Genomic DNA, 72,089 nt, shown 5'->3' with positions numbered 1-72,089 from the left:
TCTGTACACTGTTTGCCTCGATACAACTCGTCCAGTGGATGCTACAATGTTAGATGCGAGTTGCCGTGCAGCACTAAGGCAGTACGGTAGTACCCTTACATGCAAATAACGTACCTTTCCCTCTTCCTGATATCACATGTGGTCGGCCCTGACCTGGTCTTCGACATGTTTTCGAGATACAGTCTTATAAACTGTCGCAACATACGAGGAACGGCAGAACGATCGACTTTAAACGATGGAGTCACATAAGTTTGAGATTGTCCTGCTTCCATTCTTCCCACGGCCCTCCACCGCAGGCTGTCCGCTAGGCGTCTTCTCTGGGCCGTACTGCATCGTCTGTGACCGAGTACACAGCGATTGTTGATGGGAGACTAGTGTAGTGTGCTGGTTAGCAAACACAACTCTGTTTGATAGGTGCCCTGGCGTGATCGTTGCCGTGGTTGTCCGTTGAACGGAAAGCTATCTTCCGAGCACAACACGATTGTACGGACATCTATCGACAATCTGACTATATCGTGGTTTACACGCAGGGCGGGGAAATAACGATTTGTCTTTTTAATTTTGTATACCTCTGTATATAAAAAGCACCCTCTCATTACCAATCCATTTGCATTCTTCTTACACTGCCCAAGGTTTTAGAATGTACAGGATGTCTCATTTTAATTTATACCAGCCGATATCTCTGGAGCGGCACAATTCTGCAAAAAAAAGTCTGGAGTAAACGTTGTAATATTTGAAGGGGGTTATAGAATTATTACCTCTAAATGACCTTGAACCCTGTTTTAAAGGTCAAACCAAGGTCAAGTTCATTTTTGCAATTGGTAACCCCTATTTTTTATTCCATATTCGTATTCTACGTGAAAAAATACGCATTATTTGAAGGATTTTTTTTTTTTCGAAAACCCAATGGTATTACGCCAGGGTGCATTTCATTGTAACTTTTATAGGCTGGCGTATCTTGAGAACGAAGCGAGATCAGGAAACATTTTTAATGAAAATCTTGTATGTTTTCTGAACTCTGTCTGAGCCGTGCTGCGGCTCGCGTTGGTGCTGTTTGCAGGTTTCCGCCCTCTGTTGGAGGCCAGACGGTATCGTTTAGTTGGGATGGTTGCGGTTGTTTGTCTTCTTCTCGTGCTGACTGGCGCCACTCGGTTTCGCAAGCGTTGCCTGTCCGCTAGTGGCAGCAGCGGTAGTTTTCCATAACCAGTAACTGCTGCCCTATCTTTGGGGTGGCGTCGTTGCTTTTCTGGATCGTGTGAGTGTGCGAGTTCGGTTGGGGGCTCAAGAGGAGCCAGGTCCACGCAGTGCCGGAACACGCCGGAACTGCTGGCGGCACGCATGGACTGCCGGATGGAAGGGCTGTAGTCACGAGAGTGCACGACTTCGTCGTAAACTGGATCCAGCAATCCTTAAGATGAGTGCATTTCAATCCAAGTAGAGAAACCTCCATCATTGTGATATCTCGCGATTCGGCAGTGACTTGGGTTCGTGTTGCTGGTCGTAGTGTCGCCGAGGCGAAGACCAGTGAGTGGAGTGCTTTCTACTCTGGTGGTAGTGGTTCCTTTCTCGTTCTGGGCGCTCTAAACACAGTATTCTGGGGTCGTAGTGCAGACCGCCGGTTCCGGCTTTGGTGTGTTGTTCCATCGTTCCATTTGGTTTATTGGACGTCAGGTAGCTTCAGCAAGATTATCATTAGTCATTCATTAGACTTCCACTAGTCAGAGTCACCATCTTGTGAAGTGAATGCAACTCTTGGCTGCCTATCTCAACGGTCGCGAAAGTGTTTGTTGCCGGACCTTCTCAGACGTCTATTCCTGGGCACCATCTGGATCAGTTGCTTGTTTTTTTGATTAACTTTTGCTATTTTATTTGCTGTTTTACAGCAGGTTTCAAATTTTCTTATATCATTGCCGTTCTTGGCGTGTAAGACCTTCAGCTGTGATTGGGCTCGCCTGACTTAAAACTCTAATTTGGTATTCGTTTTTACGCAGTAAGCCTTTAAGACCTTATTTATTGCTATTTCTGGCGTCTGATGCCGTCTGCTGTGTTTGTGGCGACTTGCCTTTAATATGTCAGTACCTGTAATTTGTAAGTTGCAGCGAGTTTTAAACAATTCTTAATTTACTGCCATTTCTGGCGTGTACGGCCTTCTGCCCAGAGAACAGTGGCTTGCATTTAAAACATTATCAGTTGTATCTGTATTTAATGGTGATTTGCTAAATTGTAACTCACTGAGAACGCCATTATTTACACTGTTGTTCATTCCTTCACTAATAACGTGTGGTATTTTTTATTTATTGTTGAATCTGTATTTAATGGTGATTTGCTAAATTGTAACTCACTGAGAACACCATTATTTACACTGTTGTTCATTCCTTCATTAATAACGTGTGGTATTTTTTATTTATTGTTCTATCTGTATTTAATGGTGATTTGCTAAATTGTAACTCACTGAGAACACCATTATTTATACTGTTGTTCATTCCTTCATTAATAACGTGTGGTATTTTTTATTTATTGTTGAATCTGGAATCACTGGTTTAAAATAAATTGTGTGTAATTTTAAAAGGGAAGCAATAGTAACTGATTACGGCCCCATCCGCAATCGTAACCGAATCCCGCCTTCCCTTGACTACCACCAGGTTTCACTGTCAACTGGTGAAATTTTCGTTAACATGAAATTGTTCTGAAATTCTTCATTAGGGATTAACCTGAAAGCAAATACCGTTGACATTAGTGGAGCTCAATGTGCACCACTTGGAGGGTGCCGAATCACAGACAGGCATTGTGCTTGTGCCGGGAAAAATCAGAAAAGAGAAGGGTGGAGCTTTGAGGCTAACTAATAAGCGTCATTGTCGGGGAATTTGAAATAATGACTGGGAATTCAGAGAAATTTTACCATTGGAGAATACAAATTTCTCGGCTGAATTCACTTAGAATTATTCTTGTCTGGCGTGACTCTCATTAATTTTTCTCTTATGGACTTGGAAAAAAATGGATGTTAAGGTACTTATAAAAATTCTATTTCGTCGAACTCTGTTGAATTTCGCCTCGTGGGACTCAGAACAGTCTCGTCTCGCGGGACTCTAACGAGTTCCTGCGAAGTGAAATTTTTCCAAATCCGTAGAAGCAAAGTTATTCCCAACGCGAATGTTTGGAGCCCATAAGAGAAAAATTTATCTGAGTCACTTCGTCTCGTATTTCGACTTTCTCCGGCCATTCTTTCGTTTCTGCCTTGCCTCCGCATTTGAAAAGGACGGATTACCTTTGGGTATTTCCTTATTTTAGTATTTACGTCAATATCGGGACATGTAAAGATGCCCTCCTGAAAGACACACATCCTTTAGACACCTAATTAATTCTCTGAATTTATTTTTCGAGTCTGTGCGAAATGGCTGATTACTCGCCATTAGAAATAGTGAGAATGATGAAAATTGTTGGCAAGAGTTGCAATAAAAATGCAGTCGCGCGAAGAGTGTATGCCGAAAGGTATCCTGATGCCCGTTATCCCACGAAGGTTACCATTAGGTCTCCGGCAGGAAGAGCTTACAGAGGGCCCTTGAAAAGGCAGAGGCGAAGGAAGGGCCCGAGAGAGACGACTGCGCTGACAGTTCGTGCTATCGTCCCTGAAGATCCACACCTTTCGACTCATAAGATTTAGCGAATGCATGGCGTACCTCGATCAACTGTATCTCGTGTTTTGAGATACTTTAAATTCCATCCATATCGTTTACATATCACCCAAGCAATTGAGCATGGGGGTCCTGAGAGACGTCTGGCATTTTGTCGATGGCCCGACACACAAATATGTCGTGATCCTTTTTTCTTCGCACGCAGTCTCTTTACAGACGAGGCAGACTTCGACAACATGGAAGGAGTCAATCACCATAACGCACACTACTGGGCGGAAGCAAATCCTCGCTGGCAACGAGATCACCAAAGACAGAGATGGTGATCAACCAATGTCTGGGCGGGCATCGCTGGAGATTATGTGATAGGTCCTGTTATTTTGAGACGAAACGTTGAACAGTTTGCGCTATCTTCATATTCTCCATAAACCCTTGCTTCTTTTACTAGAAAATGTCCCCCTAGACGTAAGAGTGCGTATGTGGTCCCAACATGTTGGCGCCCTTTCACATCAGGCCTTACCTGTCAGAAGGTACCTCAATGCAACTTACCCAAAGCGGTACTGCAGTTAGCGAATTCGTGTCAAGACAGCCAGACTTAACACCATTGAACTTCTTATTATGGGGAGGTGTGAAGCAGAAGGTGTACTCCACTCCCCCAACGACTCCAGAAGATACGAGAGAAAGGATTGTGGTGGCTTTTCAGGCAATCACCCATCAGACGTTGAATGATATCGAGACCAGATTCCGACAAAGTGTGCAAATGTGCATTAGGTAAAATGGGCAGTAGATCGAGCATCTGAGATCCTAAGTTCCATTGAGAACCGTGTTAATCAGCCATTTTCAGGGCTGACGGTGTGCGAAGTCCGCTGAGCAAACTGCACGGGGTGCACATTGGGTTCCGCTAATGGCGACGGTATTTCATGTCAATCCCTACTGAAGAATTTCAAGGCCCATTCCATGTAGGCTTTCACGGCCGGCGTCTTTATCAGTAAACTCTTCCGGGCTAAGTTGCCGTGGTCGATCTATAGAACTTCTTCTCCCTGACGTTTCGTTCTCAACTACGGAGAACATCTTCCGAGGTGAGTCGACGACTGGCTGCTAGGAGCTGGGGCCGCCGCTTATATAGAGATCGTAGGGGGCGCCACCACACGTCACATGGCGTCGATGTGCAGCTATCTCTGGCTATCGTCTGTTCTCTCGATTGCAGGCAATCGATTGTCACGTGATTGATGCAACGTCGACCGCCATATCTTATCCAATTTTAATCCTTCTTCTTTACGATTAAAATTGTATTGATGTTTGTGGATTTCAATTGCCTCTCTATACATACGTGTATAATAGTGCGACGTCCTCGCTAGCACGCTTGTTTCACCAAATTTTATGTCGTGATCTCCATCCTTAAAAACATGTTCCGCTACTGCCGATTTGTCGATATGTCCCAAGCGACAGTTTCTTTTGTGCTCCGTCAACCGTGTATTGATGCTTCTTTTGGTAGTTCCTATGTAAACCCTGCCGCAACTACAGGGAATTTTATATACCCCTGGGGTGGCTAGGGGGTGACGAGCATCTTTTGTTGATCTTAGGCATTCACTAATTTTCTTAGTAGGTCTAAAAATGGTCTCTACCTGGAACTTGGCTAGTACTTTTCCAATGCGATCCGTGATATTATGGATGAACGGAAGAAATACTTTTCCAGCTGATGGTTGTTGCTGTCTCCTATTTTTAGGCATTTTTCTATTTGGGTGAAGTGCTCGATTAATCTCGTTTTTTGTATAACCATTTTTCGCAAAGGCCATTCGTAAATGATTTAATTCTTCTTGTAATTTCAAGGCCATTTCAAGTTCACTAAAATTTCACCAGGGGACAAAGTTCAGAAACCATACAAGATTTTCATTGAAAATTTTTCCCGATCTTGCTACATTCTCGAGATACTGGTAACCTGGGAAAGTTACAACGAAGAGCCCCCTGGCGACATCAATTGGTTTTTCGAAAAAAAATTTCCCTACAAACAATGCGTTATTTTTTTCAAGTAGAATACGAATATGGAATAAAAATATGCGTTACCATTGCAAAAATGATGTTGACCGTTTGACCTTGACTTTGAAAACAGGGTTCAAGGTCATTTCGAGGTAACCGCTCCATTACCCCCTTCAACCCTTATAACTTTTAATAGAGAATTTTTTTTCCAGAATTGTGCCACTCCAGAGATATCGGTCGGTATAGATTAAAATGGGACACCCTGAATAATCCAGGACTAACTACAGACAACTTACTAGACGAATATCAATCAGGTATCCGTAAACATAGCAGCACAACATCTGCATTAATAAAGGTAACAGATTACCTGAAGCTTTCCATGGATGCACCAGAAGCAGTTATCCAGCGCTTATTGACCTCAGAAACGCCTTTTACGCTGTCCACATCAACATTTTACTTGCCAAACTTAGTAGCCTACGTTTCTCGCCAAGTACAGTGCAGTGGTTTCGCACATACCTGACGTCTCGACAACAGCGCATTATATTTGTCACAATGGGAGGCGGTTAGTGTCAGTCATCACCCAGGGTTTGGTGTATGGTCCCATATTCATTATATTACACGTAAATGATGTGTGTTCAGTTTTGTCCTACCGTAAATACCAATTGTACGCTAATGACCTCCAGTAGTATCGAAGCGCAAAAGCAGCACACCTGAAGGCAGTTGTCGAGAATCTCAATAAAATGTCGAAACGGTCATAGGCTACAGAGTTACAGCTCAACCCATCCAAAACACAAGTGGTACTGGTTGGTCATTCTAGGTTCATTAGCTCGAAACATCGTGAATCCCTATCAGCTTTAACACTAAACTGGACAAAATATCAACTTCTCTCCTTCAGCAACATGTAACTGCTGTATGTAAGAAGGCATCAGCGTGCCCTAAAAAAATATAAAACGCTTCTTCATCTTGACCTTATTGATTACAGTGATATTATCTCGCAAGGTCTTTCTCAGGAAAGCTCACACACCTGTCACGGGTTATGAATGTCCGTATTCCTTATATCTGTGATGTTCGATTCTTTGATCATATTTCACCATCATATGCACAGTTATTCTGGCTGCTTGCAGACATTTGCAGAAATTTCCATACCCTCTTTCTTCTCTACTGTCTTACCAACGACCGCTGTCCCTCATATTTTTATCGACCATACCGCTGTTGTCTGAACAACATGGCAGAAACAACCGTTCCCATCAGAGCAAAATCCATTCTATCATTCAGCCACTTCTTCCAGTACCTGCCTTTTCAATAGCAGAAACTCGACCCTGGAATAACCTCCCGCTTTATCTTAGAGAACCGAATAACATCTCCAGCTTTAGAAGACATTTTATGACATATCTGCTAAAGCAACACTAGTCATTGCTGTTTCACTGTACACACTCGTTACCTTTGTACATCCCTTTCCAAGCAGATCTTCCTCATTTTCCAGTAATCTTAGCTGGTACAGTCCCCTTAAATTTCCTTCCGGCAGAACTCGCAGTATCAGAAAACATCTATCTTCAACACCTATAAATCCTTTTTATATCTGCCACTATCATTATTGTTGTTCTTGACATTATTATCATTATTTTTATTACTATTAATGTTATTATTGTTAGTAGTAGCAGCTGCAGTAGTACAAGTACTGCTAGGCTTTTTTCCGTTTTATGAAATGCAGAGGTTTATATTATTGCATATTTAAAGTAGATTGTCAATCTTTGCACCACGGTGAAATTGGAGCAAGATGTGACTGAATATTTGCGCAAATAATTTGAGACGACGTTAGAAAATTTTCTCTTCGACTCTGCTCAGCTTACATACTTTCCTCACCCATTCTGGACTCCGCGGTGTAGTGTGATCATAAGGTTCCGGCTGATCAGTGTGCTTTACACAAGCAGCAAGCAGCTTCTTTACTGGTAGTTCTGGCAATCTGTGCTGATCCATCAGACTTGTGCTCATATACTTTGGTTACTAACCAACGACACAAACCACTGGGTAGGAAGGCTGTCACTTGAAGTCGGCAGCTGCCACTGTTTATAATCTGTCTGTTTAATGGGAAAATTAAAGCTCTAAGGCATCTGAGTAAAGCACGCCAGGCGACTAAACAGGAAGGAAGGGAGATTATTGAATAATATTCCGTCGACGACGACGTTATTAGAGATGAAACGCACTCTTAGTCGGCCTCTTCAAGTGAGCCATGGCTGTATTTACCGGCTGTATTTACCTTAACCAGCGCAGAGGACCGCAGTAACTATAAATCTAGATGGACAGGACGTTAAGCACTAGTCTGCCGTTTATTTCTTTTTTTTTTTTTTTTTGTGGAAAATCCAACAAGTGATAGTTTTAGTAAAAACGGCATAATTTATCACAGTTTTAAACTTCTGTTGAAATACGTGAGTGACACACTTAAAAAGATTTTTTTAGTCCGACCTTCTTGCCCTGATCGTTCAGTGCCGACCGGCCGCCTTATTGTTCGCTGCTAATGGCGTCATTGCGAGGCAGTATGGAAGGTTTGAAATCAGCACAATGTTCTGCCAGCTTACCAGGTACTCGTGTCGCTACTTCCCACCAAGGCAACTCCTCAACTGACATCATCAGGCTGAGTGCACTTCCAAGAAAAAATCTCTGCCTGCACTGATCATAAAATTATAATCAAAGAATAATCAGTCAGGCTCAAGGAGAACGAGTGCACGTCTCCCACAGGGCTCAGTGTTATACACGCTCCTGTATTACACGTTGACGAATAATTTATACAGCGCCTTAAATTCAAATCTAAAGCTTCCACAATATGTTTCCTGTACTTACGCAGAGAGTGAAACGGTAGCAGTCAACTTGCATAAATGTGGGCGGTAAGAACGTAGGTTGCCGTGCCGTTCTCGATGGTTTCCGGTCTTCGTACCGCGTCAATGTTCCGATCCGTAAATAGGCACTTCCTGGCGCCTTCTTCTGGGAACTGTATGCACACAGTGGCGCACTTTCAAATTTTCACAACTTTAAGAAAAGTAATTCGCACGTTTTTCGTCGGAAATGATCGTGATTAGCTTCTATATGACGTCGCTGTGATTGGTGGGAGCGTTCAAAGAGGTACTAATATCTGAAGCGTGCGTGGCGGCTTGCCTGTATTTGGCCGGCCTAAGTGGCTGTGCGGTTCTAGGCACTGCAGTCTGGAACCGCGAGACCGCTACTGTCACAGGTTCGAATCCTGCCTCGGGCACGGATGTGTGTGATGTCCTTAGATTAGTTAGGTTTAACTAGATCTAAGTTCTAGGGGACTAATGACCTCAGCAGTTGAGACCCATAGTGCTCAGAGCCATTTGAACCATTTGAACCTGTATTTGCATGCGCCGGTGGATTCCTCGTAGCAGTGACGGCTGGCAGCCAAGCTGAAGTCGTCTCACAGCTAAAGCGCTTCGGATATTATGCAAGCTCAACTGCTTCTGACTTCCTGTTTCTACTGATAAGGCTATACGCGTAAATGGAGAAGGAAGACATGGGACAAACTGGTAAGTAAATCAAAAGTTAAACGACAGCTCCTGCGATAATGGCAGCGCACGTGAGACACAGCAACAACAGGAAGATGTGGTTGCAGTTTCCTCACAAACATATAGGAGCATCATAGTTAAAAATACATGACCCTTCTTGTGGAATGATTCACTATCTGAATGGAAGTAAATAATACTAGACCTACCTGAAATGAATAAACCGAAGACTGTGTACTTCATCTGTTTACGGTTGAGTAAGCAGGTGGCAGATGACAGGAATTCCTTTGAGAATAAAGCCGTCTCTACGATACAGATAAGGAAAAGGGTACGTCACAGACTTAAAGAGATGATACAGAAAGTTATTTTGAAGAGCCTACAAATCTTCTAGAAAGCAAGAAGAGTTGCAGCAGCCATAGCAACAAGCCAGGCAAGTCCCTCGCAGAAGCTGTTCGCAGTAGCACGATCAAGAAAGCGAGCATGGAATAAAAGATGAAACAGCCACCCTGACCTAGGAGTAGGACAGCACCGAGAGGACGCCGCGATCAAATTTTCGGATACTATTGGCTGCAACAAAAGGACGTCTCATGGAACGTCATGGTCATAGATCGTGAGTCACCTTGGCAGGTACGGTCTCAGGATTGTCCTGCAGAAACGTTAAGAAACAGAAGTCTACATGAGACCCATGCGTGGTAAGATAAACGACGTTAGTCCATATATACTGAAGAGCCAGAGAAACTGGTATTCAAACACACTGATATGTAAACAGGCAAAATACGGCGCTGCGGTCGGCAACGCGTATATAAGACATGGGGCTGGCGCAGTTGTTGGATCGGTTACTACTGCTCCAATGGTAGCGCATCAAGATTTCACTGAGTCTGAACGTGGTGTTATAGTCGACGCACGAACGGTGGGACACAGCATCTCCGACGTAGCGATGAAGTGGGGATTTTCCCCTACGACCATTTGACGAGTGTACCGTGAATATCAAGAATCTGGTAAAGCATTAAATCCCCGATATCACTGCAGCCGTAAGAAGATCTTGAAAGAACAGGACCAACGACGACTGGCCGGGCGGAGTGGCCGAGCGGTTCTAGGCACTTCAGTCTGGAACCGCGCAACTGCTACGGTCGCAGGTTCGAATCCTGCCTCGGGCATGGGTGTGTGTCATGTCCTTAGGTTAGTTAGGTTTAAGTAGTTCTAAGTCCCATAGTGCTCAGAGCCATTTTGAACCAATGACGACTGAAAAGAATCGTTCAGCGGGATAGAAGTACAGTCCTTCCGCAAACTGGTGCAGATTTCAATGCTGGGCCATCAACAAGTGTCAGCATGCGAACCATTCAACGAAACATCATCGATATGGGCTTTCGGAGCCGAAGGCCCACTCGTGTACCCTTGATTACTGTACAACACAAAGCTTTACACTCACCTGGCCCGTCAACACCGACATTGGACTGAGGATGGCTGGAAACATGTTGCCTGGTCGGCCGAATTTCGTTTCAAATTGTATCGTGCTGATGGACGTGTAAGGGTACGGAGACAACGTCATGGATCAATGGACCCTGCATGTTAACACAGGACTGTTCAAGCTGGTGGAGGCTCTGTAATGGTATGGAGTGAGTGCAGTTGGAGTGATAAGGGACCAATGATACGTTTAGATACGGCTCTGACAGGTGACACGTACGTAAGCATCCTGCCTGAACACCTGTATCCATTCATGTCCACTGTGCATTCCAACAGACTCGAGCAATTCCAGCACGTCCAGAAGTACTACAGAGTGGCTCCAGGAACACTCTTCTGAGTTTAAACATTTCCGCTGGCCTCCAAACTTCCGACACCTGACCATTATTGAGCATATCTGGGATACCTTGCAACGTTCTGTGCAGAAGTGATCTCCACCCCCTCGTATTCTTGCGGATTTATGGACAGCCCTGCAGGATTCATGGTGTCAGTTCCCTCCAGCATTACTTCGGACGTTAGTATAGCCCATGCCACGACGTGTTGAGGCACTTCTGCGTGCTCACGGAGGCTTTACACGATAAAAGGTAGGTGTACCAGTTTATCTGGTTCTTCACTGTATATGTATACGTTGTCCACCACTTGAGACTATCATGGCTTGCTAGTTTTAACGCAGCTGCAGAAAAAAGAATAACTGGAAAACGCATGATATTTTCTTTGTATTGAAGCATAAGAAATTTAGCAGAAGCAGTACCATTATTCTTTCGTTTTCTTTATTTTTCTTTTATTGTTTCATTGGTTTTGTTGCAATGTGTTATTACATTTATTAAATTTGTATTAGTTGATATACTAAATATAATAATACGAGTTTAAGCCAGACGACGACAATGTGTACACGAGGGTTGTTACATGAGAACCAGATAATAAGACACAGCAACATAGGTTTTTAGCTCTTGTTGAAAATTATGTACTTAAAAAATTTTAGTGTTATTTGCTTTAGTCAGAATATTGATTTCACGCAACTCTCTGTCAACCATACGGTACATTGCAGACCTCGGGGAAAATAGTGATTGCAGTTTCCTCTCGCTTTCAGCTGCTCGCAGTACCAGCACATCCAGGCCCATTTAACTGACGCTGCAAAGCTAGGTCACTAAATCACCTAGATTGTTGCACCTGCAGCTACTGAAAAGGCTGCTGCCCCTCTTCAGGAGCCACATGTTTGTCTGGGCTATCCACGTATACTTATCCGTTTTGGTTGTACTTTCGGTGGGACGGTTAGTATCGTTGAAGCATTCAGGCCATACGGCCTCGGAAACGTCCGCGGTTAATAGGGGGTGGACTTAATCATTATGTACTGATAATTATATACTAAAAATTATGTGTTTAGAAATTTATGTTGGCATTAATATCAGGGATGCAGAATATTCTGTGCTCTGCCATCTACCAGTATACTACGTAAAGTATGTCACTGTAATAACAAATAAATAATCGTGCATTCAAAGCTAACATGTAGGTGAAACACCCCGTACAACATACTGAACTTCTCTTGGAAACAACCATTTAGTCTTGCACAAGTCAACAATGGCATCTCGTTCAAAAACTGTTAAACACTCAAACAGTGCACGTAAACGCCGCCTGTACTTATGCTGCGACCCATTACTCGCTTACACCCTCACAACAACAGGCAACTCTTTCGCAAATATAACTTTGTTATGACGTAATCATGCTTAGTACGTCATTGAAACTACGTCGAAGCATTGCATTCCACATTAGTTTCACTAACTCCCTCTGGCAGTGACCTGTGCAAATATACAGTGTGATTCAGGGAGAACAGTATTTTAGGTGGTGGTAGTATACACTAATTCGGCCAAAACATTCCATGTAACATGGGTCTACATTTTATTGGTTAGGTTACCGAAACTATTACGCACAGGCGGTGCTAGGCAAAGGCACGTGTTTAAGTTCAAAGTTCATTTTCATTAACTCCACCTCCGATTACAATGCACTTTCGAATGCCCTTGATAGCCGGCCGCTGTGGCCGAGCGGTTCTAGGTGCTTTAGTCCGCAACCGCGCTGCTGATCCACTCGCAGGTTCGAATCCTGCCTCGGGCATGAATGTGTGTGATGTCCTTACGTTAGTTACGTTTAAGTAGTTCTAAGTCTAGGGGACTGATGACCTCAGATGATAAGTCCCACAGTGCTTAGAGACATTTACGCCATTTGCCCTTGATAACGCCACGTGTAGTTCTTCTGTCCGAATGATCAGTTCGTCCCTTCTGTTCCCTTTTCTTTGAGTACCTCGCCTTTCGGTCATTCCCACGGTTAAAAATCTAAAGGGGCAAGGTCCTGTATGTCCGTCCTTGTGATTCAAGGCCAGTGAGACTTTCACTGTTGACATACGTAATGAAATGAAACACCTGCTTCCGTCGTTTAGATGTTATTTTATTACATGGCAACCAGTTTCGGTGACTAAATACATCGTCTTAAGGTTTTAGCTGATGCTGAGGGAGTGAATTCCGACCGTATACAAGATTCCATCACTGGCCGACATCTATAAGGTGGGTCCTACAGAATAGTGTAAAAGCGGTGTTGTTTCTGCAATCATCAACTACTAGACACCATTGCTGCAGACACAACATCACCCTTACACCATGTTTGCACACACAACATCGCTTTTACGGTATTCCACAGATGCCGCTTCATAGATGTTGGCCTCTGATGGGATTGTTTATACAATCGGAGTTGATCCCTCCCCCCCCCCCCCCCCCCAGCATCAGCTAAAGCCTGGAGACGGTGTACTGAGCCACCGAAACTGGATGCCATATAATAAAATAACATCTAAACTACGGCTGAAAGTGTTTCATAAAATTACTTACTAAAGGGACGAGACTTGGCGACCATGTTGTCCAAGAAACATGACCGTTTCTGCCGACTGATCTTCCGGGCAATCTTAAGTTGATGTCTCGTCGGATGACGATTAGAATGTGCAGGGGCCCAGTAACCTAAGAGAACATACCAATTAGCCTACGACAACATTCCAGTCATTTACGTTAATCTCCTTTTTGAAGGAGCTGAGTTCGCTGTAAATGAGAAGGACAGAGGTCGTGTACACGTGATATTCTTGTATGTGTAACACCGATACTTGTGGAAATTCGGCGCGTGCTTCTTGATTGACTAGGTTCTGTCAACTGAATAAAAGTTTCTGCTCCACCCACATTCCACCCGTTTGCACATATAAATGAGGCACGACTGCTGGGAATTGCGCCAGTCTCTCGTAGTTTAGCGCAAACACGAGTAAACACTCTTAATCTTGTAGACTGTGGTTAGGAAATCATCTGCGGCATTCTCTGAAAGCAGCAACAGCGTTTCCACAAAGCTCGTACGCCGATACTACAAAACGTGAAACAACAAAGTAGAACTGACCAAAAAATAATCAAAATCATATTTGAAGAAAGATCCATTCTGTAAACCCAGTCGCAATTCCGCAAGAAAGAAAAAGAAAAATAAGAAAGGATAAATAAACCCATAGCAACTGGAGTACCATCATGCGTGAAAAGTTATCCCTGCAACCAATAAAAACTGGATGCGTGCTACATGGAATATTTTATTCGAATCAGTCTATGACACGACCTGCTCAAGTATTTACTCTTTCTCCTTACACACTCTGTTTAGTTCCTTATCGAATTTATATAAGCACATTTTTCAATTTCCTGCAATTATTAGTAGTTGGACTATACCTGCTTGATAAGAAGGTTTGGACATGAATGCCGATAGAGTGCAATACTATATTCTTAAGAATTAGTGAGGATAATATTGGAGTTTTTGAAACACACGATAATTCATCCGTGATGGACTGAGCAGCTTGCGGTCACTGTTACGTAATACTCACGCATGCGCGCGAGTGTATCTGTGTCTCGACATAGCAGGCAGCAATTGTGTGTTCCCGGGTGGACAAGGTCTTGCTTATGCTCACTGGCGCACAGCGGGGAGCTAGCTGAGGCTGACTGTAAAGTAATCGGGCTGTGCTGACGTTATGTGGCTTACGTACTGTGCCCCATTGGTGCTCATTTGCCATCCGCGTTCAGGAATTACTACAGATACTAATTTGCTACTCGCTTCGGTTGACTGTCCATTAATCGTGGGCTGCTTCTCGACAGACGAGCTATTGTATGCATAACAGCAAGTATTTCAAGATCTTACATCATTCATTTTAATTTTTCTTACAAAACGTTCAAATGTTCTCTCATTTCACTGCCTCTTTGACATGCACTTTAAAAAACAGTGGACACATATCGAAAATGTATCTTCCTCTTTTTTAACGTAAACTTATTTTTCTTGTTTTTCTTAGTATTCAACTTTTACACTGGTTTTAGAACATCTCGATATCCTTTATACTGACTGAATGCTTGCTCTGACTTCACGAACACCTATGACTGTATTTTGATGTTTATTTATTTGTTTCCATTTCGTAAGTTAAAATTCAAATTACATCTCTGGTTCCCCTTCTTCTGCAGTACCACTTAAATATCTGTGACAGTTTTTGTGTATTCTACATTCGTCAGCAATTTCCATATTTGGCTATCTGATTCCTTTCCGTAATGTTTCTGCAAATGTGAAGGTAGACCTCAAAGTCTTCACTCTTTTATATTAAAAATTTTCAGGTTTTTTAATGATTTAACCAACACAGAATGTTTCTCGTCTCTCATCTCATTTGATTTTGTCACCGTCATTGGATCATCCATGCGTTCCGTCAAGCTGTGAAATAGCTGTTCAACACATTCAGAACCTACAGTAGGTAACTCGTACTGTCCATGCGCAGTGTTTCTGAAATTAATAGCGGTTTTCCACTTATATTTATACACTTAACACATTTAATTAATTTTAGGTGTATGCAAAACAGCGCCTTAGCTGCTGCTAAGATGTGTTCAAATTTCCACTTTCCGTTGCTTTCGATAGACAGCCCCAATTGATGCGCGTTATAACATAACAGAGGCGTATATCAGTAAGTAATTATCGTTATGAGGACAATTGAGAAACCTTTACAATGCTCACAGGTGACTAGGATCTTGCTTCTGGAGTGCTTTCTAGGACAATTGAGAAAACTTTACATTACAATGCTAGCAGGTGCCTAGCATCTTGTGGAGTACTTTCGAACGGTTGGGAACAGTTCCGGGCCGGCCGCAGTGGCCGAGCGGTTCTAGGCGCTTCAGTCCGGAACCACGCGGCTGCTACGGTCGCAGGTTCGAATCCTGCCTCGGGCATGGATGTGTGTGATGTTCTTAGGTTAGTTAGGTTTAAGTAGTTCTAAGTCTAGGGGACTGATGACCTCAGATGTTAAGTCCCATAGTGCTTAGAGCCATTTGAGCCAAACAATTCCGGTAGCAAGTGATTTTATGCCAAACCTCATCGAAATGAGCCAACAACACTCCATACCTGTACACGAGCAAATAACAAACAGGACTTCACGTACATGCGGAAAATGAGATGGTCGGAACTTCAGTGAGAGAGTAGTTTTCGTAATTACTTTTGGCCAGCACTCAATAAATGTGGTATACATTTTACACAACACATTATGACAGCCGATTTATAAAACAGACTTTACTCTTTGCTCTGACATATCAGTAGCGTCAACTGTTTCATTCACATTTAGTAGACAATTGTCCTCTGCCACAATGTGCTCTGTATCGGTGATTTAATTTCTTACAGCTTTTGGGCTCCCTTCACGTCGGACATCATGGCAAACGCGGCAACGTTTGAATTCTGTAGCGTGTTTCTGAATTGCTGAAACTGATGGATCATAATCGACGTAAGCCTCCACCAGCTTTGAATAAAAGTGAAGTTTGTAGTGAACCATTCGAAAGTGAGGATTTTTTATGGTACGGTAGTATTCCATTTCTTCGCTTTAGGGAAACGCACACAGCACGTCGTCCTTAAAAATCCAAATAAACCAACCAGTATTATAATTCAAAAGGGCTCTGGAAGACTTAAGATCACATAAGGTGGCAGGGGTGGATTACATTCCTTTAGAATTTCTGAAATGATTCGGGGAAATGGTAGCAAAACGACAATTCACGTTTCTGAAATACATCATTCACCCAATTCCGAAAACAGCAAGAGCTGACAAGTGCGAGAATTATTGCACAGTCAGCTTAACAACTCATTCATTCCAGTTGTTGACAATAATAATGTACTGAAGAATATAAAAGAAGGCCGGCCGGAGTGGCCGTGCGATTCTAGGCGCTACAGTCTGGAGCCGAGCGACCGCTACGGTCGCAGGTTCGAATCCTGCTTCGGGCATGGATGTGTGTGATGTCCTTAGGTTAGTTAGGTTTAATTAGTTCTAAGTTATAGGCGACTGATGACCGCAGGAGTTAAGTCGCATAGTGCTCAGAGCCATTTGAACCAATATAAAAGAAAGCTTTAGGAAAGGTAAAGGGACCAGAGAGGAAGTTCTGACTTTTCGATTGATGGCAGCAAGCTTCTAAGGGTGATCCAGGAGAGGCTGTGCTGGGAAATAACTGTTACGAAACAAATTCGATACGTTGTACAGTTTCCGAGCTATTTGGCATTGAAGTTAGCCAACGAAGTTAGTGCGTGAGCGAATTCAAGCACGAGCGAATTCGAGCACTTGCATGCGCCAAGTTGTGGTGACCCTCAGAGATCAGTCAGTTCGTGAAATAATGCTTATTGAAATGCTCATTAACAGTCAAAATGTGACTTTTTCAGAAGCGACAAAATTAAACGAGGTGAGCAAACCTTACGTTTTTTGATAGATATAACTACCATAACAATGTAGAAATGGTTCAAATGGCTCTGAGCACTATGGGACTTAACATCTCAGGTCATCAGTCCCCTAGACTTAGAGCTACTTAAACCTAAGGACATCACACACAGCCATGCCCAAGGCAGGATTCGAACCTGCGACCGTAGCAGTCGCGCGGCTCCAGACTGAAGCGACTAGAACCGCTTGGCCACCGCGGCCGGCTTACAGTGTAGAACAGGTTTTATTTCACAATCTACATTTCGGCCCTAGGCCATTATTGAGATGTGATTCGTTTTCAATGAACAAAAATAAAACTAAGACCAAATCCACTTTAAAAGTAGCAAAACGGGAAATACAGTTTTAATCCCACTCACCACGGAAATATGTTGGATCTAATGGAAAGAAACAGATCTGCCCACATCGGATCTGGCATCAGTGATCACGACGCGCTTGTGGCAACAATGATAACCAAAGTACAGAAGGCAACTAAAACAAGCAGAAAGAAATATACGTTCAGTAAACTAGATATAAAATACAGTAGTGTCTTATCTCAGTGAGGAACTTGAAACTTTCAGCACAGAGCAGAAGCAGGAAGAGGAACTACGGCTCAAGTTTAAAAGAATAGTTGACCATCCACTGTACCCAGTAGAACAGTCCATCATTGGGTTACGCTCCATGGTATACAGTCATTGTAAAGAAACTCGTAAAGAAGCAGAGACTTCTGCATAATAGGTATAAAACAAAGCGTAGGACTATAGATAGAGAAGTGCTGAATGAAACGCGTTGGGCTGTCAATAGAGCACTGCGTGAAGCATTCGAAGACTACCGTTGCAGAATATTGTTAAATGATGCTTCACAAAACCTAAAGAAATTCTGGTCGTATGTATAGGCTGTTAGTAGCATCAAAGTTCGTGTACAGTCCCTAGCCAATGACACAAGAACTGCTGACGGTAGCAAAGCAAAAGCTGAAATGCTTAACTCTATTTTAAAATGTTCCTTTACAAAGGAAAACCTAGGAGAAATGCCTCAATTTAATACTCGTACCACTGAAAAGATGACTGAAATCAGTATTAGTGTTTGTTATGTTGAGAAACAGCTGAAATCTTAAAAAACTAAGCTCTAGGGCCCGTTGGAATCCCTATCAGATTCTATACTGAATTTGAAGCATAGTTATCCCCTCTTAGAACTACAATCTATCGTAGGTCCCTTAAACCAAAAACCATGCTCAGTAGTTGGAAGAAGCGCGGGTCACATGCGTCTACCTGAAGGGTAGTAGAAGGGATCCACAAAAGTACCGTCCAATATCCTTGACACCGATTTGTTGTAGAATCTTCGAACATATTCTAAGTTCAAACATAATGAGGTATCTTGAACGGAACGACCCCGTCTACGTCAACCAACATGGAATAGGAAAACATCGATCATATAAAACTCAACTCGCACTTTTCTCACACGGCATACTGAAAGCTTTGGGTCAAGACATTCAGGTATATACAGTATTTCGTGATTTGCGAAAAGCATTTGACTCAGTACCACGCCTACAGTTATTACCAAAAGTTCGATCGTATGGGGTATCAAGCGAAATTTGTGACTGGGTTGAGGACTTTTTGGCTGGGAGGACAGCTTTTTATCTTTGCTGGAGATGTAACTTCTGGTGTGCCCGAGGGAAGTCTGTTGATAACCTTGCTGTTCGTGTGTATAGTATTGCCCTTGCGGACAATATTAATAATAACCTTAGAGGGCGCGCAGGGTAGCCGACGGTCTCAGGCGCCTTGCCACGGTTCGCGCGGCTGCCCCCGTCGGAGGTTCGAGTCCTGCCTCGGGCACGGGTGTGTGTGTTTTCCTTGGCCTTAGTTAGCTGAAGTTAAATTAAGTAGTGTGTAAGCGTAGGGACCGATGACCTCAGCAGTTTGGTCCCATAGGAACTTACCACAAATGTCCAAAATAACCTCAGTCTGTTTGTAGATGATGCAGTTATCTATAATGAAGCACTGATTGAAAGAAGCTCCATAAACATTCAGTCATATCTCGATAAAATTTCAAAGTGATGCAAAGATTGGAAACTTGTTTTATATGTTCAGAAATGTAAAACTGTGCACTCCACAAAACGAGAAAATGTAATATGTTATGTCTATAATGTTAATGGCTTACAGTTGGAGTTGGCCAGCTTGTACAAACAGTTGGTTTTTATACTTTGCTGAAATGCAGAAATACTGAAGAAATATAGAATATAGAATACAGAAGAATTCAGATGCTGAAGGAATTCAGAAATGCTGAAGAAAATTAACTGACAGACTCTTGTTCATAGACGTTAACTATCCCGAGAAAGCATTCAAACGAAGTTTCAAGAACCGTCTTGAAATGATGATTCTATGAACATTCTATGATCAAACTACAGTCCCCCACGAATCGCTCACATGGCATCATGAGGACGGGATTAGAATAATTACTGCACGCACAAAGCCATCGAAACAATCATTTTTCCAGATCTCCGTAAGTGAATGGGACGTGTCCTCTGCCATACACTTTACGGTGATTTGTAGGGTATGGCTGTAGATGTATAATGTTACTGTGGGGCATCATTAAGGGGGCTGCTACTTCTAGCCGAACGGGCGAATCGTTACTCTTGTCTGTCCAGGGCATGCTCCTGCCGCAATGTATTCTAAAGATGCTGATACAGCTGTGCGCCGTGCGGCTAGTCGCCTTGCGGGTACAGCTTGCTCCACACGGAAATAAGAGGCGCCCAGTGTGAGCACAGGAGTGAATGGAATCATTCGCAAGCACATTTGGAGGAGCAAGCATACACACATACACGCGCGCCTCTGCTTTCGTGTGGGACTAACACAGTTGCGCGACGACTAGCCACAATGCGCACCGGTGTAAACGCACCTTTACTGTGAACTACAACGACTGCTGTCTAACCGTGGACCTCCATAACTGCCCGTCATGTGTATGCTGTGCCAACCTCGACGTCCACGATTTCAGCGTTAGGTTGACTGCATCTCCCTGAATAAAACCTGTCTGTGCGCGTCCCCTTGTCTAATTTCCTCATTTTTGCGTCCTCCGAGCGACTCCTCTAATCTTACTCTTCTGCGTGTCCACAGGTTTCTCGCACCTCTTCAAACTTTTATCCAATCTCTGGCTTTGCCACAGACATGCGAGGTGCCGGAGTGGAGGAGAGTTTGTACCTCTTTAATTCTGACGAATTTTACATGAGAACGTGACATTCGCTCGACCCTCTCCTTACCGACCACCTAATTCATTAGTCGCACAACGGTAACGAAATGAAATAATGGTGGACCCTGCTAGTTGATAAAATAAGGAGTGCACACTCACAATAATTTAATGAAAATCTTAATCTACTCAGAGAGAAAAAAAAAAGAACTATATCATAATAAACAACAGAAAATGAGATTTCGCATATATCTACGAATTAATATTCGGATTAAATATTACAATGAGATTTATTATAGATCAGAACAAATAGGCACATGATTATCGACACAAACAGTAGGGTAAGGGATAGGGTATACTTAACTACTATGAGAATAAGAGTTGGCTCGAGAACAAGGGGCTCCTACTCTCTGTGATGCAATAGACTGACAATAACGACTGGAGGTCCTTACGAATCAAATATTACTCTCTCGACTATACTGCAGTATCGCTATTAGTAGTGAGAGCTCAAATGGGATCACATGGAGAAACAAGCAAGGTGGACTTGTAGCAGTGTGCACACGTGCTGTTGACGACTTCAGTATAAAACTGGTAGGTCCTACAATGCTGGAACCGCAAAATACTTTACCAATCCTGAAATCCGTAGCAGGTCGTCGGTAGGCAGCGTTCTGATGATGTAGGCGCCGACTTCTGCTGTGCACCAACCCTGTTTCAACCTCTGGCCTCGAAGGCTGTCTGAGAATTCTAAGTTCTGCCGAAAAAGAGCGACTAAGTTGCAAGACCATCTGACTGCAGTGAAGATCAGATCCCGAATCCCCTGTACTCGCACAACGCAAGAGCAAAGCCAGCATTGCTCAACTCCCTACTACCATCTAAACCAGCGAATCAGCATTCAGTGCTGATTCCATAGTAGACCCACACAGTCTCATAACATCATTCGCGCCAATAGCGACCATTCCCTCCAGTTTCGAGCAGGGCTTTATGACGTCAACTAGCCTCAGTTTAAGTTGACCAATCATGCCTCTGCTATTCAGCTGAGGGCACTGAACTTGCCATTTGACTGGCTACGAAAACAACCTGCCTAGACCACCGGTCATCCGGCGCCAGACAGTAGCGCCCAGCAGGGCACGGTCCACAAGTATTCTCAGAATCATGAGGACAATGCAGTCTTCGGTCCCGAGGCGCCGGAACGGTAAACACATAAACTGTGGTGACAATCAGACATCTCGCAGGTAGTTTCGCCCTGTACAATAGGCGAAACGACCGACGTCAGTCGTCCCGCCAGGCGCTTAAGCCAACTGATGTACGTACGACCTTCTCAGTATTCGCGGAAGTGCAGCCGGAACGGTAAACACATAAACTGTGGTGACAATCAGACATCTCGCAGGTAGTTTCGCCCTGTACAATAGGCGAAACGACCGACGTCAGTCGTCCCGCCAGGCGCTTAAGCCAACTGATGTACGTACGACCTTCTCAGTATTCGCGGAAGTGCAGCCCCCAACCGGAAACGCAGTGTGCCGCGTCATCTGGCACTTGCCTCGCACAGACCACCAAGGGAAGTAATCCAACATGCATAGGAATCAAGTGAAAAGCATTTTGAGCTCTCAGTACAAATACTCTCATTACAATAACCTTATTCGGCCTGTTACCACCGTGCAATGACATAACAATGACATAAAACATTAATAAAATTGATGAAAATGAGAGGCGACACGCAAAACAGCGCGAATAGCATACATTCATAAGGTCTCTCTTACTTCTTCCATTAACTCCTCTTTCAAGCCATTTCTTTTTTACGTTTGTCTCCTCAAAAGTGATTGTGAGATGGATGTCCACCATTCACGAGGAGTGTTCCTTGAGGGGGCAAGTTTTCGCCACCATTGGAATAGGTAAAACGAAAAAAAAAAATACCATCGCCTGGGAGAGCCACATGCATCATTATGACGGCACAGCTGGTGATGTTTTCTGGTCTGCTTTCAAAGCTGTTACGTGCCTCGGGCGCTTATGCTCTTGTACACAGAAACAATGTTTCTCCGAATTTCCTCACGTCACCGGCGAGTTTTTCCTCACCCTTCAGCTATCGGTCTATATTGTCTTTGGTCTGGGCTGGCAGAAACAGTGGAGGGTTCGTATTTTTACGACTGTAGACCCGTCTGACCTATGTCGGGATGTGCCACTGGCACCAGACTTTCTGCCTGCACACAAGCCCGACCTGTTGCTTTTCCCCTGCTGTGTGTTCACAGCCCAGCTCTGGAATAACACCACAGTGGGCATCCTGAGGGAGCCACCATTGCTTTGGCGTTTCGCTGCCTGGTTGCGCATACTGTCCGTCTTTTACACCTCAAATTATAGAACACCAATACACAAAGTGCAAGCACATATGATTAGTGTTGCCTCTGCAGTCGCTGCTATATGCGACCTTACGATTATATGTGCTGTCTGCCATTTCTTTCCTCAAGCGTGAGACATGGCTAGCTGTACACAGTAGTCACATCTCATGATATTTTCGCTATCCAGCCAGAAGATCAACAAACTATTCTTCTCCCAAATGTTAACGCAACATAATACTAATCGCCAAAGGCAACACGTACATAAATCGACGATCCCTGTCTGTTATTACAGGAGGCGTGCTTGGTTTTGTCTTAGCCGTGGCTGTCCCTTCGATTTTTCACTTCACAATTACATCACCAAGACTGTAAATGAGACCCTTAGAAGAGTTGAAATGTTCCTGATAGATTCGTTACTCAGCTGTTACGTAATGCGTAGGCCACGTTCGGTCACCGAGCTCTCCTGGATAGTCCGTTCTGCTGTTTCTGCTTCTCCACTAACAATACATTACTTCAAATGGTTCAAATGGCTCTGAGCACTATGGGACTTAACAGCTGTGGCCATCAGTCTCCTAGAACTTAGAACTACTTAAACCTAACTAATCTAAGGACATCACACATATCCATGCCCGAGGCAGGATTCGAACCTGCGACCGTAGCAGTCGCACGGTTCCGGACTGCGCGCCTAGAACCGCGAGACCACCGCGGCCGGCCAACACATTACTTCCCCACTTCCTTTTACACTGGGGTGGGTCCTCCTCTCTCAACCTCTAATGATCGATGCAGCATTGAATATGGTACACAAGTATTGATCAGGTCATGATTGTCTTTCATTAAACATATTGCAGCTCAACGGAGCAGCGCCTTCCACCGCCTTATTCTGTAAGGAACATCTGTCTAAAACGCCATTCAAGCTGGACTTGGTCTCGTGGGATTTATTCCTAAAGTTGGTCCAACCACAAGAAGATTCCATGGATTAAATACACGGATGAAGCAGTACTAATGCACTGAGGTGACAAAAGTCATGGGATAGATCTTACATCGTGACGGACCTTCTTTTGCTCAGCACATTGCAGCAGCACAACTTGGTATGACTCATCAAGATGTTGGAAGTCCTCTGCAGAAATATTTAGCCATGCTTACACTATTTTTTTTTTTTTTGTTATCAGTCTATTGACTGGATTGATGCGGCCCGCCACGAGTTCCTTTCCTGTGCTAACCTCTCCATCTCAGAGTAGCACTTGCAATCTACGTCCTCAATTATTTGCTTGACGTATTCCAATCTCTGTCTTCCTCTACAGTTTTTGCCCTCTACAGCTCCCTCTAGTACCATGGAAGTCATTCCCTCATGTCTTAGCAGATGTCGTATCATCATGTCCCTTCTCCTTATCAGTGTTTTCCACATATTCCTTTCCTCCCGGATTCTGCGTAGAACCTCCTCATTCCTTACCTTATCAGTTCACCTAATTTTCAACATTCGTCTATAGCACCACATCTCAAATGTTTCGATTCTCTTCTGTTCCGGTTTTCCCACGTGCCTGTTTCACTACCATACAATGCTGTACTCCAGACGTACATCCTCAGAAATTTCTTCCTCAAATTAAGGCCGGTATTTGATATTAGCAGACATCTCTTGGCCAGAAATGCCTGTTTTGCCATAGCGAGTCTCCTTGCTCCGTCCGTCATTGATTAATTTACTGCCTAGGTAGCAGATTTCCTTAACTTCACTGACTTCGTGGCCATCAATCCTGATGTTAAGTTTCTCGCTGTTCTCATTTCTACTACTTCTCACTACCTTCGTCTTTCTCCGATTTACTCTCAAACCATACTGTGTACTCATTAGACTGTTCATTCCGTTCAGCAGATCATTTAATTCTTCTTCACTTTCACTCAGGATAGCAATGTCATCAGCGAATCGTATCATTGATATCCTTTCATCTTGTATTTCAATTCCACTCCTGAACCTTTCTTTTATTTCCATCATTGCTTCCTCGATGTACAGATTGAAGAGTAGGGGCGAAAGGCTACAGCCTTGTCTTACACCCCTCTTAATACGAGCACTTCGTTCTTGATCGTCCACTCTTATTACTCCCTCTTGGTTGTTGTACATATTGTATATGACCCGTCTCTCCCTATAGCTTACCCCTACTTTTTTCAGAATCTCGAACAGCTTGCACCATTTTATATTGTCGAACGCTTTTTTCAGGTCGACAAATCCTATGAAAGAGCCTTGATTTTTCTTTAGCCTTGCTTCCATTATTAGCCGTAACGTCAGAATTGCATCTCTCGTCCCTTTACTTTTCCTAAAGCCAAACTGATGGTCACCTAGCGCATTCTCAATTTTCTTTTCCATTCTTCTGTATATTATTCTTGAAAGCAGCTTCAATGCATGAGCTGTTAAGCTGATTGTGCGATAATTCTCGCACTTGTCAGCTCTTGCCGTCTTCGGAATTGTGTGGATGATGCTTTTCCGAAAGTCAGATGGTATGTCGCCAGACTCATATATTCTACACACCAACGTGAATAGTCGTTTTGTTGCCACTTCCCCCAATGATTTTAGAAATTCTGATGGAATGTTATCTATCCCTTCTGTCTTATCTGACCGTAAGTCCTCCAAAACTCTTTCAAATTCCGATTCTAATACTGGATCCCCAATATCTTCTAAATCGACTCCTGTTTCTTCTTCTATCACATCAGACAAATCTTCACCCTCATAGGGGCTTTCAATGTATTCTTTCCACCTATCTGCTCTCTCCTCTGCATTTAACAGTGGAATTCCCGTTGCACTCTTAACGTTACCACCGTTGCTTTTAATGTCACTAAAGGTTGTTTTGACTTTCCTGTATGCTGAGTCTGTCCTTCCGACAATCATATCTTTTTCGATGTCTTCACATTTTTCCTGCAGCCATTTCGTCTTAGCTTCCCTGCACTTCCTATTTATTTCATTCCTCAGTGACTTGTATTTCTGTATCCTGATTTTCCCGGAACATGTTTGTACTTCCTCCTTTCATCAATCAACTGAAGTATATCTTCTGTTACCCATGGTTTCTTCGCAGCTACCTTCTTTGTACCTATGTTTTCCTTCCCAACTTCTGTGATGGCCCTTTTTAGAGATGTCCATTCCTCTTCAATTGTACTGCCTACTGCGCTATTCCTGATTGCTGTATCTATAGCATTAGAGAACTTCAAACGTATCTCGTCATTCCTTAGTACTTCCTTATCCCACTTCTTTGCGTATTGATTCTTCCTGACTAAAGTCTTGAACTTCAGTCTACTCTTCATCAGTACTATATTGTGATCTGAGTCTATATCTGCTCCTGGGTACGCCTTACAATCCAGTATCTGATTTCGGAATCTCTGTCTGACCATGATGTAATCTAATTGAAATCTTCCCGTATCTCCCGGCCTTTTCCAAGTATACCTCCTCCTCTTGTGATTCTTGAACAGGGTATTCGCTATTACTAGCTGAAACTTGTTACAGAACTCAATTAGTCTTTCTCCTCTTTCATTCCTTGTCCCAAGCCCATATTCTCCTGTAACCTTTTCTTCTACTCCTTCCCCTACAACTGCATTCCAGTCGCCCATGACTATTAGATTTTCGCCCCCCTTTACATACTGCATTACCCTTTCAATATCCTCATACACTTTCTCTATCTGTTCATCTTCAGCTTGCGACGTCGGCATGTATACCTGAGCTATCGTTGTCGGTGTTGGTTTGCTGTCGATTCTGATTAGAACAACCCGGTCACTGAACTGTTCACAGTAACACACCGTCTGCCCTACCTTCCTATTAATAACGAATCCTACACCTGTTATACCATTTTCTGCTGCTGTTGATATTACCCGATACTCATCTGACCAGAAATCCTTGTCTTCCTTCCACTTCACTTCACTGACCCCTCCTATATCTAGATTGAGCCTTTGCATTTCCCTTTTCAGATTTTCTAGTTTGTCTACCACGTTCAAGCATCTGACATTCCAAGCCCCGACTCGTGGAACGTTATCCTTTCGTTGATTATTCAATCTTTTTCTCATGGTAACCTCCCCCTTGGCAGTCCCCTCCCGGAGATCCGAATGGGGGAATATTCCGGAATCTTTTGCCAATGGAGAGATCATCATGACACTTCTTCAATTACGTGTGTGTCCTGTGGATACACGTTAGGTGTCTTTAATGCAGTGGTTTCCATTGCCTTCTGCATCCTCATGTCGTTGATCATTGCTGATTCTTCCGCCATTAGGGGCAATTTCCCACCCCTAGGACAAGAGAGTGCCCTGAACCTCTATCCGCTCCTCCGCCCTCTTTGACAAGGCCGTTGGCAGAATGAGGCTGACTTCTTATGCCGCCAATGCTGATTATTTATCAAAATTTAGGCAGTGGCGGGGATCGAACCCGGGACCGATTATGAATCGAAGACGCTACCCCTAGACCACAGGTACAATACTCTATAGCCGTTCATAACTGAAGAAGTGTTACCGGGTCAGGATTTTGTGCACGAACTGACCTCTGTATTATGTCTCATAAACGTCCGATGGGATTCATGTCGGGTGATGTGGGTGGCCAAATCATTGTCCAGAATGTTCATCAAACCAGTCGCGAACAATTGTGGCCCGGTTACGAGAAAGTATATGACGATATTCAAAAGGTAACACAGTACCTAAAAGTAGATGAAAAATCTAGTATTCATGGGAAACTGCAATGCAGTTGTAGGGAGAGGACTATAAGAAAAGGTTACAGGAGAATATTGGCTTAGAACAATGAATAAGAGAGGAGAAAGACTGAGTTCTGCAACAAATTTCAGCTAATAATACCGAATACTTTGTTCAAGAATCACAAGAGGAGGAGGTATACTTGCAAAACGCTAGGTGATAAGGGAACATTTCAGTTAGATTACGTCGTGATCAGTCTGAGATTCCGAAGTCAGATACTGGATTGTAGGCCGTACCCAGGATTGCAATGAATTAATGATGAAGAGTGGACTGAATTGTAAGAGATTAGTCAGGAATTATCGACATGCTGCGAGTTGGGATACGGAAGTACTAAGGAATGGCCAGACAAGCAGTAGATACAGCAATGGGGAATAGCTCAGTAGGCAGTACAGTGGAAGAGGAATGGACATATCTAAAAATGGCAATTACAGAAGTTGGAAAGAAAAACATAGATATAAAGAAGGTAATTGCGCAAAAACCATGGGTAAAAGGAGAAATATTTCTATTGATCAGTGAACGAAGGAAGTACACAAACGTTCCGGGAAATTCAGGAATACAGAAATGTAAGTCCCTGAAGAATGAAATAAACAGGAAGTGCAGGGCAGCCAAGAACATGTCTAGAAATCGGAAAAGAAATGATTGTCGGAAGGACTGACTCAGCATACAGGAAAGCAAAAACGACTTACTGTGAATTTAAAAGCAAGGGTGATAAATTTAATAGTGCAACGGGAATTCCTCTGTTAAATGTAGAGGAGAGAGCGGATAGGTGGGAAGAGTTCTTTGAAGGCCTCTATGAGGGGGAAGACTTGTCTGACGTGATAGAAGAAGAAATAGGAGTGGATTTAGAAGAGTTGGGGATCCCAGTAATAGAATCAGAATTTAGGAGAGTTTTGGAGGACCTACGGTAAAATAAGGCAGAAGGGATAGATAACATTCCACCAGAGGTTCTAAAATATTGAGGGAAGTGGCAACGAAACGACTATTCACGTCGGTGTGTAGAATGTATGAGTTTGGCTACAATCCATCTGACTATCGGAAAATCATCATCTACACAATTTCGAAGATTGCAGAAGCTGACAAGTGCGATAATTACCGTAGAATCAACTTAACAGCTCATTCATCCAAGTTGCTGACAGGAATAATATACAGAAGAATGGAAAAGAAAATTGAGGATGTGTTGGATGACGATCAGTTTGTCTTCAGGAAAGTTAAAGACTAATAAAAATCAAGACACTTTCATAGGATTTGTCGGCTTGGAAAAAGCGTTTGACGATGTAGAATGGTGCAAGATGTTCGAAATTCTGAGAAAAATACGGGTAAGCTACAGGGAGTGACTGGCAATATACAACATGTACAAGAACCAAGAGGGAATAATACAAGTGGACGAACAAGAACTAAGTGCTCGGATTAAAAAACGTATAAGACAGGAATGTAGTATTTCGCCCCTACTGTACATCGGAGAAGCAGTGATGGAAATAAAAGAAAGGTTCAGGAGTGGAATTAAAATTCAAGGTGAAAGGATATCAGTGAGACGATTCGTGGATGATATAGCTATGATTAGTGAAAGTGAAGAAGAATTACATGATGTGCCGAATGCAATGAACAGGCTAATGAGTACAGAATATTGATTGAGAGTACATCAGAGAAAGATGAAAATCGTGAGACGTAGCAGAAATGAAAACAGCGAGAATCTTAAAATCAGAATTGATGGTCACGAAATAGATGAAGTTAACGATTTCGACTACCAAGTTAGCAAAATAAACAATGACGGGCGGAGCAAGGAGGACGTCAAAAGCAGACTGGCACTGGCAAAAATGGCATTCCTGACCGAGAGAAGTCTACTAGCATCTAGCATAGGCCTTAATTTGAGGAATAAATTTTTATGAATGTACGTTTGGAGCACAGCATTGTGCGGTAGTGAAACATGGATTATCAGAAAATGGGAACAGAAGAGAATCGAATCAGTTGAAATGTGGTGCTACAGATGAATGTTGAAAATTAGGTCGACTGATCAGGTAAGGAATGTGGAGGCCCTGTGGAGCTTCGGAGATGAAAGGAATGTGATGAAAACACTGACAGAGGGAAGGAACAAGATGATAGGACACCTGTTAAGTCATCAGGGAATAACTTCCACGGTACTAGAAGATTCTGTGGAGGGCAAAAACTGTAGAGGAAGACATTGGAATTCATCCCGCAAATAATTTAGGACGGAGGTTACAAGTGCTACTTCGAAATGAAGCCGTTGACACAGGAGAGGAATTCGTGACGGGCCGCATCAAACCAGCGAGAAAACTGATGACTCAAAAAATAAAATAAAATAAAAACATAATGCATCCATGCAAACTCCATCCTTGTTTAAGAACTTTAAGTCCATTAATGGTCGCAACTGGTGTCCAAGTAGCCGAACATAAGCATTTCATTCAGTGATCGGTTCAGTTGGAGCACAGGAACCAGTCCATTCCATGTACGCACCGCATACACTATTACGGAGGCACTACCAGCTTGCACAGTGCCTTGTTGACAACTTCGGTCCAAGTCTTCTTGGGGTTCATACGACATTCGAACCCTACCATAAGCTCTGACCGACTGATAACGGGACTCATAGACGAGGCCACGGTTTTCCAGTAGTATTGGGTCCAACCGAGATGGTCACGACTCTTGGAGAGGAGCTACAGGCGTTGTTGTGTTGTCACAAAAGTTACTCGTGTCGATCGTCTGGTGCATAGACGATTAACGCCACATCTCGTCAAACTGTCCTAACAGGTACGTTCGCCGCAAGTCCCACATTGATTTCTGCAGTTTCAGTCAGTGTTGCTTGTGTACTTACACTGACAGTTCTATGCAAATACCGCTGCTCTCGGTCGTTAATTGAAGGACGTCGGTCATTGCGCTGTCCGTGATGAGAAGTAATGCCTGAAATTTCGATAATACGATTTCCGAAATGGCATGTCCAATGCGTCTGTCCCCGACTATCATTCGCGTTCAAAGTCTGTTAATTCCCGTCCTGCGGCCATAGCCACGTCAGAAACCTTTTCACGGGAATCACCTGAGTACAAATGATAGTTCCTGCAACGACTTGCCCTTTTCACATGTGTATGCGATACTGATTCATGTGCATGTCGCTATCCCACGACTTTTGCCAGAGCAGTGTGGTACTCCAGACTTCCTTTCATACTCGGGCCAGTCCTCCTCTCGTGAAAAGTAGTTGTCAATTCCGCACTGATAAGATACACATATAGATCAGATCGTGTACCTCATTAAACATATTTCAACTTCTGACAATACCACCACTTCCAAATTAGGTTAGAAATCAGATTAATAATGTTGCTCACGCAGCATATGTTCGCTTTATCGGGCAACAACAAAGTTATTGACTGTGGATGGCATCGTCAGAATGGAAATAATGAAGTCACTGTAAAAAAAGTCATTAATTTTGGCACTAATCTTGAATGGATTCCCACGTAGATTTCGTCGAAGTTCTTAGGGCTCATTTTGTTGATTCTAGGGTGATTCCACTTTGACTGCTAGAATGTCCAGATCTGTATTTTAGCAATATTTGAAGACCTAAAAATTGCGTTTTTCAGGAAATTCTTAATGATCAAACAGTCCCAGATCAGAACAATGGTATAGTAGAAGTAATTTTTGACTTGGTCTTCACGACCCACATTTTTATTCAACTTCTTGTAAATTCACATATACTTCTTCTTAATTGTCACATCATGAAGAAAACAGTTTTTTATCACTCTTCATATATTTAATTTCCACTTTAACTAAACACAAGACCTGACTGTTCTTTTACAAAGCGAAATAACAACTTAACTTCTGCAAAGTGAAGCAAAGACTGCTCTGTGCGCATTCGCGCCAAATCGGTTACAAGTAAGTCAGAGTTTATGACAGTCTCACAGAAATGAATACACACAAGAACCATATTACTGTAATATATCGATACATCGGAATACCTATACGTTAATGAAACCAAATGTGAATATTGTCACAAAATATGTCTGTTACTTCGCAGAAAAAGAGTACGATATTACTGGTATCGAGAACTGGGGATGGAGTGCCGAAATGGTCACGTAAATAAAGAACCATTACAAGCTCTAGGGAGTCTCAACCGACTTGTTCTGTAATGATCATTGTATAAAACTTCATTCAAACTGGAGATAGTCTGGTTGGGATTATTCGTAAAACTGGTCCACCTGTAAGAAGATTCCACTGTGTGAATGCGCGGGCGAGAATGAATACCCATAATAGTTACTGCCGTACCTTCACTTTCCTCCTCCAAGTGAGTGCGACAAGGGCAGCCAGCTGCAGCCAGAGAAGGCCTCTGCGTATCACTGCCATACGGCTCTGCTCGGCGCTCGAGTTTTCCAGCTTTTCGCGGGCGTCGGCTGTGGACGGCGCAGGTCCCTCCCTGCATTAATAATGTATGAGCGGAGCGAGCCGAGCCGGTACTGCGCGGCTTCGGCGCGGCGCGTGTGGTCGTCGCTGGCTGCGCTGTCGCTGTCGCGGCCCGGACCGGCGTTATTTATCGCCCGAGCCATTGTTCCGCGCCGCCACCGGCCGGCCGCCCCGTTCTCGGGGTAGTAAAACCTCCTCCGTGCCACGCGCTCCGCCGCGGCGCCGTATAGAGCCGTCAGCTGCCCCCGCCGGGCCGCCTGACGACCGGGCCACCTGCCGGGGGAGGCGCCGAGTGGTCCCCTCCGTGGCTGCCCTTTGCGTCTCGCCGACACGAGGGTTTTGTTTAGCGTCGTTTATAAGGTGCCCGCTTCGTGTCCTCTTTTTGGAAATGAACAGTCCTCATCGTCCTCAAGCCTCCCTAATAAACTCCTTGTTTATCACATACCCAATGTGAGGGGTTATCTAGTTTACTCCGTGTAACAGCTGTTTCAATGGCCGACTGCTCATCAGAGTATCTGACGTTGTGTAAGTCTGCTGCGGGAGGCCGGGAAAAGAAGCCAAATGGGTATATGGCTGGTAAAATACTTAACCTTTTAATTAAAATAAAATGAATTATTTTCCCCTTTGTTCTCATACACTGAAGCGCCAAAGAAAGTGGTATAGTCATGAGTATTGTGGCGTCCCCGCACTCCAACCGCGTGCTGATATTGTCGACGCCGTAGAGGTGCTACTGCCACAGCTCTCGCAGTGGAGTTGAGACACGATGCGCGATGACGTAGGTCCCCGTTGGTGAACGGGAGACAGAAATGCGAACTCGTACAATGGATGCTTCTTCTGACTTAATATTGAATGATTCATTGCCCGGATATGCAGTAGTTGTTAAATCTTTTCTCATCCGAATCGTACACACCACCAATTGCGAGGAGACATTGTAATTATCACTCTTCTCGTACGTTGTTGGCTCGTTGCTATGGAGTTGTTGAACCTGTATGAAGCCAGATCCACAGATACTCTTTGATCACGTCTGAGTGAACCTACGCCGTAATGTTAAGAAAAAATGTTCAAAAGTTCTCTTTTCAATTAACGAAGTAGGTATTTTGATATTCAGATTAAATTATTCCTGCTGAACAGTCGTTGGTTAACTATCATTGATTAAAACACTTAATAATGTAGTCCACGCTTGATATTTCACTTGGAACGAACAGTTTATTGTTCCTTGGCCACTACGTACTTTATAACTTTCGCACCACACGCACGCGCAGTTGGTTGGTAAAGTCAGTTCTATTAAAATTAAGTTTCTTGGCAATTACGACAACTTGACTCTTCAGTGTAATTGTATTATCTTCGTGAAGTCGTGTAATTGTGTCCTACTCGAGACTAATTGAGTGTAGTCCTTTGATATACTATCCACTCTTCTTTTAGTTCCAACTATTTGAAAGTCAAGTCCAATATTCACTAATTTCTTCAATGAAGTTCAATTAACCCGTTATGCACCGTTAAACGCGTCTATCAGTTCCTGTCTCTGCTTAGAAAATCAGTTTCCGAAGTTCGTGAATCACGTCACGCAAGACACACTTCTGAACGCAAAACAATCTCGTCGCGTTCCGTACTCTCAATAACGAAGACAAGAATTGTTCTCGCACGTCTTTACAGGACGAGAGCCAGCAAGCGACTTCTTCTGTGAAAGAATTTTGTAGGCGCATTGAATTTCTTCGTTGCGCTTACAACTCTCTTCCACATAAAAGTTATCTCTTACTAACATCACATTGAACTTAGCTTTCAAGATATTAATTGCAATTATCACTTGGATATATGTCCATTAATTACATCTGAGGTTTCTTCCTCCTCTTGTCATAACAAAAACCCTCAGTGATGTATAATGTTGTTGTTATCAAAATTTCTTGGTGTTAGTTTATCGGCAAAGATGTCGTATTTGCCAAGATAACTCTTCCCTACTTCATATTACGATATTCTATCTTAATTGACTTTAAGGGGGTCGTTGGGGTGTTATAGTATTCAAATACAGGGGTGTGTAAGCAGGCAGAATACGGCGCTGCGGTCGACAACACCTACATAAGACAAGTGTCTGAAGCAGTTAGATCGGTTCCTGCTGCTACAATGACAGGTTATCAAGATTTAAGTGAGTTTGAACGTGGTGTTATAGTCGGCGTACGAGCAGTGGGACACAGCATCCCCGAGGTAGCGATGAAGTGGGGATTTTCCGGTACGACCATGTCACGAGTATACAGTGAAGTCAGGAGTATGGTAAACATCAAATCTCCGTCATCGCTGCCGCCGGAAAAACATAATGCAACAACGGGACCAACGACTGCTGAAGAGATCGTTCAGCATGACAGAAGGCAACTTTTCAGCAATTTGATGCAGATTACAATGCTGGGCCATCAACAAGTGCAGGGTGAGAACCATTCAACGAAACATTATCGATATGGGCTTTCGGAGCCGAAGGCTCACTCGCGTACCCTTGATGACTGCGCGACACGGGTTTTACACCTTGTCTGGGTGCGTCAACAGCGACATTGGACTGTTGATGACTGGAAACGTGTTAACTGGTCGGACTAGTCTCGTTTCAAATCGCATCGCACGGATGGGTGTGTACGGTATGGAGACAACCTCGTGAATCAATGGACCCTGCATGTCAGCAGGGGACTGTTCAAGTTGGTGGAAGCTCGGTAATCCTGTGGGGTGTGTGCAGTTGGAGTGATTGGGACCCCTGACGCTTCTAGATACGACTCTGACGGGTGACACATTCGTAAGCATCCTGCCTGATCACCTGCATCCATTCAAGCCCATGCGTCATTCCGACGGACTTGGGCAATTCCAGTAGGACAATGCGACACCCCACACGTCCAAAATTGATAGAGAGTGTCTCCAGGAACACTCTGATGTAAACGCTTCCACTGGCCACCAAACTCCCCTGACATGAAAATTATTGAGCATATCTGGGATGCCCTGCAACGCGCTGTTCAGAAGAGATTTCCACCCCCTCGTACTCTTACGGATTTATGTACAGCCCCGCATGATTCATGGTGTTATTTCTCTCCGTACTACTTCAGACATTAGTGGAGTCTATGCCACGTCGTATTGCTGCACTTTTGTGTGCTCACTGGGCCCATACACGATATTAGACTGGTGTACCAGTTTCTTTGGCTCTTCAAGGTATAATTTTTTCACTATTCACGTTTGATAGTCGGGGGGGGGGGGGGGGGGGGACGGGCGGCTAGTAGCAGTGCATTGTCCCTCTTCACATGAGACCGTTAATAAAATATATAAACGTAGTTAATAAAAATATTGAAAGATACGTACCGTATATATTTTTAAGGCTTCAAAAAAGACAGTCGTACATTGAATATTTTAAGTAAATTACTGTCAGGTGACAATAGTAGAACACTTCATTTTGCTGGAATGGTTTTCTAAGTAAGTAGTAGGTAAAAGGGTTGTTTTTGAAAGGTAGAGTTGGCGAGGGGGACAGAAGGTCTCGGAACTGAGTTTAGAAGATGAATCAGGATCTTGGGGGATGGTGGGGATAGAACGAGAGAGAGGAACTCTGGTATGAAGAGGAGTAATGAATATAAGCTTTTCTGTTTTCAAGCCGCGTCGCTTAGAATGAAACATTCGAGCTTGCAACAGCTGTCTCCGCCGTCATCAGGAGTAATACGTTTCACTTAAAGAGGTGCGAGAGCTCCTGGAACCTTCCAGAGATAGCCGCAGAGAAACATGCGCAGGAAGGCTCATGTGAAACTCAATTTCATCTTCTCTGACACTATATACTGCGAACTACGTATGAAAGGCAACAGGCACATTCCATATTCCTATATTTCCGAATAGCATTCGACATGGTGCCCCAATGGGGACTGGTAACGAAGGTACGAGCATACGGAACACGTTCCCGGATATGTTAGTGGCAGGAAGAGTTCTTAAGTAACTAAACAAAGTACGTTGTCCTCGGCTACTAGTGTTCGTCAGGGCCAAGGGTATCGTCAGGAGTTCCCCAGGGAAGTGTGATAGAACCACAGCCGGCCAGGGTGGCCGAGCGGTTCTAGGCGCTACAGTCTGGAACCGCGCGACCGCTACGGTCCCAGGTTCGAATCCTCCCTCGGGCATGGATGTGTGTGATGTTCTTAGGTTGAGTAGGTTTAAGTAGTTCTAAGTTCTAGGGGACTGATGACCTCAGAAGTTAAGTCCCTTAGTTCTCAGAGCCATTTGAGCCATTTGATAGGACCACTGTTATTTTCTATAGTCATAATTGATCTGGCGGACAGCAGTCTGTGGCTGTTTGCTGCAGATACTGCGGTGTACTATAAGGTGCCGTAGTTGAGTGACTGTATCAGGACACCATATGACAGACAAAATTCCTAATTCATGTGATGAATGGCGGCTAGCTCGAAATGAAGAAAAATGTAAGCTAACGGAGATGAGTAGGTAAAACATGCCCGCAAGGTTCGATTAGTGCTTTAGTAGTGTGTTGCTTAACGCAATAACGTCGTTTAGATATCTGGGCGCAAAGTTACAAAGTGACATGAAACTGAACTAGCTTGTAAGGATTATATTAGAGGAGACAAATGATAGACTTTAGGAAAGTGCTGTTCATCTAAAAAGAGACTGTATATAGGACACTAGTGAGATCCATTATTGAGTATCGAGTGTTTGGATTCCCCACTAGATCGGATTAAAGGAAGACATCGACTGGCTAGTAGATTTGTTACCATTAGGTTCGAGCAACAAGCAAGTATGATTCTTGGGGAACTCATATAGGAATACCTGGAGGGCCAGCATACAGGCAATATGATACTGTTGCCATTATCACGCACCAGTATCGTATTTTCTGAATCTCCTATGCTCCAAGTTATATAAAACGCTGTCATACAGGCGTATTGCTACTGGGATTTCTTTCTCAATGCCTTATCAATATTTAATACGAGTCTCTCACTGAAGAAATTCAGTTTTACAACGCTAGTCTGCTTCTGGTGCTCAAATTACTTTATCCGTTCTTTGTAATATTGCTTTCAGTTATTATATAAGATTCCCATTTCTGGTGCTCTTCTCCACTTTCGACTTCACTCCGTTCTGTAGCAAAAAATCCGTTCGTTCCAGTACTCTGGCGAAACATATACTCGTTATGCGATTGTTTCTGTCCAAGGTCCCCGTCGCTATTTTGATTGGATAGATTGGCGTTGACAACTGTCATTTATTTCCGCTATTTTTTAACGTTTCCGTGATATCTTGGGGCTTCAAACTTACATTAACCCGAAAAGTCATATAAGATTCTGTTCTGCTAATATTTCTTATCATTCGATATCTTCCGTTTGCATGTCGGCAATATCTTGGGGTACGTCTGGCTTTAACACGTACCACTCCCTCAATTCTTTCGTGTCTCACTCAGAATGTGTAGTTTTCATTCAGCTGCCATTGCATCTCTGTTTCTTTGATTCTTCGTAGAACATAAAGGACTCAGCTAAGTAATTTCTTGTTATTTATTGTCCTACAGTGTGTCACTTATACGTAAAATCTGATGAGGTGAAACATGTAAAGAGGGGTAAATTACAGTTGCATAATGGAATCATATCTTTATTTAGTAGTACTGTGACAAGTAATGACTCGGGTAGCTTAGTTTTCCCATCTTCTTTTTAGTAGGTATGTTGTCTGCTCGCTAAATCCAGGGTGTTTTATTCCGTCTGCGATCTGTGCTTTGTAAAGTGGATTTTGTTGAAATTATTTTAGTTTCTTTATTTTGTGCATTGACTCTGAAGGAAGGACGCGGCCGGCACATATTTACAACGTGGTGAAGGGAGTTGTGCGGTCATAAGCTAAAGAAAGGCATGAGGCGAGATGGAAGCAGAATTGCAGTCTCCAGCACTCAGTTGGTGAGTTGAAAGCCTGCGGAACCAAGGTGTCTAATGGATTGCCGAGTACTAAAGGAGCAAAGTGAGGACCTCTTGCTGCGTTTTTAACATCGTTCGCTGCAGATGCGATCTGAGTCCCTTGCCTTACTTGCTCGATATCTAGGACCTCTATAGCAAAATAGCTGGATTTGTTAAATGTTGTAATAACTCTTTATTTAACACTTCGCTGTCAGTTACACGGAAGTCACAAACACGAGGGCTACGTATTCGAGAAGTAAGTTCCGATTGGTCGCGAAATGGAAACCACTGTGAAAATTGGATGAAGCTATGCATGGACATGTTGGGCAGTGTCTCTAGTACGTCCGTCGATAGCGTCAAGTCGCTCCTTTAAGGTGTGAGCACACTGTGAGCGCGCAAATATGCCTAGAAAATAGTGTCTCCCGCCAAGTACGAGGCCCCAGTGAGAAATTTACCCCGAAGCTATGCAGCCCACATAACATAACTGTCATGCGTATCCGCTTTCAAAACAATTCTCAGCCGCCTTCTGCAGGGTCAATGGAGATTCTCCTGCAGAGTTTTCGAAGGTAAATGTTTGATTACCCATAATACAGCCCGTAATTGGCTCTCTCTGAGTTTTATCTCTCCTCACATGAATCAGTGACTGTGAAGACGACGCTTTGGCACGGACAGTGAGCTGTAGACCAGTGTAGAGAATTGGCGGAAAATACTGGCGGCTGCCTTTTATGACGAGAGTTGGTACAACGCTACTACTAATGCCTAAGTCGGAGCGGCAACTATGCAGATTAGTTTGTAGACGGTGTAGCTAACTGTTGCAAATAAAACATTTTTGATTTACACAGTGGTTTCCATTTCGCGGGTGATCGGAACTTACTTTCCGAACATCCCTTGTAGCAGCACGCAGACGAGCAATAAGGAAGTACCTGTGGTAACAAGCACCATCCAGACCGACGACAAGTGCATTAGAGAAGGGGAACGACAAACTCGAGGGAAACCTAAATCCAGAGTGCCTGTACACCAGTCACATGTCTCACTGTAGCATCAACTACTCTGTAGTTAACTGTTTGCGCCACGCTTGATTGCAGGTAACGTTCTCCCATCGGATTTCCACAGGGTACAGCGTGATTCATAACTCCTAAACATTTGTTTCCACTCATCTACTGTCTAGTGGCGCCACTCTTCGGCCCAAGTGAATCTTCGTTTATCACTGACTACAGAATGATGATGATAATGAACGGTTTAGGGCGTCAGCATCTTGATTATAGAAGTGTCTGGCTTATGAGGGGCTGCTCGATGGTTGTACCCAATTTCTCAATTCCATAAGCACAATCATTCAGCTAAGTGGACTGCTGTTGGCAATGTGGAACTCATGTGTGATTCTTTACACTGTTCCACAGGATTTTCCACAACCAAGCTAAGTAACTGTCGACCGACTCTGTCCATCAGTACGTGAGGTCTGCGTGGTCTTGGTTTAGATGTGGTGATTTATTTGTGTTTCCACTTCACAGTCGCGTCACCCACTATCAATTTGGGAAGTATTAGCGGTACTGCAATGTCTGTTATGGATCTGTCACTCTGGTGACACCAGACGTATAGTCTACATTCGAAGTCAGTGGACTCTCCTGGCCGGTCCATTCCACTGTTACTACTTCTCCACCGGAAACAAAATATTTTCCCATCTGCTTGTATGTTGGTGGATCTGCCCCTCGTGACGTCTTGTGGTCCGCTCCGTATTACATAAGGGTGTCAGGATACTTGTGATAAGATAACGTATAAATGGTGTTCCATTTCTCTCGACCATCCCAAATAACATCTTGTTCAGAAGAAAGGCATAAAATTATCAAGCTAATATTGTGTGCTAGACGACTGAGCTACCCAAGCCTTCCCAAGCACAGATCACGACCCTTTCTCACAGCTTCCGCCAGTACCTCATCTCCTACATTCCAGATATCAGCAGTTCTCCTATGAAACTTGCAGTACTATCACTCCTGGAAGAAAGAATACTGTGGGACACGGCTAAGCCAAAGCAGGGGAGACATTTCCAGAATGAATTTTCTCTCTACAGTGGAGTGTGCACTCGTATGAAACTTCGTGGCAGATTAAAACTGTGTGTTGGACTGAGATTCGAAATTGGGAACTCTACCTTTCACCAGAAAGTGCTCTACGGTGAGTTTTGCAGGAGAACTTCTGTGAAGTTTGGAAGGTAGGACATAAGGTACTGGCGGAAGTAAATCTGTGATGATAAGTTGTTAGTGGAGCTTAAGTAGCTCAGTTATTAGAGCACTTGCTCGAGAAAGGCAAAGATCCCGAATTTAAATCTCAATCTGACACACAGTTGTTATCTGCCAGGAAGTTTCAAATCACTACACACTCCGCTGCAGAGTCAAAGTTCATTCTGGAAGCTAATGTTATTTAACTAGAATGTAGACGTTAACCACCATGATTGCCTTTTTGTAAATTTGTTCTTGACTTAGATGCGAGCAGCATCAAGTCTTTTTTAAATAGAACCCAATTTTTTTCCGTATCGTATTTCCTCTGCCCAATATCTATTCAAAACCTTATCACAGTGTACCAGTCATGCAAACATGACCTTATAAAAGCGTAACACAAAACTGACTTTATCTTTCCTGTACTAGCACATAGTGCTGGTTTCTGGGACCACAAAACTCTTCTAACTAGACCAGTTGCCAGTGTTGACTATAAACAGGTGTAAAAGCAAGTAAAATGCACAACGTTCTGTCTGCCAACTGTATTCATTTCAAGTTTTATGTGAATAAAACGTACACCAACGAAGATATGCCACATTTAATCAAGAACGTACCGTTTAAGAGTACTACATCCCTGTACTACATCTACCTATATTGTAAATGAGAAAACATTAAAGTTCCCGTTCTGATAATATATGTTTCCCATAACAGCGTTTATACCTTCTTTTCGTTGGTGTTTTAGAAAGAAAAATCGACAATTGGTAAGTGTAGTCAGAGAACGAAACTTTGAAGAAAACAAGAACGTAATGGACTGAATTAAGAAAGAGAGTCCACTGAGAAAATTAGAGCTGCTTGAAAATTTAGAAAATTGAATCATAAAGTGCTACATTATCCAATGGTGCCCAATCAAACCAATAAGAATACTCAGCATCTCCATGTACACGCATCCATACCTGACACGGGATTCATACTCATAAGCTCCATTTTATACAGCTCTAGAATGCAACACCAGTCATATTAACTGTGTCAGGAAAATTTAAAACCATGCACGTACTGCAGCGTCAATCGTATAGACATTCCGACAACTGCTCTCCATTAATAAACAGCTACTCTTCCCCAAGCTGCGCCTGTACATCAGTAGTTTTGCTATGCTGGGTAGCGGTGAGTAAGTAAGTTGCTGTACATGCAATAACATCAGCTGCCCCCGCACGTCTGCCTGTTCGGGTAATCATAGCTAGTGACAAGCACCCCCTCCCCCCCACCCCACCTCGGCCGACCCATGCAGTCACAACGCATGATGCGACGGTATGCACAGCGTCGCTGCTGAGCGGTTAGCATAGTACAGTGGGGCATGGAGAGGAGCGTGCATCTGTGCACTATGCCATTGAAGTAGCTACACATTATACAGAGTGTATATCATGCAGCAAGTAGCACGTAACTATGGATTAAATTCCCTGAAGATTGTTCAAGCATTGTATTCATTGTTTTATGTAGCACATAAAACCTATAAAAGCATTTTCACAAATATGATAAAGATCAAAGGTCAACATTATTCTCAAAGAGTAAATAAGAGGTACGTTTGAAAAGTCCGTGCAAAAATAAAAACTACTTATGTATTTAGGGTAAACCATTTTTATTTTTCGACATAGTCCCCTTTTAGACTTATACACTACGTCCAGCGCTGTTCTAGTTTCTTGATGCCTTCCGAATAACAGGAATTGTCCAAGTCTGCAAAATAGCTATTAGTTGCTGCAGTCACCTCCTCGTTTGAATAAATCTTTGTCCAATCAGCCATTTCTTACATTGGGGAACAAGTAGTAGTCTGAGCAAGCAAAGTCTGGAGAATAGGGAGGATGTGAAACGAGTTTCAATCGTATATCCATTAATTTTGGCGACCTCAACTGCTGAGATATGTGCTGGTGCATTGTCGTGATGGAAAAGGACCTTTTTGCAATCCAATTGCGCGACGTTTTTCTTGCAACTCTGTTTTCAAAAGGTCCAATAACGATCAATAATATGCACCTGTAATAGTTTTACCCTTTTTCAGGTAGTCGATGAGGATTATCGCTTGACAGTCGCCATAACCTTTCCGGCCTAAGGAATGGCCTTCGCCTTTTTTTGGTGCATATTCTCCCTTGGTAACCCATTGTTTAGATTGTTGTTTGGTCTCAGGAGTATAGTAATGTATCCATGGTTCATCCACAGTGCCGAAATGACGCTTAAAGTCCTGCGGATTCTTCCTGAACAGCTGCAAACCATCCTTGTAACACTTCACACGATTCCGTTTTTGGTGAAGCGTGAGCAATCGCGGAACGCATCTTGCGGACAGCTTTCTCATTTCCAAATGTTTATGCAAAATATTACGTACCCGTTCATTCGAGATGCCCACTGCACTAGCAATCTCACACACCTTAACTATTCTGTCATCCATCACCATATCATGGATTTTATCAATGATTTCTGAAGTCGTAATCTCCACAGGGTGTCCAGAACGTTCAGCATCGCTTCTACCCATATAGCGACTCTGAAAACCACTTATAAACTGTTCTAATCGAAGGTGCAGAGTCACCGTAATGTTCATCAAGCTTCTCTCTAGTCTCCTGAAGCGTTTTGCCTTTCATAAAGTAATGTTTAATCACCACAAGAAATTGTTTTTCGTCCATTTTTTGACAATCGCTCGAAATCCTTGATTCACACGAATGCCAAACACAAAGAAATAAACCATTATGGCTGAAACTTGGTGTGTGTTCTTTACAAAGTTGCTAGTAACTAAACATGACCTCGATATGCACCAGTGGTTCCATCTCTCGGACTTTGCACGGCCTTTTCAAACGCCCCTCGTATTTTCCCTAATTCACGAAATGTTCTTTAAATTAAAAATTTTCTTGTGCTACACACATTCTAAGGCAGCCTATGTTCTTCCTCAGGATTCAAGATATCTCCATACCAAATTTCATCGAAATCGGTTCAGCAGATTAGTCGCGAAAACGTAGCAGACAGAGCTACTTTCGCAATTAGAATATTGGTATGGATTTATTTGGTATTGACTAACTTAAAATAATGGGGAAATTGTCTGCAGAATCGAAAGGAATGTGAGACCGCTGGAAGAAATCACGGGAATACATATTATGTGTTAAGTTCCATGGTACTAGTGACAGCCATATATGGTAAAAATTGTAGGAGAAGACATGGATTAGAGTACTTTTTTTCTTTAGGGTTATCAGTCTGCTGACTGGTTTAATGCGACTCGCCACGAATTCCTCACTTGTACCACCATCTTCAGCTCAGAGTAGCATTTGTAGCCAACATGCTCTATAATTTGTCGGGTTCAATATAACCTCTGTCTTCCCCTACGGTTCTTACCCTCTACAGCTCCCTCTAGTGCAACAGAATATATCCCCTGATGTCGTAACACCCATTCCTTCCTCTTGTCAGTGTTTTCTACGTGTTTCTCTTCTCACTGATTCTGAGGATAACCTGCTATTGTGTTATGTTATCAGACAACATCTCAGACTGTGTAACCGAAATTTAGTGTTTAGTACTCTTGTGGATGGCTTCACACTTTTCATCATTTAAAGTCAATTACCGCTTTATGCCCTATACAGATATGTTGTGTAGGTCATTTCGCAATTGTTTTGATCATCTGATGACTTTAAAAACAGTAAATGACAATATCATCTCCAATCAGTCTAAGAGGCCTGCTCAAAGCGTGTTCAAAATCGTTTATGTAGATCAGGAACAGCAGTGGACCTATGACACTTCCTTGAGGAACGCCAGATATGGCTTCTGCTTGTCATACAATCTGCGATCCAAAAGCACATTCTCAGAAACTTTTGCCTCAAATTAAGGACCATGTTTGAAAGAATACATCCCCATCTCACAAACCAAGCAGGTAGTTCTTATTCGGACATTACAATATTTCTAAGAAATAACTGAGGATGTTTGGTGTAGGTACTATTCTAGGTAATGACACTGACGCAAGATACGATTCGACTCTATCGTCCTTTAGTTTCACACTTTTATACTTTTGTGGACTGGCAAGACAGCCAATCCACTGGGACGGGAGGCCGAAGGGCACGCGTTTAAACTCACGCAGGCTGGCGTGAGGTCTGAAAAATGATAAGGAATTGAGATTAGTAAAAACGGTACGTAGCTTCTGGAATACTTAACTTTAATCCATAATTGGTGAACATCGGTCTGACGGTACATGCGTCACAAGATAAATAGCAAATGATAATGGCGCCTTGCTAGGTCGTAGCAAATGACGTAGCTGAAGGCTATGCTAACTATCGTCTCGGCAAATGAGAGCGTAATTTGTCAGTGAACCATCGCTAGCAAAGTCGGCTGTACAACTGGGGCGAGTGCTAGGAAGTCTCTCTAGACCTGCCGTGTGGCGGCGCTCGGTCTGCAATCACTGATAGTGGCGACACGCGGGTCCGACGTATTCTAACGGACCGCGGCCGATTTAAAGGCTACCACCTAGCAAGTGTGGTGACAACACATATACAACGGACGTTGGGACAATATGTGGTGTTAATCGAATATTTTCAACAGCTCTCCGTCTGAAGTTCGATTACACGCCTCTTAATATGTTGTAAGTATGCTGTTTAGGTTTTCTTATTGGCAACGCCACTTAGCGCTCTATATGAAAGTCACTGGCTGTGCTGTGTCCAGTCTGTGGCTAGTTTGCATTGTTGTCTTCCATTGTAGTGTTGGGCAGTTGGATGCGAACAACGCATAGCGTTGCGCAGTTGGAGGCGAGCCGCCAGCAGTGGTGGATGTGGAGAGAGAGATAGCAAAGTTTTGAGAGCGGATGATCGGGACAGAGACAGTAAATTCGTAAGACTAGATGTCATGAACTGATATATGTAATATGACTTTTGAACAATATTAAGGTAAATATTTCATTTGCTAACTATGCCTATAAGTAGTTAGTGCCTTCAGTAGTTAGAATCTTTTATTTAGCTGGCAGTAGTGGCGCTCGCTGTATTGCAGTAGTTCGAGTAACGAAGATTTTTGTGAGGTAAGTGATTGATGAAAGGTATAGATTATTGTTAGTCAGGGCCATTGTAGGGATTTTTGAAAGTCAGATTGCGTTGCCCTAAAAATATTGGGTGTCAGTTTAGTGTTGATCAGTATAGGCAAAGAGCGAAATGCCTGAGTACGTTCAGTTCTGCTCAGCTGTTTGAAAAGCAAATAATGTAAGAGGTTTATCAGCACATTCATTCATAAATCTTTCTAAGGGGACGGTACAATGTCTCTGAAGATGAAGGAATATTATATACAGTGGCTGTAATTATATACATTGGTGCAACTGATGTATTGTAAATAACTGTCTCAATAAAGCTTTGCAGTTTTAGTAGGTTACATTTATTTGACTCGTCTCAGAGTCTTAAAAATAAAGTGGCATTGAATAATCTTCACGTAAGAACTTGCGGATGCGTCGGTTTGCAAGAAATCTGTCTAGTCGCTCTTAGAAAAGTTTGTCCTTAGTTCTTTAGATTCAGATTTAATTTTTCAAAATGTAAATAGGCTTCTATCTGTGCAAACGTAGCGGCCGTAAGAAGTATTCGTGATCAAGTGGATGCCGGCAAGGTAGCCCAGCGAGTTGGGTCAGAGAGCTAGCTGCTCTGTGTAATTTAAAAAAAAAAAAAGAAAAGAAAAGAAAAGAAAAGAAAGGAAACTGAATGAACGCGTCAACGATGAACTTCAACGGCTGCCAAGTGACGTCCACCCAGACCAAATGCAACGAAAAATCACGAACAGAATGGAAAAAAAGTGGCTAGCGTTCGTGCCTTGCAAGAGAATCGCAGAGGAGGCGAAGGTTCGAGGCCTGCTAACATTTATTTTTTAATCTATATTTTTTCATCACTGGTCATATTATTTAATTTATATGACATTTCAGAGGTGACACAGCGAAGAAAAACGACGTTCATTTTCATTAAGTTGTAGTGATTTTCTTTTGTTATTTGACTACTTACTACTTGTAACTAAATTTTCAGACGAGGGACAGGCTTGGAAAGCCCAAGTCAAACTCCGAAAATTAGTGATGCGAACGACGTTATTCACAATTAGTACTATAGTAGATCACAGAGTGCTAGACCACAAGAGTAATGTACAAGAGCTTGCTGGATGTGCTAGTGAAATTACACGCTGCAGGGTGGTATATGTCATGTAGAAACAGAAAACATAAATTGAAATTCCATGCAAATACTTCACACTTATACATGTGGTTTCTTCATTATATTTCTTTCAAATGCCATAAAAAACATACAATATGACCAGTGATGAAAACACAGATTAATAATTAAGTCTGAGTGGGAGTCGAACCGTTGCCTCATACATGTTCGACTTATAAAGCTCGAATGCTATCTCTTAACCACCATAAAGTCTGACGTCTGGGACCAACGAAGAGTTGTATAACCCACATAATAGAATGGTAAAACTTCTCTTGCGATTTTCTCTGGATTTCCAGAGTATTGAATCTTACTACTTACATATTGTGTTGTTTTACTGGCCTAGTTAAGACGTACAAAGTTTGAAGTAAATGTGTGATCCCAACGTCGTGGTCTCCCCTTGTCAGTACATGTTCTGCAAACCTCTATCACTATCTGCTTTGCTCTGGTTTTCCACTGAACGAAACTCAATGACAGCTCCCTGATTGGAACGCAGCTCCGTTACAGATGGCGCTTTGAAGGCTACGTTTAGCGCCGCCACCTATCGGAATGTCAGGAAGCTACAGGAACTGAAGGGGGAATATTCGACGATGCCACAACAAATTCCTCATTATTTCAATAGAATCTGGCCGAGAAAAAGAAATGTTGCATTACGTACTGAACGCGCCTCGTATATCGGCCATATCTGTAGCCTCATCGACGGTCTCCATTACGGTCTGCCTAACTGTCCAACAGATGAACGCTGGTACTTCAGACCGGCGCACTTCCTTCTGCTCGACCACCTCTCCGAACTATCAAACTAATGCTGGATCTTTGCAACCACGAGCCACACCAAAGAACCAGAAGAATGATGATAAAAAGACTATCTGATTGCAAATGACTTGCGCCGCGAATTCCACATCAGGTTCGTTTTAGATATGTTTATCCACCTGGCAAAATCACAACAGCTTGTAACGGAGAGGAGCATCACGAGCTGACGTAGCCGAATGGACAACGCAGCGCCTAAGAAAGGAATTTGCATGTAAAACGCTGGAGGGACGGCAGAGTTCTTGAGCTGTCAGGTGGTATTTCGGCAGGAACGTCCGCGGAGCCACTGCAGCGGAAAGAGCAGCTCCGCAGCGGCAGAGAGGCTGTTTGCGGAGTCCGCTAACGAGAAGCAAACAGCGCGCCGGCTGCTGCCGGGCCGCCGCGGGCAGCGAGGCGGGGCGAGGCGAGGTGCGCGGGTTCTTCGGCGCGCCGCCGCGCCGCCGTTTGCACAGCTCCGCGTTCCTCTGTCTGGCGCCAAGGCGGGACTAATTAGTCTACTTCCAAACGTCACATTTCGTATTATTTTTGTTGGTAGCTATCAAATTTCTCTCCACTAATGAGTAACCAACAGCTCAGAAAACTTTATGGGTCTCAGCTCGACGGAATACATGTAACTGCTTTTCTTTTTCCAACATATAGAACTCTCTCATTGGTTTGACGTACGAGGGCCAGCTGAGAAGTGAAGCCTCCGAATTTTCTCATGCGAAAGCTCTTGAAGCTTTTTCGACAAAACAAATGTTATAAACATTCTACATCTTCATTCTTCATGTCTACGTACAGTGTGTAACGGGTATATTTGCAAACATTTGTACTGGTGACTGAGGACGGGGTACTCAGCACATCAGTATTTACGTAATTAGGAGACTAATAATTACATTCTTTATAACTTGAGTGTTTTAAGTTTAGCACCTCAAAGTACATTTGGCAAGAGCAAGCCATTAATGCTTATTTTCCCTTCGACAGCAGTGAAGTGTCGAAGTGTCTCGACATGTGGACACAAAAACGGTGAATATATGCCAGTGTGTGGTTCTCAGACTGTGAGGAGCAGCCCCTAAAGGGAGGCTGGGCCGGGGGGTATGGGAGGGAGGGGGGCGAATGGTGTATAAGAGGAGCGCGGTATATTAAAAAAAAAGTCTTAATAACAAACTATTAAATCATATTTTCCTTCAAGAAAAGGAGATGCCGTTGACATCTTCAACTTTTGTATCCCTGTCTTCCTCAGTTGCATGTAATATTACGGTATATTGATAATCTTTACTTTTTGACCGTCTAACTACAACTGAATGAAACACAGTTATAATGCCATACGCGTTTCTCCTTTATTCTCTGCAAGGCATCTTCAGTGGTCTGGAATCTGTACATATTTTCACTATTTAGTAGAAAATCGTCCAAGCAGAATTTAAAATATTACTACGTCACAGAAAAAAACAACCACCAGAACTGTTTGTAACCTACAGGGTCACTGCCCTAAAATGTAAACTAAATAGTACAAATATGTACGTATTCCAGGCCACTGAAGATGCCTTGCAGAGAATTTAGGCGAAATGCATATGGCACGAAAATGGTGTTTCATTCAGTTGTAGCTAGAAGGTCTAAAAGTAAAAATTATCAATATACCGTATGAAGCCGTTGATCTGGATTGAATTTCGCCCAGCGCCGGTGTTAACTCCAGGTTCATCTGATATTCTTAAAGACTCTCATTTGGTTGCTTATGTCCGTTTCGTTGATGAGTTAAGCACTCGGGAGGAACTGATTTTCTGTGAGCCAGTACTGAAAACAGAGCTACAGCTCAAAGCCTTTTTGACCAGATCAGTATTTCTTATACCAAAACTGGATGTCATGAAATAGGTGCACTGGAATATGCACAGATGCAGCTCGCTCTGTGTCTGGGATTCACGACTGATTGCAGGCGAAAGTTACAGCTGTCACTCTTGATGCAGTATGGACTCACAGCGTGATACATCTGAAGAATTTGCCTGCTAAAGAACTTAGACCAGTACTTCATGAAGTGCTGCAAACAGTTGTAGAAACAGTTAATGTTATTGAGGTAAAATCTAGAAATTGAAGGCTTTTGAAAGCGCTATGCGCGTAGATGTGTGCTGAAGACACTTTTTTGCTCTTTTTCTAGTAATGTTCGACGACTTTCAAGAGGTAAAGTCTCTCTCTAGGACACTGTCTCAGCAAAGGATATTTTTCATTGAAAATAGCTTACCTGGCTGACATTTTTACAAGATGAATATTCTTAAGACTTTTCTTGAAGACAAGCAGGCAACTGTACTAACTTGAAATTAAAAAGATGAGGCATTCATAAAGAAATTAGAGCGAATGCAATACCGAATGGAAAGTGGCATACTAGATATGTTTCCCACTCTAGTGTCACTGTTAGCGGACATAAATAGATACTTCTAATGGAGATAAAATCCAGCGTTGTTCATCACCTTGAAAGACTAAAAGTTCACTTCGACGTTTTGGGCCCATGATTGTAGGGAATTCCCAAAGCTGCGCCAAAATGCATTGGAGATCCTGATCCCTTTTCCGACAACATACTTGTGAGAGACTGACTTCCGTTCAAAGCTAAATGTAAACAAAGGACTTAGAGTGGCTGTCTCTGCTATTACACAACGTCTTGAAAAACTTTCCTCTGAAAAGCATGCTCATCCATCACAATGAACTTCTTGATTTAACTTTTTAATGCTCTTCTAAACCTTGCTTACTGAATTGTAAGTATTGTTCATTTCATAGTTTTTAAATAAATAAAATGTGATAAAGATAAAAAATTGTTATGTATTTTCGTTATAATAATACACATAGTTAACGTTCTTGTTAAGTAAAATCGTTCTAAATGGATTTTTTGACAAAACAGAGAATAAGGCAAAAATATTTAAAAAATATTTTTATTATTGTAATTAGTTGATGGAGCTGATACTATATTTCCACATGAAAGGGAGGGGGCACCGGAAAAAAGCTTGAGAAGCACTGTTCTATAGTGACAGGTGTAGTCTACTTTGTAGTGCAGTACGAGCGTGCAGAAAACATCAGGTCGTGAAGTGTTTGTGAGAGGCCTATTCGACGCGGAGAAAAAATAACCGACACACCAATTGAGCCGTGGCGCGGCTGGCGCCAGTGTTCTCGCACTTAGAATGGCATCGCTACCAGCGGTTAGGGGGTCACCATCTTTGCCTTCCGCGATTCAGGCCGGTGGTCGCGTCGTTAACGGAGAGAGAAAAGAGACAGCGGAGTGGATATTCGCAGGGTCATAGGTGGCTTGTTGACGTTTACCGTGAGGCCTGTGGTACGACGCCTGTACGCTATGGGCAGGGTCAACGAGAGATCCCGGCAGTGACTTGATGGGGCCTCGGGTTTGGTATCGCGGTGGTGCACTGTTGTGTTTTGGGGCTTTTCTGCTGCGAGGGCATGTATAGGTTCTTGTTACTGGCCATTGAAATTGAGATGTGTCTATAGCTTGACGGAGGTAATGTGTGATGCTCGCCGCTGTTGCATGTGAAAACGCTTCGTCTGCCTTGTGTCTGTGCAGGAAGTTATGTGAAGTAAATAGCTGATACCACAGCGACGTCTTTCTCTCACGCGTTGTTGAATATATTTCGGAATTACTGAAAGGTGAAGATATCCCACGTGTAAAGCAAATGAAGCCATTTGCGCCATACTAAGGTACTGTTTTACTCTGCTTGGATCTGTGTCAGTTATATGTGCATTCATATGTCCTTCTTTAGTTGCAGAAGTTACAAAAGTGCGTAAACAGAGAGCTATGTGGAAAAGGATGTAAATTTGAAACCCCTGCCGGCCGCGGAGGTCTAGCGGTTCTAGGCGCTCAGTCCGGAACCGCGCGACTGCTACGGTCGCAGGTTCGAATCCTGCCTCGGGCATGGATGTGTGTGATGTCCTTAGGTTAGTTAGGTTTAAGTAGTTCTAAGTTCTAGGGGACTGATGACCACAGATATTAAGTCCCATAGTGCTCAGAGCCATTGGAACAATTTTTTGAAACCCTTCCAAAAAGTGAATACACTCGAACTCTGTATTACTAAAGGTGCATTTCGATACCAGCACCTACCTTGGGTAATAATTGTTATTCGGAGCTTGTCATGGTACTGTAAGTAATTATTATATACAAAATTGTTTATTCTGATTATACTAAATTGGAGATGTAAGGTCGGTCGTGTGCCGCTGTAAATTACTATTTTCTCCTCTGTGTGGCAGCCTAGCATTGTCAGTGGCTTCAGTCGTTATTCCTGTCATATTCCGAGTTTTGAATTCGCGGGTTTGCTTAAGCTGACACTGTTGAGTTGTAAGATCTATAATCAGGCAAGTCAAACTTAGTATGCTATGAGCTCAAGACGATATTCGATTACGTGGTACCTTAGTTTGTTATAGGTTAGAAGTATTTTACATGTTATTAATATTCTGCTGTTCGCTATGTCTAAAGAAGAGCTAGTTCTGTGAAGTAGTCGTTTATATTCTATTAATGTGTTACGCGTTCTGTCTTTTCATGTTAATTGTTTTTAAAAACAGGTAGCTGAAACTGATGTGTCCACGGGGGCCGCATCCTGACGGGGTTGATAGTGGCCCTTTTTACTACGGCACATCCGGCTATCCTCCTTCAGTACATTTGTCTCGCTTATATCGTTACTACGTTTGTCGAGTGGAATTAGGGCTTACTGTAATCACCTTATATGTTGAAGTTAAGTATCTCCCTTGCCAAGGTGTGAACCTTCGTGGATATAGTCGTATTCTCATTCTCAAAGATTAATAGTGTTATTCATTTTTTCTCGTCACATGTATGATTATTTATCTTGTTATATTTAATGTCAGTAAAATGTAAGTGTTAGCGAGGTCCGAATTGGGACGTTGTATTCTCCTCCTGTGGAAACAAATTTGATATGATCTTATTCCTTTACTAAGTAGCTTTTAGATGCGTACATTTTGTCTCCATGTTTGGTGTTTTTATGGCTTCCACGTTAAGTAAAATTACAATAGAGGTAAATTTGGCAACGGAGGGTTGCGTGTATTTATTATGTGTGTACATATTAAGGTATCACGTATAAAAACATTTGAACATTTACCCATTATCCCCTGTATTTTTTTCTCAACATAGTCACTCTGGCGAGGAACATGTCTCACAAGAGAGATCAATTTCATGATACCGACACTGTAGAATGCTTGAATTTTTTGACGGTGTTACAACGTCACCTCTGCTTGCAGTGCTTCATCACTCTCAAAATAAAGTCCTTGAAGGTTTTCTTTAAAATGAAAATCTAATGGTACTGAATGGAATATGATCGAAGACAGTGAATCGAAGGCGTCGGATCGTTGCAGACGTCACAGCGCACGTTTGTGATCTGCCATTGTCACTCTTCGAATTGGAAATTCGATTACTGCACATTGTTTCTGACGACATAGTTACGTTAAGCACCGCCAGGTTATACGCCACAATCCGGAGACCTCTAGTGGCAGAAGGTTTGCTAAGCGGGAAAGTCTACCAAGTAACATGCGTGACATACCTCAACAGATACTGAGAATATAGTAAAGAATTCGGAGCATTACTTTTCAGTACACCCTTGTATACTTGGCTGCATGACGACGATTACCACTTACCAACTATTTCAAAATATGATATTAAATAATATTTGTGTCACATGTTGCTGAACGTACCTGATGAAGTAAAATATATTTTTAAGTTCTGAAAACGAACTTGATTAATGTCCAGAATCTGATACATGACTTCCACGTATTGCAGAATAACATTATAGTAAGAACACTTGTGATACCATTCCTCTTTCCAGCTTTAAACGTATTATTTCAGCCTTTTGCTCGTAGACGAATGGTGATTGTTTCAGGAGATGAATGCTTTTCTTAGCTTCACCTCAATCAACGGAAGAATTTACACTAGAACAATAACTTGCTACCAGTCGTAGACAACTGGTGCACTATTCTGATAGTTCCATTCTTAATAGACATCCAGAAGAAGTGAGAAATGTGCCAAAACGCAGGTTCTCAAGATCAATTTGCAAGGCTTGTTGCCTATAATTTTTATTTTTCACAGAAAATATTGAAAGTAATTCGGTATCTTCCGTTTTCCTTCCTTTATTTTACTTCAGATTACGCGATCATAATTATGTTTCCGAGTTGATGTCTTTCATTTATCATTCAATAGTGATCCCTGCTTGTTTTAGGTCTTCTTCCACTTCCTGAAACCAATTTTTTTTTTTAATGAGCGGTTTACTACATCAAAAATCCTCTTTGTGAGGTTGTTGTTGTTCATTCTTTGTAGGTGTCCATAGAATATTAGTCGGCGATTTCTGATAATGTCTGTGAGCTTGTCTGTGTTTTCATATAATTCTTTGGTTAGTCTCTTCATCAATATACGTACAATCTCAGTGTACTGTCCCACAAATTTTTCTGAGGATTTTACGTTCTATTTTTCCTGTCTCTATGATGCCTGACGCTGCGATTGCGATCATTTCTGATGCGTAGAGTACTTCTCATCGTACAACTGTACTTTAGAGCCTGAATTTGGCCTCTCTTGAAATATTTGTTTTGGTGTAGTGCTCCCATGTAAGTTTGTACACTACCTGAAGTTTTCCTGTTCTTTCTGTGTTGAATGCCTTGTTCGATCCCTCTGTTTGAAATGTTCCACTCTGTTAACGTTTCTATATTTTGTATACATGGCTTGGCTGTTGTTGCTATTTTTTTCTTTCCATGTATTGCATTTTCTCATATGCTATCTCGGGACCTGTTTTGGCAGAGACTTCATGTAAGTATTCCAGTGCTTCTTGTCTATTGTTGCTGTGCATTGACAGGTCATCTGCAAATGCGAAGCATTTTATGATCCTCTTGTTTTCACACGTTGTTACTAACTGAATTCCTTTTACTTTTTCTTCCCCTTGTCTGATCCCGGTATGTATCTCGTATGGGTCTGAGATTTCTCCAATAAATTTTATTTTGGTCTTGGTGTCTGTAAGTGTCTTTCGTATGACCATCCTAATTTTTCTGTCTATTCCATATTTTTCTATTCCTACGAAGAGAGTCTGTCTCTCTAACAAGTCGTAGCCCTTCTTAGTGTCCACGAATGTGACTACTGTATTATTAATCTGATCTTCAGGAGGTTCGCTGTTCCAACTCTGTGCAATGCACGACCTTCCTTTTCTGAAGGCTGCTTGGTATTCGCTTATCTTTGCATCAGCTTGTGGTTCTAATCTGTTGACTAATGCCTAGGAGAGAATTTTGAGGGAGACCGGTAATTATAAGATATCCCTCTTGTTTTTGGGGTCTATTTTGTCACCGTTTTTGTGGAGCGGGTGAATCAACGCACATTTCCCTTCATGTGGTATATTCTCTGTATACCATATTTCTGTGAGTATTTTATGGATTTTCTTTGTGATGGGTTGGTTTTTGAGTTTCCAGATCTTCTGGGGCTCTTTTGTTTTTTAGTTGTTTAATAATCTCCTCTACCTCTATTATTGAAGGTGGTTTTGAGTCTGGTTTCGATACTCTTTTCTTGAAGAGTGATTTTTTTTAGACTTCTAGCAACTGATGATTTTATCAAAATAGTTTTTAAGAATTTTGCAGTTTTCTTTAGTAATTGTTTCCAGAGGTCCGTATGTTCTTTTGCAGAAATATTTGAAAGCTAATGGCCCTTTGCATTTATCCTTAATATCCTGTAGAGATTTCTCGTGTTATTTCTCTTGAAATCTTTCTCAATGTCATTTAGTACTTTTTTTTTTTAGAACCTCATTTTCATTCTTCTAATATCTTTCGAGGATTGTCTCTGGACTTTTTGGAAATCCTGCCATGCCTCTTTTGTTCTGTTACTGCTAAACTTCTTCCAGGCCTGGATTCTACGCCAATGCTGATCACACGTTGTGTTCCATCATCTATGTTTTCGTTTAGTAGGAAGTTGACACCAACGAACGGCATTCTGAATCGTCTTCGCTAGGTCCGTCAAATTTTTTGTTGAACTTATATTAGTTTCTACAGTACTTTTATCTTCGGTTATCTTCCAGTAATTCGGGTTTGGTCTTGTTAGTTTTTTCTGTTTTTTCGGTTTCTTGGGACTGGTTTACTTTTTACTTCTAGCCTGTGATGGTCGGACTCGAAAAATCTTTTGACAGTAAAGGATGAGAGATTCCCCATTCTTGTTGGTGCGTTTCTTTAACGTGTACGGGCCGCTCATTTTGCTTATAATTCTTCTCTTTGTCTAGTTGGCATTAATGTCTCCCAATACATTTTAGTCTTTCTGGTACTTTTTTTTTTGTTATTTCTACCATGTCTTACCAAAAGTCTTCGACTTCTTGTGGTGTGTTGATACTGGATTGAAATCTAGGATGTTGTCTACGACTGATTTGTGAACTTCAAATCATATGCCAAAAATTGTCAATGTTCCTCTTCTGACAGCGGGTTTTCCTCTGCATATTCTGTAGTTTTCTTTGTTAAAGTGGATTTCGTCTCTTGCATTCTGAGGATTTTGAAGCGAAATCTTTCCAGAACATCCGTAGTTTGTTACAGTTTATCTATCGTGACAAACATATTTGCGATATGTGAGCCAATATAGTGTTTGCGGAGAGGTTTCGAGAAGCTCCGACTCTCCTCGCCTCATTATGTTCCTGTTCCCCAGAATCCAATGACAGAAAAGTCCATTATTTTTACTGGAGACTGGGGTAGTGGATATTTTTCTGTTATTTCACCAGGAATTTTTCAAATTTAAGGAGGTTGTGGTGATCTCTGTTGGAGCTCACAATTGTTAAAGACTTGATTTTTAAGATACTCATCATCTTCGCCAGAAGATGATGAGTATGTCACTCGTCGAAACGTCGCAGTTTGAAGACACCGCCACCCGGCTGGAAGCCCGAGAACTCTTCGCCAGCTGTATACGCCGGGAAAGCATACATTCACATCAAGATATAAACATCTAAAAATGTTTTGCATCACCTAGATTCCGAGAACTCCGGAATCTGTACAGAAAATTGCAATAAAGATCAACGTAAACAGCATTTCCGTTCTTTTTGTTGCTCATGAAAACCACACATTGCATGTTGTACCACCATGCAGTGAGACCTTCAGAGGTGGTGGTCCAGACTGCTGTACACACCGGTACCTCTAGTACCCAGTAGCACGTCCCCTTGCATTGAGGCATGCCTGTATTCGTCGTGGCATACTATCCACAAGTTCATCAAGGCAATGTTGGTCCAGACTGTCCACTCTTCAACGCCGTTTCGACGTTCATCCCTCAGAGTGGTTGGTGGGCCACGTCGTTTAAAAACAGCCCTTTTCAATCTCTCTATGTTCTATAGAGTTCATGTCTGGAGAACATGCTGGCCTTTCTATTCGGTCGATGTTGTTATCCTGAAGGAAGTCATTCGCAAGATGTGCACGATGGGCGCGCGAACTGTCGTCCATGAAGTCGAATGCCTCGCCAATATGCTACCGATATGGGTGCACTGTCGGTCGGAGGATGCCATTCACGTATCGTACAGCCGTTAAGGTGCCTTCCATGAGCACCAGCAGCGTACGTCTGCCCCACATAATGCCACGTCAGGGAAACTCCGCCTTGCTGCACTCGCTGGACAGTGCCTCCAAGGCGTTCACCCCCACCTGGTTGCCTCCAAACACGTCTCCTACGATTGTCTGGTTGAAGGCATATGCGACACTCATCAGTGATGAGAATGTGATGCCAATCCTGAGCGGTCCATTCAGCATGTCGTTCGGCTCATCTGTACCACGCTGCATGCTGTCGTGGTTGCAAAGATGGACCGCGCCATGGACGTCGGGAGTGAAGTTGCGCATCATGCAGCATATTGCGCACAGTTTGAGTTGTAACACGACGTTCTGTGGCTGCACGGAAAACATTATTCAAGATGGTGGCGTTGCTTTCAGGATTCCTCCGAGTCATAATCCGTAGGTAGCGGTCATCGACTGCAGTAGTAGCTCTTGGGCAGCCTGAGCGAGGCATGTTATCGACAGTTCCTCTCTGTGTCTCCTCCATGTCCGAACAACATCGCTTTTGTTCACTCCGAGACGCCTGGACACTTCTTTTATTGAGAGCCCTTCCTGGCACAAAGTAACAATGCGGAGGCGATCTACCCGCGGTATTGACCGTCTAGGCGTGGTTGAACTACAGGCAACACGAGCCGTGTACCTCCTCCCTGGTGGAATGACTGGAAATGGTCGGCGCTGCTCATGCATGGTTGTTTACATCTTTAGGCGGGTTTAGTGACATCTCTGAACAGTCAAAGAGTCTGTGTCTGTGATACAATATCCACAGTCAACGTCTATCTCCAGGAGTTCTGGGAACCAGGATGATGCAAAACTTTTTTTGATGTGTATATATCTGTAGCAGCCGCAGCCACTTGGTGAACAGACGCTGTCCGTTATCCACTGAATGAGCACTTTTAGAGGTTCCAGTTCACTCATCATTTATGTTTACAATAGTCCATATGGAGTACATGGAATGGTTACATTTACAGATCAAAATGTCTCTGAGCACTATGGGACTTAACGTCTATGGTCATCAGTCCCCCATCACGAGGCAGAGAAAATCCCTGACCCCGCCGGGAATCGAACCCGGGAACCCGGGCGTGGGAAGCGAGAACGCTACCGCACGACCACGAGATGCGGGCATTTACAGATCAATAGCACAAGCGGTTCTGAAGTACCAAGTATCGAACCGTGCTGAAACATCCATGTAAGTACGTGGAAGAGTCTCCACAGGTGGAAATGTAAGCGATGACTCTGGCATCCAGTCGATTGTACAGATGGCGAATACTGTTTTGTGATACGTTATGCCACTCCAGCTGGACTTGTTCATGCAGTTCTGTAAGAGTTGCAGGCTGACGGGATACACGAGTCACTTTTCGTCCTACCATATCTTACATGTGGTCGATTAGAGACAAGTCCGGATATCGTGCTGGTCAGGGAAGCTGCCGCCCGTCTTTCAGAGCACGTTTTGTTTCATGGTCAGTGTGTGGGTGAACATTATCTCTTCATCTTGGAAGAATGGCATAGGAGCGGGTGTAACAACAGTCTGCACTTACCGAGCGCTGGTTAGTGTCTCCTTCACAAACATCAAAGGTGAACTAAAGTTGTAGCTTATCACACTCCAGACCGTAAGGCCTGGTATGGGGCCAATGAGTCTTGGACGAATGCATTCTACGAGGCAGCGCTCACCTGGCCTACGTCATACGCGCCAACAACCGTGACTTGCGTGCAGACAGAGTCTGCTTTCATCGCTGAAGACCACGGCGCTGGATCCATCTTCCGAGTGGTAGTCTGACGGCACCAGTCCAGCCGTGCACATCAGTGCAGTGGTGTGAGTGGAACGTGGTCTAGCGGTGTGCATGCCCGAAGTCCCACTGCTAATAACTCGTTCGTAACAGTTGCTGTCTACACGTCTGGGCTCACAAGCCCTCTCGTCTGTGCTGTGGTAACTGTGTGATCTGCCACTGTTGCCGTTACAATACGACGATACTGACGGGCGTCTGTGCTGCGTGGACGTCCAAAACCTCGTCCAGGGATGTGAGAATCTTCACGCGACCACTGATACCAGCATCTTTGCACAAGTGAAGCTCCACGTCCATCTTGTGTGGCAATTATCTGAAAGGACCATCTTGCCACTCGGAAGGTCACAATTTGACCATTTTTAAACTATCTCCAATCGCTTTAGGAAGCACGAGTTCTTCTCCGCAGCATGGTTGCCTGCTTGTTTCACACGTTTGCACCACACTGAGCCATGTAGCTGCTAGCATTCGTTGTTAAAGGGTATACACAGTTGGCTCTCTGATAGCTATGTGACTACGCTGTCTGCTGGCTGACGATGTTGAAACAATTATCAGCATAAAAAAAAAAAAATTCAAATGGCTCCGAGCTCTATGGGACTTAACATCTGAGGTCATCAGTCCCCTAGAACTTAGAACTACTTAAACCTAACTAACCTAATGACATCACACACATCCATTCCCGAGGCAGGATTCGAAACTGCAACCATAGCAGTCGCGCGGTTCCAGACTGAAGCACCTAGAACCGCTCGGCCACCCCTGCCGGCGTTCTCAGCACGTCTACTGTACCCCAGGCGCCGTTTTTTTTATAACCCAAGAAATTCGTTTACGATCTATAATTCTTCATGAGGGGACGATAGTTTTCCTCCACAAGTTCCTCCGATACTTGAAAAATTAGAAGAAGAAAGAAGGAAATCTACCCTGATACCGTCTTACAATACAGGTTAAGAGAAGTTTATCAGCCATGGAAACGAGGCATGATCTGTTCTTCTCCGTCCTCAGCATCTCATAAAGACTGAGCATCCATCGCTTCTCCATGAGTTACCAGGTCCACATTGCAATAAATGACATCTTATTTTTACACAAAAGTCTCTTTGAAATCCTGTTCCCAAACTAGCTGTTTACGCCACCTGATCTGCGGTCGATCGACGTTTCTTCTTTCTCAGAGTACGCATCGGGGGCAGTCTATATTTATCCTTCGCTGGTGCGAGTGCCATTGCTTTAGCATACTCTGTATTTTCTTGGCCATGTTTCCGATTCTCAGTTGAGCTACAATACCATATCCTCTGTGATTAGCTCTGTTTTTATATTCCTCTCGGCTTGCACAGTTATCGTTCATGCCTCACTACTGTGAAACAGCACATAAGCTCGCCGGGTAAAATATTGGTCATCCACTTAAAGGAGGAAACTGGTTGCTCAGAAGCGCTGCAGACGGTGCAGAACTGGCACTAGGCGGTCATGTGACTTCCAGACGATGATGAACTCATAGCAGTGACGTCACTGCAAGTAAGCTATTAGCACACTGAGACTAGTAGATGCGACAGAGACACTGAAGGGAGCTATCGTTTTGGACTTTCCAGTTATCACGAAGTTTCTCAATTTATTGTTGCACGACACTGACAGGTCACTGCGTCTATAAGAAACTGCGTATTACTCGCATCGATGTAACGCAGTGTGAGAAGACAGGCCGTAGAACACTGGTTCCCAATCCGGTGATAATTACCCGTGGGGGTAAAATATTACTGAAGTGAAATAAAAAAGGTTCAATTGTATTGCGATCACGAAAATACGTTATCTTTAAAAGATCATTACTATTGCCACCATTCAGAAATACTCTACAGCTGATTCAGTAATGTTTTCCGAAGACAGTGATACAACACTGAAAAAAACCGACCTATTGAAAGAGATGGCGGAAAAGGCTAGATTACAAATATCTTTTGAGAAGACAGAATTCATGACGAAGATTAAAACCGGTCCGAAGTACAAGATACGATAGAATCGACGGGATGGATAAATCTGAGTATTTAGGGGAAAATGTTGTACCTCAGTAATATTTTACCCCCCACGGGTAATTATCACCGGATTGGGAGCCAGTGTTCTACGACCTGTCTTCTGACACTGCGATACATCGCTGCGAGTAATACGCAGTTTGTTATAGACGCAGTGACCTGTCAGTGTCGTACAACAACAAATTGAGAAACTTCGTGATAACTGGAAAGTCCAAATGAGTGGCCGAGCGGTTCTAGGCGCTTCAGTCTGGAACCGCGCGACCGCTACGGTCGCAGGTTGGAATCCTGCCTCGGGCATGGATGTGTGTGATGTCCTTAGGTTAGTTAGGTTTAAGTAGTTCTAGGGGACTGATGACCTCAGTAGTTAAGTCCCATAGTGCTCAGAGCCATTTGAACTAATTAAGAAAGAACAGTGAGAACAATCCACCACTACAACACTGACATAAAACCGAAGAGCCTTTATGTAGCTGAATGTCTAGGCGTCTACAAACAGGTGGAAATTGAAAAGTTTGAAACAATGAAAGTAAGGTGCTAAGCAAAATACTCGGCCCAAGAACGAATGATAGTACGTGGATGAGAAGAAGTAAATTAAAGCATCTACATTCAGACTGAAAAACTATCTGATTCTATCAGGAAAAGGAGAACTTAGTTTTATGGTCACTTAGTTCGAATAAACTTGGAATACTCGATAATTTCGTCAAAAATCCCAGAACTGAAAGAAGTTGGTTCAGGGAAGTGAAAAAGGGCTTAGTAGAAATTAAGGCCACGGAAGCAGAAATTCTAGAAGGGCGAACTTTCCGAAACAATATTAGGAAACTCGGGAGTTTTCAGGAAAAGGTCAGAAAGGGTATCACTATATGGACAGATGAAAGAAGGAAATAATACAATGAAAGAGTGTGAAAATACTGGAAAAGCCGAAAATCAGGAAGTTGTTTCATGCAGTCCGTATATGGCCGAATAAGTTAACATTAATTACATTTCTTTTAGATACTACCATTAACGGGACATACAATGCAGTGGAGATTACAGCTCGTGAAACGAACATCATCTTCTTCACATAGACTACCACTACATACATACTCGGATTTTGTACAATGCATCTAGGACAGTAAAACTGAAGCATATAGACTACATATGCTTGAATATTTCATGCAAATCGTTTCTCAGAATTAAAGGTAGTTACCGAAACGGGCCATGATCTGTTCATTTTCCTCTTGAGATAAACGAACTAACTTAGAGCACAAGAAAACATTAACATTAATGGCTGCTACATTGCTTTAAGCCCATCACATTGTTGTATTATTAAGATTAGTACATGCCTGGAGCAACAACGGTAGGATGAAATCTTCAGCAAAAAACAAGTAGCCACTCCATGCTCTGCACTAGCTGCTGATACACCGCGTCTTGTACTTGTCCACCGCGGCGCTTGGGGCCACAGTACAAAATTGTATATGATGATGGACATTCAAGAACCCGAAACCGGTCGTTTTTTAACTACTGAAAGAAGAAAGGCCCTTACAGTTGAAGCGGTATTTTCAACGCCTGTTTGATTTTAAATGGAGGGTTCAGGTGGTGGGTGAGCAAGCATCGCTGAGGAGAGGACTCGTGCAGTGGAAGTATGTTTTGCAAGTATTTACCTGCAGCGTGAATAATTAGCTTGCTTTTCTAAGAACGAGTTACAGCTAGCACTCACGATGAGCTGAGAATTGCTTCATCATTCTATAAAACAAGATTGTTAGATACAATCAGTACTAAGTATCTCATTGGCTCCTTAGTTGGTAGTTTCATAAAGTGCCCACACAAAATAAATCTCATTTAGGTTCCGTCATTTAAAAAATGAAACTGTTCAAAGAAAATTATTTTTTATTCTAGGTTTTAGTTAAATATTGATGTTGATGATCGCGTGTTTGATGGCGAAGGGGGAGGGGTGGTTGTGGTGGTGGGAGTAGGTGATATCTCATTGCACTCAGCTGTAAAGGTCTTGGAGGTGTTGGAAACCACAGCCGTGGAAGTATCCGAACCGACACGGATCGTACATGAGTTTCAGATCTTCTCGATGACTGCCTTTCAGACCCAGTAAGAAATGCTTCTGATGGTGAGTGCTGGTCCAATTCAACTAGTTTCTGAGCGGACTTTGCGAAGAGAATTGCTCGTAGGTGACATAAGACGCCGAGTGTAGTTGACGGTTCGCAGTTTTGCTTCATCTCAAACAATGCAAGGCATCGAGAGTACCGATGGTCCACAGACGCCTTTGGCCTGCAGCATACGGACGGTGTATTGTATGATGTTTTTTTGAGCAACTTGAATTGTGTCCCTTGTTCAGTTGTTCGGGTTACAGGGAACATGTTCCAGGAGGTTTACTTTAGCGTTCTCGGTGACGAAGCATCGAATCTTTTTCTACATCTCGTAATTTGTGTACTGCATACATCACCTCTTCCAACCTGACGACAGCTGTGTCCACACGGGTGTACACATACGTTCCTAGTTTGAGAAACACTCAGGCTCCTTGTAGCATCTCGGCTGGCCCACTGAATCAACCGATCTTAATCCCACAGAAAATGTGGAACAGTGGGTGAAACAAAGCTATCAACGTCCTCCAAATCTGATATCTCGACGAGATCATCAATACGTGGCTTCTTATTAGTGTGGCATACCTGAAGAGACTTATGGATGCTCTGCCTCATAGACTGAGTCGATTAGGAAGACTAGAGGGGTGTTCCCGTCCGTGTGCTTGTTTAGGATTATATTATACATTGTACACCGAGCGATCAAAAAATTTCCGTTTGAGGGCGTTACTGCTGCACATACGTAACAAAATGCGACTCCGATGAAGATATATAAGGCCCGATACGTAAGGAGGAAATTAGTGTGGCATTCGTGTCTTTCCGTCGTGCTTGCGCTAAAACGTGAACTTCTTTCTTCTTTTAGTGTTCAACCCTGAGGTTGGTTTGCAGCAGAGCGCCATTCCTCTCTCCTGTCTTCCTTCCTCTTCATTTCCACTTATGTGTTACATCCAGCGTCATTCATGATCTGTTGCATGTATGATATCCTTGGTCGCCCCCGCCGATTCATTCCCTCAATAGCTCCTCCTGCTATTGTCCCAATGATGTTGTGTCGTAGGATGTGACCTACAAGTTTGTCTCTTCTTGTTTGGATGTGCCTCCACAGAGATCTGGTTTCCTGTACTCTTCTAAGCTCTTCATTTGTTACTTTATCTCTCCAGCTGATGTTCATCAGCCCTCTATAGCACCACATCTCTAGCCGTCTTCTCTCTTCTCTTCCAATTGCCCAAGTTTCACATCCGTATAGGGCCACACTCCAAACGAAACCTTTCATGATATGTTTCCTTATTTTCAGACTGATGCTGTTGCTGGTGAGTAAGTTCCTTCTCCGATTAAATGCAATTTTGGCCTTTTGTATTATGGTCGCAATTTATTTGCGGCTTATACCATCTCTTGTGATTTTGCTTCCCAGGTAAGTAAATTCCTCTATCACTTCCAGCTCCTCTCTTCCAATTCTCATTCTCAGAGGTCCATATTCTGCCCCTGTATTGCATACCAACACTTCAGTCATTTTCTTGTTTATTTTCATTCCATACCGATTGCATAGAATTTTTTCCATTGTTCTGAAGACTTCCTCTAGATCTTCTTTTGTCTCCGTGACTATAGCAATATCATCTGCATAACGTAGCATGTCTATCTTCTGCCCATTAATTTTGATCCCCACCTCAGTAGCTTCTCGAACTTTGTCTACAGCTTCCTGGATGTAAGTTTTTCTAATATTTGCTTCTTGTTCATGGTGACAGTTCCTAATCACTGCCACCTCATTCTTATAGAAACAGAGTATCACTAGGACGTCTTTGTACTTTATTCCACTTTTCCTCAGCGCTCTGAACATCTCTTGCCAGATAACGTTATCAAATGCCTTTTCCATGTCTACAGAGGCAATATAAGTCGCTTTATTTTTCTGTAATTGCTTTTAGACAACGATTCTCAGTGTCAGAATCGCCTCTCCTGTTCCCAATTCTCTTCTGAAACCAAATAATGGCGACGTTATTACCAGATGCGTTCAAAGAGGACCAATGTGCTGTTATTCTTCTCTTGGCTCCCGAAGGACAAACACCGATAGACATTCATCGGAGAATGAAGAAAGAGTATGGGGCAGCATGTCTAACCAAAACCACTCTTGTGGAATGTTGCTGCTTCACGATAATGGACGTTCCCATATCGGAAATGTCGTAACACAGAAATATCTCCAACTCAAGTGGGAGACTCTGGAGCACCAGCCCTGTAGTTCTCTCCTCATGCGAATTTCAAGCCTTGGGACCCTTAGAAAAGGGCTTCAAGAGTCGACGATCCCCGTGGGACGAGGGCGTGCAGCAGCCAGTTACGAACTTTCACATGCAGCAGGAGACTGTGTTTTAACAAACAGGTATCTTCAACCTGGTCCATCGGTGGGATGATTGCCCCAAGGCTTACAGCGATTTTGCCTGATTAGCTTACCGATTCTGCACTCTACGGTCTTTGAGTGCAAACGTTTTGATCGTCACTTACAATTTTAAGGCCATTTTTCCAAAACTGTTAATGCATCTTTTACTTCCGTTGTACTTCTGGATTTTTCTTCGCAGATTCCGTGTAATCCACGTATTTATAGGTATTAACTTACTCTTTTGTATTTCCGTTCACCGTTATTTTAGCACTCTTCAAGTATACGCCATTCACGATAAAATATTTCGTTTTTATCTCCTCCAACATCTATCCAGTGCAGCAAACGATTTACCGAACGCCTTATGGAAACTCACAGAAGGAAGGCGTGACCTGAGTTGTTTCAACAGTATGTCACCTTCAGCCTTCAGCGAATCTGGTATCGACATGTAGCCGAGAACAAGAGTAAAAAAATTGTTTTGCTGGTAAGGTCAGAAGCCATTACCTCGAGCGCAACGCTAGTTCACTGTGTAACCCGATACTTCTCATGCAAATTTCCGCGCCCTGGTGAGTTACTGCGGAACACGCTCTGTAAATAATAGCGACGTCACTCTATTCCGTAGCAGCTGCTCTTTGTGCAGAGATTTACTGGCCTTCCGCAACTATTAACCTGCCACGCGTCCTACATGCAGGCTGGAGGTGAATTACGTTAGGAAACGCACCGTGGCTGAGCTTCAAGTCCTCCAAGCTGCGCCGCTGTTCTTGCTGAGATGTCCTTCGGGGCGCCTGCGGTGGTCGCCAGAAGAGATGGCGTAGCATCCATGCAGCACGACTTTGACAATTCTCCTCCTTATTAATCAGGATGCTAAGTTCTACATTTACGTACATATCTGTATTTCACAAGCTACGAAGGATATTTACGCTACCACTACTGCTTCTCACCTTCTCTGCATCACTGGAGTTCCTTCGGCAACCGCGTAACGCTCTCGTCCTTAGTAAATGAATTCGTGACGAAATGCGCCACTCTTCGTAGGATTTTCTTCTGCATCTCCCATTAACACAACCTGCTAAATGTCCCAGACATCATAGATAAGAATTGGTCAAAACTATTATTTTTAGCCAATTGATTTTCCTGGATGAAATGGACGTCCTCAAATAGTTCTTCAGTCAATCCCAACTAGGCATCTGCTTTCTCCACGCCTACGCTACTGACCATTAAAACTGCAACATTAGGGAGGGTAAAAAATGACGAAATTTTATACATCGTTTCTGCATACTATAATATTAAAAATGCATTATATAATTTGTAGGTGATGTGGAGGCACACAGGATGTGATCTTTAGTACACATAGCTGTCACCTGTGACAGTAACTATCGTTGACAACCGGCTAGGTATCGGGTCAGAATGAGCTTGGACCACAAGAGGGGGTACGTCATTCATGGCTGCGTCAACTATGTGCCAGAATTCGTTAGTCGTCGCGGATGGTCAGTCGTAGCTTGCCGTCATGTTTTCAATGGGTGAGAGGCCTGGTGAGCATGCTGCACGCTGGCAAGGATGGACAGGACAGCAGGGACAACATACGGTTTTGTTTTAAGATAGGCCTGCAGACATCGAAATTAGGGAGCAGCCACCCGTCTTGACACGTCAGGAATGTAACGTCTGCTGTCCAAATAACTGATCATTTAAATAAGACGTGGTCGTGTAGTATACCAGACGACACCCAGTTTCATCTCCCCAGGTACTCACCTCGATGACAATGATGATGTAAGGTTACTGTACCCACACTGAGTCTAAAGTGTACACCTAAATGGGCGATATGAGTACTATCTTGCTTTAATTTCATTATATTTGCGACCAAAACTGTCTAATATCGCCCTGTTTCCATTATATACGCCAGAGTCACTTTAGATACATATCCTCCAGAGATTTATCCTAGAAACCAAAGGCTTCTCCAGAAAAAGAATAAAAATGATCATTAAAAATTATTTAATTACGTAATGGATAACTTGGGTTTTGATCTGCATGAATAATTACAGGAATGTAACAACTGGTTGAAGTGGCGTCATTAAGTTGGAAGGTGGTTATAATTTCGCACCTTACAAACGCTCATCTACATACTTGCCGCGATTTACAACCGGAATTAGGTACAATTTAAGAGCTTGTACATCGTACATATGAATATTTAAAGAAGACTGACATTGACAAGTACACCTTGTAAATAGTTGTTAACGCTTATTGCATGAAAGGTGATGGAGTGTGTTTATTATCAAAATGGTGTAATGAATGATTGCCTATACTAGTAGAGGTTGGAACGCCAGTGGAAGCGAAACGGCCGGCATAACTCATGCCCTGGGTGGAAAAGCCCGCACAGGAGTGTTGGTCCTGCTTAACACAGGAAGTATCCCTAGCTGGACAGTCGAGGCGCCTGAGCGCTGAAGCACAATATAGCGGCGGCTGGTCGGTGCTGTAGCGGGACTGGAAGGATAACCGGATAATACTTCGGAAACTCTGAAAATCTTGGATGCAGCAGAGAGGAACGAGGAAGCGTTACCTCAGAAATCACGCAGGCTGCGTTGTTTCTGAGGCTTTTTACTCTGAGAAGTGTACCATTGCATGAATTCCTAATTAACAAGAATAGGTATTTCCTCGCAAACTTTCCGCGCTGGACGACAAAATACTAAAATATAGTTGGTCGGCGTTCGGAAGAATCTGTAGACAGGGAGAATATTCCGTGGTTTCGAGAATATGATTCGCCTTCTGTAGTTACAAGGGAGGGGAACCGAGCTTTGCTGGGAAGCCTGCGGTGGAGAGAAAGAGGTCTTCCGTTTTGAGCACCCGTGTCTGACGGTCACTCAGTATCAGCTTTGTTGCCTCAGACAGACGTGCTGTCTTTGCTCTCAGGAGATTTTATAGTTAGAACGGTTAGGCACTGTACTGTTGCGAACTTGTATGGCTCTGGACTTCGCCTCCAGGTAGGAAGTCGTCGTTGAGTACACAGAGTTCAGTGATTGGGAGCACTTCTTCTGCCTACACTCACGTTGAGACGTTATCTGAACTCCGTCCTTGTGGCTGGGAGTTCTCGTTTCTCGTCTGTAGGACACAGAGAGGAGATGACAGTATTAGATCATATTAGTTTGAGGACTGTCTTCTGCCATCCTAGTGTCTGAATGAGTTGTTTTTATATTTTGTGGCTGGAGTTCTTCGGCGTCGCAGACGTGTACGAGAACCATCACTCCGACTCACCGGGCACAGCACATACCGTGACATTGCTGATTTCTTTAGCTTATTAGGGCTATAAAGCTAAACGGCTGTGATCACGTACATTTTATTTCCACTGAGGTTGCACGCCACTGTAGATCATCTTTGAAAAATACACTCCTGGAAATTGAAATAAGAACACCGTGAATTCATTGTCCCAGGAAGGGGAAACTTTATTGACACATTCCTGGGGTCAGATACATCACATGATCACACTGACAGAACCACAGGCACATAGACACAGGCAACAGAGCATGCACAATGTCGGCACTAGTACAGTGTATATCCACCTTTCGCAGCAATGCAGGCTGCTATTCTCCCATGGAGACGATCGTAGAGATGCTGGATGTAGTCCTGTGGAATGGCTTGCCATGCCATTTCCACCTGGCGCCTCAGTTGAACCAGCGTTCGTGCTGGACGTGCAGACCGCGTGAGACGACGCTTCGTCCAGTCCCAAACATGCTCAATGGGGGACAGATCCGGAGATCTTGCTGGCCAGGGTAGTTGACTTACACCTTCTAGAGCACGTTGGGTGACACGGGATACATGCGGACGTGCATTGTCCTGTTGGAACAGCAAGTTCCCTTGCCGGTCTAGGAATGGTAGAACGATGGGTTCGATGACGGTTTGGATGTACCGTGCACTATTCAGTGTCCCCTCGACGATCACCAGTGGTGTACGGCCAGTGTAGGAGATCGCTCCCCACACCATGATGCCGGGTGTTGGCCCTGTGTGCCTCGGTCGTATGCAGTCCTGATTGTGGCGCTCACCTGCACGGCGCCAAACACGCATACGACCATCATTGGCACCAAGGCAGAAGCGACTCTCATCGCTGAAGACGACACGTCTCCATTCGTCCCTCCATTCACGCCTGTCGCGACACCACTGGAGGCGGGCTGCACGATGTTGGGGCGTGAGCGGAAGACGGCCTAACGGTGTGCGGGACCGTAGCCCAGCTTCATGGAGACGGTTGCGAATGGTCCTCGCCGATACCCCAGGAGCAACAGTGTCCCTAATTTGCTGGGAAGTGGCGGTGCGGTCCCCTACGGCACTGCGTAGGATCCTACGGTCTTGGCGTGCATCCGTGCGTCGCTGCGGTCCGGTCCCAGGTCGACGGGCACGTGCACCTTCCGCTGACCACTGGCGACAACATCGATGTACTGTGGAGACCTCACGCCCAACGTGTTGAGCAATTCGGCGGTACGTCCACCCGGCCTCCCGCATGCCCACTATACGCCCTCGCTCAAAGTCCGTCAACTGCACATACGGTTCACGTCCACGCTGTCGCGGCATGCTACCAATGTTAAAGACTGCGATGGAGCTCCGTATGCCACGGCAAACTGGCTGACACTGACGGCGGCGGTGCACAAATGCTGCGCAGCTAGCGCCATTCGACGGCCAACACCGCGGTTCCTGGTGTGTCCGCTGTGCCGTGCGTGTGATCATTGCTTGTACAGCCCTCTTGCAGTGTCCGGAGCAAGTATGGTGGGTCTGACACACCGGTGTCAATGTGTTCTTTTTTCCATTTCCAGGAGTGTAGTATCTTCTATTGTCTGCTACGTAGATGATGTCAGTCAGCTTGCGTTGTTGAGATTAGATCTTTTAACCATAAAAAAGGGGCAGATTTGGGCAGTTGATCACTAATATTTGTTAGGAAATTCATCTGTGTCTCTTTATGTCCATTGGACATTGATAGATAATCATTTTTAATATATAAAGAGGTTTTAATCTTTAATAAATGTAGAAGCAGAAACAGCATTTATTATTTTGTAGTTACTAGTTTCCTTGATCATTAATTTATCTTTATGTTGTAATTTATTTGTTAAAGAGCAAGAAGAAGGAGATAATAACATGTTTAAGAGAGACTAAGATCTGCTTCAGGGGGTAGTCAGACAGGGCCAAATCTTTGTTTCTGCGTTCAGTATTTTCCGTTGCGCACATTCATTTTACACCCGCCTGGAGTAGCATCTTGGAAAGTGGCAGTTTGTTATCCCTTCTGCCATTTGTTCTATACATAACATCGTAACAAATAGTTAAGTTGCTTACGGGAAGAAAATTATGCGAAAGAAGTGACTCGGATGAATTAGCATCTAAACTGGTTTCACTTAGTTTGAACTGTTACAAATTAATTTTCTACGCATAAAGAAATATTCATGAAATAAATACTCTCTTATTATGGTGAATTGAGACAGACAGACTTTCATTCATTTAACCATACGCAATGGTGAGGAAGCGTTAATTATGCATGTGTTCAAAAACATGGAATCATTCACATTCTCAAACGTACAGCAGGTAGAGTTCCACTAAGTTGCTGAACTTTACCAAGCACCAGATGCTGGGACACAAAATCTGATGACAGGATCTGCAATACTTTGTACTCAAGCATGGTTCACCTGCAAACCTTATCTCGATTCTGACAATAGGAAAGAAAACAGAAATAAAGTGATCGAAACAGAAAAAGGTGAACCGTTGATGTACCCCTGAAACAATTCCTAACAGTTCTCTACTGAAGCACCAAAATTGACTTTGAAATGGTCAGTACGTGGCTGGATCATGGGCTAAGGAGTATAGTTCACAAGGAAAGTTATTAGAAAATCAGTGGAGAATTGTGCTAGCATAGAGCAAAGGGCCACATGCGTCGTTGAGAGGGAACAATAACAATGATTTCATTCACAAAGAGAGCTAATTAAAATTAAGTGATTTGCCCCTGAATTGAATATTATGATGCTTATAACATAATCTTTCGTTTTAAAATAGTTGCAAGGTGGTAGGAGACAGTCCAAGCAGCACGTAGTTTGCTGAAGGCGACAGTGCCAAAGATGTGGATCACACAGAAGACTAATTGGAAGTATGAGGTTACACACGCGTCTCGACATGAAGTATATTTTACACCACTCAAGTGTCGAAAAGCTAACGTGACCCCTGGCAAAATCTAAAAATTGTAATTCGAAACTGAAAAAGGACACATAACTACCTCGGACATTTGTTCGAAAATTCAAGAAAGCGCTTGCCAGAGACCTATACACCTTACCTGTCCAGTTATCAGAAACTGAATGCCCACCGGCTCCCTATGTCCTAATGTTACAGCCTACGCCTTGGATGTGGGTAACTGACCACAATGGATGCGAAAATGGTGGCTGGACGACGCCCTCAGGTAACCTTCTTTGGTTCCAGCACTACCTACCCAGAAATTTGAGTTGGCAATAAGACATCAAACCATATGAGACTACGAAACACTATGCTGGAGCGAGTTCTGAACTGCCCTCTTTTTCTTGTTTTCTCATTCAAGGAGGATTGTTGGAAGGAAGATGGATTGTGCAACGATAGAACACCAATAAACAGACACAGGCGCTCATTCCTCCTCCATAGCTTCTGTGCCGAACTGGCAGTGTACCAATTTGAGATATACACAAAGCCAGCTCGCTAAGGCGAAAGTCACACTTCGTATTAATGAAAGCGTTTGACCACAACTTTTAGAACCAATCCAATCTTGCAACGTTCATTGGCTCTGGTGCTTCCTCACACGGATACACCAATTCTAATACTGTACGCAGGAAAAGGACCTGTCTGAAAGATGACTTGGTGTCGAATGTTGTCGTTGGACCCATCACTGTTGGTGCATCTTTTTCCACCGTGGCAAATTTTGTTGTGTTGGCAGTCAGCACCACACCCGTGTGGATGATTTCTTGCTGAAAACAACCCCATTTCGGATCACCAGATGTGTGACATTACTACATGGGCGAGCGAACAATGTGAAGGCAGAGTCCGTCTCTATCGAAGTCCACTGGCCGAGTATCGAAAAACTTCGCTCTTCTACTCTTCCTTGCATCTCAGTGGGAAAAAAAGGACTTGCATCAGTCAGTCTAGACGTTTAACGAGCTGTCAGCCAATGACATGAGTGGAGTTCGACGCTTCGAACCGCCTCCCCCCCCCCCCCCCCCCTGAGAAGTCTGAAAATAACTGACTGGCCCATCCCGTGAAAGAAGTGAGAGCCTGCTGGTAACCGAACGGCGTGGCATCAGATTTTCGCTGCGTTCCTTTATTCAGGAAACTTAAAACGCAATCTACAATTCGCTTATGGGAAACAAGACGGAC

The sequence above is a fragment of the Schistocerca serialis genome, chromosome 2 (genome assembly GCF_023864345.2).
Source record: "Schistocerca serialis cubense isolate TAMUIC-IGC-003099 chromosome 2, iqSchSeri2.2, whole genome shotgun sequence".
Taxonomy (NCBI): domain Eukaryota; kingdom Metazoa; phylum Arthropoda; class Insecta; order Orthoptera; family Acrididae; genus Schistocerca; species Schistocerca serialis.
Note: the sequence above shows the minus strand (reverse complement) of the source record.